The sequence below is a fragment of the Motacilla alba genome, chromosome 14 (assembly GCF_015832195.1).
Source record: "Motacilla alba alba isolate MOTALB_02 chromosome 14, Motacilla_alba_V1.0_pri, whole genome shotgun sequence".
In the NCBI taxonomy this organism is placed as follows: domain Eukaryota; kingdom Metazoa; phylum Chordata; class Aves; order Passeriformes; family Motacillidae; genus Motacilla; species Motacilla alba.
Window position 1 is genome coordinate 11,010,133 of NC_052029.1, and position 50,545 is coordinate 11,060,677.

Sequence of the window (50,545 nt, forward strand, 5' to 3'; positions counted from 1 at the left end):
GCTTGAGCCGACCTCACACATACAAAGGTATCTCTGTAACTTTACTCCTGGTTTATCCAAGGTTGAGAGGCTGGCTATTGCCCCAGTGTGGGTCGGCACAATGTTGATCCAGGGCAGGCGCTGAGGTTCTCCTGATGGACACTGACTCCTGAGGAGTGTGATTCCTGGCGCAGAGCAGGGACTGCATCTGAGTTTATAGCTCACACGGGGTAAAGAGCAAAGGTTGCCCCTGCAGGGCTTGTGCAGGCTAATGGGCATCACTGCTCAGGCTTGTCCATGTCAGACTGTTCCCTCCTCTGAGCTTTCCCCACACTGTTCCTGTGGGTAGCACTTTTCAGGGAATGCCTAAATGAATTTGCTCCTTATTCTAAAAGCAGGGTAACTTCAACGATGGAGAGAAATGATGCATTTGACTCTATTGATTGTATAAGGCTTTTTAATTACTTTATTATGCTATATTATTCTATACTATATTACATTTAAATTGAAATTGTACAAGTACTCAATTGAACTTATCTGTACAGAATTTTGTGACTGTCCTCTGACAGTCCCAACGCACACATATGGATTTAACTGGTTAATGAATCAAAACACTTACACTAGAATTTAATTACTAATTTTTTTAGGTAAGTAATTTTTTACCATGTATTCTACTTGTTCTAAAACACAGGAGTGGTAAATGAGATAAGAATTGTTCTTTCTTTCTCTGTGGTTCAGAGAATGTGAATCTCAGAAATATTTTTGGGAAGTTGTGCTTTGCTTTTCTCTGTGGAGACATGTGGCCACAGCTCCTATTTCTTGCAAAATCTCTGACCAAACTCTCTGGAGATGGGTTGTTGCTGTCAATACATCACCCTCATTCAGATGCTTCCTGTCTCTCCACTGCTAAGTGACTTGGAGGTCTGGCATAAATTCATATCCATATGTATGGAAGTACTTACATATTTATGTGTAAGATGTGTTTGTTTGTAAACACACAGGCTTTTAACTCAGTCTTTTCTAAGTGACAAGGTTGTTGCCTTAGAAACGGACATTATTAATGCCATCTCCCGAGGTGCTAAGCACAGTGGCAGCAAGGGCAGCCTCTGGAAATGCCAGATACTGAGGTCAGGCCAAAGAACACCCAGAAATTCCTAGAAACCTTTCCATCATCTTTGCGGTGACGCCCTGAAAATGCACAGACATAACTACACCTTCTCCTTGCCCTTCCACATCAGCTCCTTTCACCCCAGAGTGCCTTTTGTTAGGAAAGAGCTGTTTACTCTGGGGTTTAGTTAATTTCCCAGCCCTAGCCCCGAAATGGATCAATCAATGTCACAACCATGCAAGTAAAAGGGTGTTAAACACAAGCCTTGATGCGACCCGGGAGCGCATTCCCAGCACAAGGTGGGGAAGCATTACAGATTCCTGCGTGAACAGCAGACCTGAACAGAAATATCAATAATTCATGAAACTGCATTCAAGCAAAACTCAGGAGCAGCAGATCCACCAGGCAGGATTCCATAGGCTTCCTCAGCGCCACAGGGGAGGCAGCTCTGGCAGCTGGAGGTTTGTGGGAGCAAGCTGCAGTGCTGGCACCCGCACCTATATTAAACGAGCACCAGCTCATTTCCGTTGCAGTATTGGTTTCCTGTTCAAAAGAAAAAGAAAAAAGGAAGAAACCAATCCTAGAGGTTTTTTTTTTTTAAAAAAAAGAAAGAGTTTTCTGGGTTATCCAGTTAAATCAAGAGTGGGTATAGCTGGGAGGGAGGAATATCACAGAGCAGAGACCTCAGAGCAGGGCAGTTTAAAAACTCTTGAACCAGAAATCCAGTACTGATGCCAACTTTCTCTTATTTTCAGCAAATTGCTGTATGGAGCCTGTGAGATTTTTTTTTGTGTGTGTGGAACAGGGAAAAGCACACTCACAGCATCTGTGTGGTTAGGATGTGTGGATTGAGTTGAAGAGGATAATGCAGGAGAAAATGATGTGAGGGTGGAAAAAGAACTGTGATGTCCTGTGTCTGCAGAGCTGCTCTGCACCTGCAGCAGCCCTCAAAGAAGACAAAGCGTTGTTCAGCTGTAAAAGCGTCTCACTGCAGAGTGATCTGCAGATCAGGGCTTCCTTCCATTTGCATAGTAGTTAATTCCAGTGCAGCCCAGTGTCACCAGTGTGAGAAAAGGGGAATCCTTTTCTCCCGTGATTGAACAGTCACGCAGTTACCACCGTGCAAACCAGACCACAGAGATCCTTTGTAGGGAAGCAGAACTGGGGAGAATGAGGACAAGGGAGGAGGTTCAGACCAAAATCTCCTTTTTTAGATTTCTGCAACACCCCAGAGCTGATCACTGCTCTCTCATAGCCATGCTGCCACAAAACTTCTCCAACCAGCAGCCTGTCATGTGCTCAGGACACCCTTTCAGTTTCTTTTCTGCCTGCCTCTGGCCAGCAATGGGCTGGTTTGGGGGTCACTACATGGTTGCAGGAGCTGCTTAGTTGCTCAGACAGCATGGCCGGGAGCCAGAATATGTCTGAGAGAGAGAGAGAGATGGTAATTGATGGCTTGGAGATGTTGGATATTTGTATGTCTGCTCCACAGCACCTGGGGAAATCTCAATGTAAGAAAAACAGCTCTGCAACAGCCCTGTTGTTGCACCAAGGCCATTTCCTATGATGTAAAATATGGCATGGAGGGGGCAGCTGAGAGAATTGGCTCCATGGCAGCTGAAGTGAACCAGCTGGAGATATGCTGATTTCTATTGCCCAATGACAGGCTCTTTTCTGCACACAGAGGAGATGAAATTAGTCCAAGGAAGTCAACAGTTCACCAACATCTGTGGCAGACCACTGCTTTTAGCATTATTCCTGATTGATCCTAATTGAGAGACTGAGGCCTGTGGAATCTCTGTGTGGAGAATGCCAGCCTGTGTGTGAGGACACTCATACATCAGGGGATCAGCTCCTCCAAAAAAAAGTCAAAGTGATTATTCAGAGCCGGACATCATCAATTCAGTCTGAGTCAGAGACACAGCAGGACAGGCTCGGCGTGCAAACAGCAGGCAGCACTTATCATGGAGATTGCTTTTGCTCTATTCCGATAATTTAATCTCTTCCTGGCTCAAATGGCTCATCCTTCCAGGAACAGCTTGGAGACATTCAAGCAGGAGACTGAGCTGCGTGATGTCACCTTCCAGGGTGGAGGCTGAAGTGACTCACCCACCTGCTGCCAGCTCTGGGAACCTCCAGCCAGGGACACAGAGCAGAGAGGGTGATGGTGCTACAGGCAGGACCACAGGAGAAAGGGGCAAGCCCAGCACCTCAGTTCTGGTCTGGAAGTCTCTGCAGCAGAGCCTGAATTCCTCAGAAGAAAAAAGAAAAACCATTTTAAAAGGCCATAGAAGAAAGAAAACAGTGCAGTTATTGGCCCCAGTGGTCAGTCTCGTGTCACAGACTGCAGGTCCAGCTCAGGCAGCTGAGAGCACATCCCCTTCTGTAGCACTGCTCAGTTGTGATTTGAATAAAGCAGTAGATGGAAACAAAACTGCAGCTTTTCTCTAGAAAGAGACTAAAAATGATGGCCTGAAGAGAGCTGCCAATCAGCTGGTAATTTAGCCTCCTCCCAATTAACTTTGTCCACAGAAAGTTGAGGGCCATGTCCTACCCTTCCTCTGCTGCTGATGGGATCGTTTGGATGTCACTGTATGCCTCCTAAAAGCTCCCACAACATCGAGATACAGAGCATGCTGCTCATTTATCTGTTTATTTCAGTATGCTTTGCCAAAGAAAAATCAGCAAAGAATTAATTAACAGCAATTATTTCTAGCAACAACAGAGCAGCCCTGCTCCAGAAGCCATGAAAACAACATCATGAGACCCCTGTGGCCAAAAAGCCTTTCTAAACAGGTGCAAAAATAAACACTTTTATAGCAGGGTATAAAAAGAGCCCAAGCCAGGTTGGGGAATGGCAGGAGAGCAGCCATTTCCATGGCTGAGTCGGAGCAGTCACCCAGGTGACTTTTGTAAAGGAGCTTTAATAAACAAACCAGAGCAGAAGCACCAACCTAAGTGAAAGAACCAGCAGGACCAGGTTATTGCTGCCACAGAGGGTTTACTACACCCATCACCCTGTGTTATTAGTGCTGCTGCAGTGATTTACTGTCCCAGTCAGTGCAGCCGATTAGAGCTGTGATCTAAAGTACAGCCAGCTCCAGTTTCAGTGATAAACATCACCCCCCTGCCTATTACTTGCTAAAATAAGCTGAAATAAAGCCATCAATCCAGACATCTCTGTGCTCAAATGAGTCCTTCTAGCTGGCACCACCACACCTGCAAGTCTCCTGCCACGCCTGCTGAAAGGATGGAGGTAGATCTCCCAGGGAAGCTCTCATTTTTCACCTACCTGGTTCTTTTTCAGCAGCCAGTGAACTCAGCATCTCTGTTTGACCAGCCCTGCAGTGACCCAGTTCCTCTAACATCCCTGTGCTGCCCAGGCACAGCCTGAGCATCTCCCCTCACACAAGGTCATCTCCTGCCAGAGATGCTCCCCTCCATGCTGCATCCTGGCTGTTGGCAGTGGACAGTCCCTCTTTTCCACCAGACTCGGCAGCACAGTTTGGGGCTGGGGGAAACGAAACTAAAGCCCACAGCCCAGCCACCTGCACCACCCCCAGGGACGTCTGTGCACACAGCCTGGTCACTCCTGATCCGTGGCACTGCCCCTGCTCTCCCACACAGATCCTGCTCTGGGATTAGACATGGACACAGCACACCTACACCTCTGGATCAGACTGAAATTGGAAAGCACAGAGAAGATTTGCGCTGCCTTAGCAACCACTCTGAGCATGCACATGGACACGGGAGATGTGCCAAACAGCAGGCACACCCCAGAGCCTGTGCTCTGTATGGGCTGGGGGAGGACAAGGCTAAAGACAACCTGCTTAATCCAGGGCTTGAACTCAGCACAGCTTAACTCCCACCCCACACTAAAGAGCAAAAGCCAAGGGAGGCAACCTCAGCCCCCAGAAAGGACCAGCCTCATTACCCCCCTGGGATTTCCTACTTGGTGCTTGCTCAGGGGACCATGAGGACTCATTTATCAGCGGGGGTTTTGTTCCTGCCTGGTTCAGCATCCTGAGTTTCCAGCATTTTTCTCAGCATTGTTCTGATCTGCAGCTTCTCTGCAATCCTGAGTGGCAGAGGGAATATTTTTTCCCCATCTGGGTCTGCCTGCCCAAAACCTGACTTCCTCAGTGGGGTGAAATGCCTTTCCATCCACCCAGCCCTGCTACCTGGGGCTGTCAGTGCAAGCCACAGAAGAGCCCTGGCTAGACTGGCAGCAGATGGCCGCAGCACACAGCATCACATCAAACCCTCAGGGCCATCCTGGTGTCCCAGATTCAGCAGTGCCATCATTCTCCTGCCTTGCCCACTAAGGAGAGATGCTTCCAAACCCAGCTGAAAAGCAGAGCATGGTTTAATAACAGAGAAATGTAAATTGAGAGACACAAAGGGGCCTGGCTCCCTCGCAGAGCACCCCTCCCATGCTGCTGCTTTCCCGCGTGCTCCCCTTGCTCAGCAGCTCTGAGCAGGATCAGAACTGGGTGTGTGAGCAGGTTCTTGCTGAGCAGGGCTTGCTAGCAGCAAGAAAACTAGAAATCCTCCAGAAATGAGAGCTGTCATCTCCCCTAAGGTTACTGAAATAGGCAAAGGACTCAGCTGCCCAAAGGGGCTGCAAAAGCACCCCCACCACCTGCTTCTTAAAGCCATCAAGGTGAAGTGAAAAGCCTGGGTCATTCTGTCCCCTTGCTTTCTTCACCCCCCTGCTCTTTCTTTGCCAGGCTGCTTTCCACCACTGCTCCTATCCGAGTTTACCAGAATTCACAAAGACCTGGACAGAAAAGCACAACACAAGGTGGTTTATGATGTTGCTCACTGCAGGACACGTGGCCAGATGGACCCAACACCCCTCCCACAGCAGGGCCTCACTCTGTATGGGAAGGACTGCTTGTGCAGGCATCCCACAGCAGGTGGGAAATATGGGACACCAAGGCTTGCATTGAGCCCACCAGATCTGATCAGCTGAACTGTTTTACCTCACAGAGAGCCGTGGCCTTTCTTGGGCTATATGGTGAGTGCCAGCTTGTCATTCAGCCAAGCCCAGCAGGAGTCAGAAAGCATAAGATTGATGCACCTGCTAATGCAAATCCCAGAATCTCCTGGATAATGAGAGAGAGCACAAGCATCAGAACCTCTAGGGAGAGCCATAAAAACCCGTCTCTGTGTCGTCATCAGTTCCAGGAAACAAAAAATGGATCAAGGTCTATCAAGTCCCCTGCACACACTCATTGGACTTCTAGGTGACTTTCCATGAAGCTCCTATTTTGAGCAGTGATCAATTATGCATTTCAAGCCATATGGCACCTTCATTCCAGAAGGAAGGCATTTTGTCTTGAAATCTGTAAGCTAGAAAATCTGCTGCATCCTGACAAAAATGCAACATTGCCAGTTACTCACAGAAGCAGATCATTAAGAAAAAGAAAATTAAGACAGGATAAGTTTAATCAGATGTCCAGTTTTCATTGAAATACCCTTGAAAAGGAAATATACCCTTGTATGTGCTCTTCCAGGCTTTCTTTAAATTCATCTGAGTCAGAGCTTTGATTTTTGTGTGACACCTGATATAATATACAACATTCCCAATTTAGCAGAAGGATCTCTTCCAGCATGGATCTCCTCCAGGCACAAAAGCACTGAAGTCCTCTGGATAGATATGCTACCAGACATGACAGCAGTCCTGCACACTAGCAGAAGTACCATTCCCATCCCAGGAATTATGGGTGAGAAATGTAGAAAAATACTGCTCTCCAGTGGAGCCAGAACATCCAAGGCACTTCTCAGAGCAGCAACAAGCGATTTTGCAGACATTTTTATATGGCAGCAGGCTGTTCTTTCTCTCATAGCCTCCTACAACCCAGGTTTCATTCCAGAGGATCAGTAAAATGCTGTTGCCTCTCAGTTCTCTGCTTGGAGTGAGACAACCACGAGGCGAAATTTCAGAGGCATTTTAACTCGTTGCCCCTCACCTGCTTCAGCCAAAACCAAAGGCAGCAATAAGTAAAAGCTGTTTTGATTGCTGCCCCAAGGGCAAATAATCACCAGCAACACTGTGTTCTCCCAAGGAAACCCAGCCACAAGGAGTTCCTGGGGCTTGAGGCCAGCAGGACAGACCGGGAGAATGCTTTGGGGAAGGACCAAGCGTGAAGGTCAGCAGCCACACCCACTGCTCCGACTGCTCCCAGCCCCAAACATTCACCCCACAGGTGCTGACAGCTGGACCCTCCTGCTATGCCAGGTATGTCCTTGCAGGTGGCAGAGGCAGCAACAATCCCTCCTCAGCACTGAGGCACAGCCCCATTGTGCTCCCACAAAGGACTTTGGACCGTGGCCCATTTCCAGAGCAAGCACAGGAGGCTCTCTTTGTGTAGGCTTTTCTGTCAAAGCACACCCAGAGCTCTGGGAATGTTTATTAAACCCTTTCTTCCTGGTTCTGCAGGTCACTGTAGTTGTTTGGAGAGATACACCTAGAGCTCAAGGTCTCCCAGGAAGACATAACGATGGTTAACTCGCAGCAATGTTCTCTCTGCAAATAACTGCTGGGATCAAGGTTAAGCTCTTTGTGCTTGAGCGGATTTTAATCTGAGCAAAGAATGTGTGGGCAAAACTCTGCCGATCCAGAGCCCTCCAGGGACTCCCTGGGACGGATCCCAAGCAGCTGGGTGCCTCATTAGGGTGTGAATGAGGCTTTGTTGCAGAAAAGCTGCAGAAAAGACAATTGTACCTCCCTGGCTTATTGATTTCTGTTGCGATGGAAACAGCTCACATAGATCTTCAACACAGTCACCACTTCCTCCTGCTTCGGGCTATCCCTTCCACACCTGTGCAATTACAGCCAGGCTGGCAGGCTGTACGTCAATCCCAGCTGATTCCCAGTGCTTTGCCCGTCTCCAGGTCGCAGGATCTGTCAGCAGGTGGAGCTTCACGGCAGCGCTGGCTCGGGCAGCACCTGGCAGGCTCCTCGCAGGAAGATTGATGCACTCCCGCAGCACAGCAGCTCGTCAGCTCCAAACAGCTCCACCCCGAAACGGGGTCCCTGACAAACTGCCTCCCCTGGAGCACACACACCTCAGCCCAGCGTTTCCAGAATAGATTTCTCCCAATGTGGTGACAGGCTCCTGGAGAGGTTCCTCCCTGGCCTGGGCACAGGAAAGTTGGCTATGAACCTACTGCTTTCATTTGGCTTACACCCCACTGTCAGTTTAAAGGAGCACAGACCTGGATACCACCAGCAATACTAAAATGAAGAGGTTTCAAGTGAAAAGATTTAATTAACGATTTGTATGTAGGCAGGAATTAATCGAAGAACATTCTGGGAACTCTCCAGACCACTCCAGTGCTGCAGGGACGGACTTGTCCCTCTGAGCAAGCTGGGAAAACTGTTTGACCCCAGGTCTGGTACTAATGGCATTTTCCCCACCACTTCTCAGCTGCATCAGATCTCAACGTCTGATGTCCCCCAGCAGCTCTGAGCTTCCCTTAAAGCTCCACTGAACACATCCTTTTCTGCAGCCAATGCTTACAGCCAGGACAGAAGTGCCCCTGCCCATTCCCTGAATTTTCAGCTACCCATCCACAGCTCTCCTTGTCCTGGCACGAAGGGACAGCAGCTGACTCACTGCTGGGAAGAAGGATGAGACATGCCCATGGATCTGGACAGGGGGAGGATGAGATCTTGGGGCTGGTGAAGGCTGCAAACCCCTCACACCCGCAGGGTGCCAATCACTCAGCACCTCAAAAACTTTGTAACAACCCAGAGGACAGGGCTGGCATCAATGTCTCAGGGAAACACAGATGGAACTGGTGAAGGAACTGCTCGGCCAAAACAGCAGCGCAGAGTAACAGCCAAAAAATTAAACTACCACTGGTAACAGCCCAGATTACTCCCCCACCACTGGTGGCTTCTTTCAGACCTACCAGGAATTCACTTTGCCTTATAATATTCAGGGAGCACAGAAGCATGAAATTTGATTTCTTTCTTCTGAAGATGCTGGAGATTATTTTAATTCTAACCTGGTATCTCTAAAAGAAAGCTCTTATTCAGTGGTTTAATATAATGTCTTTTAGTATCTGTTGCAGCAATACAATCTCTGCTTTCTTTCCTAGAAATGTGCTAATCTCACCAAAGGATATAATTTGAACAGCAGAATGAAGTGGGATAAAATATGCAGCAGCAGGCAAATGTCCTTTTCAAACAGGAACCTGCTCGGAGCTATGTGCACTCTGTTCCATCAGATTAGACAGAGCAGCAATTCAAATCTCAGCCCCAGTGATCAGTATGAAGAGCAGAAATGTTCCTTCACCCTCTCCTGGAACTTGGTGTGAGCAGATGCACAGTGGAGAGAGGCAGAAGCAAAGGCAGCCAGCAGGGGAGGCGAGATCTGTCAGAGAGGGGACACCAGATAAAGAGGGAAGCCTTAGGGAGCTGCCTTGGCAGGGAGAGCTGGACACACAGAAATGATTCACTGGGTTAAAAAGAAAAACTAAAGCAGCAGGGATACCAGGGCAGAAGATACAGAGGGAAACACATCCAGAAGATTTACACATTTATTGCCTGCTTGAAACACACTTCTAGGGGCTAAGAGGCCAAATTATTTCTGCTTGAACTCAACATTAATTAAGAAACACTTCAGCTGCCTTAGAACATGCAAGAAAATACCACTGTTCCCAGTTAAATGATGGAAAGATTATGTGAACACAGCTGGCATGGTAAATAAAAGCAGAATCACTCCCTGACCAGTGTCTGAAACTAGAAACACTCTCCCAACAACGATGGAAGATGAAATGACTGAAAAAACACTGCCTCAAGTGCTCAAGTACCCCCACAGGGCCACAGTTGTTCCATAGCAGGGTGAGACCTCCCCAGGGATGGGGACTAATGCCAGTATTTGATAAAAATCAAATTTGAAGTACAACACCTTTATTTCCACCTGGCAAGTAACTGCTGTGAGCATATCAGTACTGCCCACAGAAGATTAATCCTACACAATAAAGCATTGTTTGGTTTGGGTTTTTGTCCCCTTAAAATAAAACTTCACTGTTCTTACAGAGGCAGGGAGAACACTTTGGGCTGTAACTGTTTTGCCTCTAGAGAAATTAAAAGAAAGAAGTTAAGAAATACTTTGGCAAAGCAGACAAAGGCAGTACTTTTGCTCATTTAAAGAAAATTCTTATTTTAGGACAGTTGAACTGTGGAAAAAAAAAAGGTTCTTTCAGGAAACATTTCCTATTGCAATATGAACAGAATGTACAATATGTACTACATTCAGAGTTATGCTTTCCCTTCATGAGGGGCCAAGTTGTCTGTCTTCATCACGACTTCTCAGGTTTTTCTTCTGATTTCTCATTTATCAGGTCTTTAAATCCCAATTTTTCCAGTGGTTCATTAGCCATAAGTTGCCTAAGTAAAAAAGAAGAAAACAACACAAAACACTTTAGGGAACACAGCCTACAAGCAAGAGAACAGCAGCATTTTCTATTTCATTACTATCATTTACCCTCAACAGATCCAAGACATCTATACAGAGTGCCTGCTGTTGGACAAGACCTCAGAAAATTCAGTTTAAGGAAAGCAACACTCAGCAATTATTTTTTCCCCCTTAACAGTGGCTTTCCAATTAAATGTGTTGTTTCCCCATTTTAGGTACTGAGCAAGAGTTTCATAAGACCTGACTCCTGGTTATTTTTAATTAACACATTGCAGAAGAGCTTCCTAGAGTGCTACCAATGCCATTTACAGTTTCAAGTGAATCTGGTTTAGAACAGCCTTTGTGGTGCCACTAGGGTTTGCTGTAGGGATTTCAAACTCGCTTTTGATTTGCAGTGTACTTTCCTGGATCCACGGAAATCTGTGCGTTTTTCAAAGTCCCCTGACTCACCCTTGTACAGGAAGCATTGCAAAGCAATGCATGAATGGAAACATCCCTGGAAAACCATTCACCAACGCTTCCTTCACTTGAACTGAGGTACAAAATCTTTTAACTTGCCTGCTTGAAACATATTTTAACAGGCCTAATTATTTCCACTTGAACTCAGCATTAATTAAGACTCAATTGCATTAATGTATGCAAGAAAAACACCACTGGCTCTGATAATTCATTGTTAAGCTCCACACAACACTTGCAGGCACTCTGAACACAGTCAGCTCTCACTGAGCAGGCCACGCAGAAGGGGAGCAAAGTATGGGCCACAAGTTAAAAGTTTAATTTGTAACCACAGCTGTAAACAAAAAGAAAAGCTTCACACTGGCCGCTGTGCAGGGTGGAAGCTGCCCGGGTCTGGAGCTGGGGTGTTGGCTCAGCAAGGAAGTAAATGCCACCGCCACTGCGATTTTATTTGTTGGCAGATGAGGAGGGGTCAGACATGCCACTTCACAAACAGAGCTGCCACGGACTTTCTTTTTTCTTTTACTAGCACATGGGCACGGCTGGGAGGAATTTGAAGGATTATGTTGTATGAACTTATCTGACCATTCTGTTTCTATTCATAAACAAATACAAAACCTGAGGGATTTGGCTAACCAAATCACAACAGATGACCCATCTTGGCTAGACAGTTTGTTTGAGGGTTGCAGTTTTGCACCTTGGCTACAAGAACTCTGTAAAATAGTCTTGATTATTCCAATAGTAATGTTTTAGTAGCAGTACCCTGTACACTTCAGTGTGTGCAAAAAATGATGAGTGAGACAGCGTCTAACAGCTGCTCGCTGCTATCCCTCCGCACGGGCTGGACAACACGGAAACCACAAAGCAGGTAACCCGCAGATGCCACACGGACAAAAATGCTGCGGGACTGCGGGCTGCCTGCCCGTCCCGGCCCCGCAGGGCGCTCCCGCTGTCCCGAGCCGCGCGGGGGCCACTCGCCTGTCCATGCGGCACTCCAGGTAGGCCATGGCGCTCTGCCGGCACGCCGCGCTCTCGTAGCCGCTGCGGCGGAGGCACTCCATGAAGCGCTCCTTGAAGGCGCTGCACTCCCCTGCAACACACAGCGAGGGCCGCGCTAGCGCCGCGCCCGGGGCCGGCCCGGGGCCCGCGGGGCAGGCCCGGCGCTAGGCCGCGCCACCGCACCGAAGTGATCCAGCGGGAACGCGCCCTTGTCCGGCGGCCGCGGCGTGAAGCTCTTGCTGCTGAAGTTCATGGCGGTGGACATGTCGCTGGGGGGGTCGGTCCCTGCGGTCACCCTGCGGTCACTCTGGTCGCTCCCGGCCTGTCTGTCTGTCTGTCTGTCTGTCGTTCCCGCCGCCTGGGGGAGCCGCGCGCCGACCGCATCGAGCGGGGGGGTCACGTGACCGCCGCCGCGCCGCCGCGGAAACGGCGTGGGCGTTGCTATGGCAACCGGAGCGCCGCGCGCGTCGCCATGGAGACGGCGCCGGCCGCCATGTTGGGCCGGGCCCGCGGCGGGAGGGTCGCTGCCGTCCCTGCGTGCCGGGCTCTGCGAAATTAACTCCTCACAAACCCCGTGCCACTGCCCTCACTGCCCTCCGAGTGCTCCCAGCGTGTTCTGGGCTGTCCTGTGCCGGGCTCTGCGAAATTAACTCCTCACAAACCCCGTGCCACTGCCCTCACTCTCCTCCGAGTGCTCCCAGCGTGTTCTGGGCTGTCCTGTGCCGGGCTCTGCGAAATTAACTCCTCACAAACCCCGTGCCACTGCCCTCACAGCCCTCCGAGTGCTCCCAGCGTGTTCTGGGCTGTCCTGTGCCGGGCTTTGTGGTCCCTGTGGGTCCCTCCCAGCTCAGGATGTTCTGGGACCCCGTGAGTCTGTCATTCTTTCCTGTGAATGATGGTCGGGGGCTGCCTGCCTGTGGAGGGGTCCGAAAAAACGGTCTGTGCTTGGCATCTGTGCATTGGGAAATGGAGGAGGAAAGAGCCAAACTTGGAGCCTGCTGTCCACAATAAAGGATCCAGCCTTGTCCAATCTTTCCCTTTCCTGTGCAGGGCTGAGGCCAGGCTCCCCCTTCCCTTCTGCCCCAAAAATAAATTCCTCACCTGTCACTGCCGAGCCCTGGGTCCCGACCTAAAGGCCCATTTTCTGCACCCAGCTGTGGCTGGTGTGTGATCCCAGAGCCCTGGGGACGGCACTGGCACAAAGGCAGGATCAGGCAGGACCTTAGAAACCCAGCAGGATTTTGGATGGGCTGTCCCCATTCCGCTCAACCACCAGCCACCCATGCTGGCCACCATGTGGTTCCTCATCCCTCCTCAGTCCTCGTGGTTCAAGTTGTGCACAAACCCTAGGGACAGCACCGAGTTATTTGGTACCTGCTACAAGCAGGGTGGGTTCCCATCATGTGGCATAAATGGTGGGGGACACCAGTAAAACCAAGGGGGTGCTGGCAGAAGCTGGAGAAAATGTGAACTTCCAGATCCTCAAGATGTACAACAAAGGAAAACCGCCCCTTTTGCCTGCAGGTTTACAGCTCAAACTCTGCAGATTCACAACCTCCTTCTGAAAGGAGGATGAGAAATAGCTTTAATTTAACTCACCAAGTGTTAACCATGGATTACACTGACATTTTTTTCTTCTTTGCCCATAGCTGCAATTGGTTTAAGACAGTATTTTATCTTTCTTAAGTTGATTTTCTTTTAATTAAATGACTGAGCTAAGCAGAAAGAATTCGAGGCTGGGAAAAAAAAGAAATGAAATAGCTTCAATTTTTAAGGACAGCCATTATGGAAATATTAACTGCAGCTCCATTTAAAGTGTCTTTTTGTTTATGCTTTGATTGCTTTCTTATTAAAGTATTGAAATTGTAAATGGAAAATTACACCGTGTTCTGTTATATAAGCAACTGGTTTGCACAGCTTGAAGTATAAGGTTTTATTATTAGGTTTTCAGGGCTATGAACAATAGATGGGTTTTATTATACAGCAAATAGCACTTTTCCACTTGACTTCATTATAACACTTAATGGTAAAAGGGAGATACTCCTCTTTCATAAATAAATGCAGCAAACTGCCTCCCAGATTTCAGACAACTGAGCAGCAGGGAAGTCACTTTGCTTTATCTGAACACATTTAACTGATGTGTCAAGGCACTTGATTTCAGCAAACTGCCCAAATTACATTCCTTCCTTCCTGTCACAGTGGCCAGCTTGCTGATTTCCCATGCGATGAAGGAAGAAGTCAAAGGAAAAAGATGTGCAGAGATCCCACAGTGGAATTCTTCCCAGGCAGACAGCACCAGCCCTTTCCAGCTCTGTTTAACACCTTTACCAAGGGTGATGGGATCAGGGGCACCCTCAGTAAGGCTGTAAGTGACACCCAGTTGGGTATCAGTGTGGATATTAGGAAAATTCACTTCTCCGAGCACTGGCACAGCTGCCCAGGACACTGGTGGAGCCCCTATCCCTGGAGGTACTTAAAAGCCATGTGGATGTGGCACGTGGGGACATGACTTTAGTGGCAGCACTGGGGGAACAGTTGGGCTCAATGATCTTAAAGGTCTTTTCCAACCTAAATCATTCTGTGATTCATTCTCTGCAAAGGCTACATCAACGTGGTATATTTTCTTATACCATTTTTTTTAAACCTATTTGTTAACTCAGGATTCTTCTTTGGAGTCTTAAATGTTGTAGTTACTGAAATTCAGGTCAGGTATAGTAGCAGGTGTTTGGTTAGGATTACTTAATGTTTTTATTGCAAATGCCAGTTGTACCTTCTAGAATTTCCTGTAAAGGTACAGGTTCTCATACAATCTAATACACGTGCTTCAGCAACTTGGGATAAAGTTTTCCCAAGGAGATCAAATAAAACCCCCATTAGATAATCATTATGAAGGAAAAAAATTCATTCGTGGATTAAACCAACCAGTTCCAAAAGAACTCAACAAAAACAGAGCCACAAAGAGCAGTGCCACAAACAGAGAATCAAATGCTTTCCACATATTATCTTTCAAAGGAGGGAGAGACTTTGCATCAGGGAAATCTGAAATAGCTGCTTCAGCAAAAGGGTGCCCATTGAACAAGAGAGATCAGATAATTTGTAGTGTTTCACAGTATCTCTAGTATGGAGTCCTGAGCCCTTGCCAAAAATTAAAATGCTTGAATTAGGAGATTTCCAAAACTAGGGAAAATCTTGCTCTTCCCCTTTCAAGTCACACAACTTGATAGACTGAAAAAGAAATAAAAATCCTTTGCTTGAACCAGACCTTTCATCATTAATTATGGACTGAAGTAACACTTAAAATTGTTCTTTTCCAATGTTGTCAGGTAGTGCTGAAGACTTACTCCACTGGTGGTATTTATCCATCAGCTGGACAAACATCTCCTCAGAAGGAGTTATTACACACTCACCATTACTTTTTGGAAGCACCAAATTGAGCAACACTTCAGAGAAGAACCTTTACTCATTTTCCAGGCAGGGAAACATCCGTGACTTCCATTATTTTCTCTCTCTCACCACGCTGCCTCTTCTAAGAGCCTGCAGACTCAAATTATCAGGTAGTTAATTGGAAAATAATTTATTGACAAGCCATGAAAGGCTCGGAGTAAAGCACTAGGGGATTTCGTAGCTTGACTTGGGATAGCTGTAGGAAATTAATGAGCTGAACAAGACCAAGCACATTCAGATGCTGGAATTTGTGCCCTTGAGACTGCTGTTCCCAGCCCAGGCAGAGAACACACCTCAGAGAAACATCCTTCCAGGATCACTCATTCCTATGCCTCACCTTCCAGCCGAGCACGCCGCCAGCTCTTACATAAGGCCTCTTGCTCCATCACTGCCACAGGCTGTTGTAAACCATTTTTCTCCCTTTTAATTCAGGTTCCTAGACAAGCAAAAATGCAGAATATTGCCAGAATAGTCTGGGGAATGGGGATTTCTGTTGCGGATGATTAATGAAATATTATTGTTTTGCACTTACAGGGAAATTGTAGTTTCATGCCAATAAGGTCAGGGCCTTAATATGTTCTGTGCTCTGTAAAGATGTACAGAGTGATAGCTCATTTTCTGTTATTGCTGAGCCAAAGCCTCATCAGTTTAGAGAGGAATGTTGTAGAAATGGCAACGCTGCACTGAGGGGTGAAACAAACCTTCATCTTAAATTGCTCATTGCAATTCTGGTACATCTAAATCCACATCTCCACCTGCACCAAGAGAGGCGTCCAAAAGGAAGATGCTGGGACCCTGCTTCTGTAGATACCAACTAATCACCCTTCATGATATGCCTCAAATTTCTCTTGGATCAACACAATTTCTGCAATATGTTTTTGAGAGAGACAAAAGCCAGAGCCTTGGAGCTGTGTTGAGGCATTTGATTTATCAGCTGTATTTTGAAAATCATCTCTTCATAAGCCAACCTACTCAATACTCACCTCCCAGGTCAGGCTGCCTTGACTTGCTGGTGTAAATGTAGATCTGGAAGATCATGGCTCCAGCTACAGTTACAAGGGATTTTACTGCAAATATTTTTGAAGATATGCATATTAAAAAATACATTAGCAGCACCAAAGCCAAGGATCTCCCATGTGTCTTCTCACTGGGTGAAAGTCATGAAGGAATGGCATCTACTCAGTCCGAGAAGGAGGATTTTAAAAGCAACAAAATTCCCAAGAATGGTAAATGCTTAACACAAGTGGGAAATACTCTCACCTTAGGCTCTACACAGGGACAATGCACTAATCTCATGCACAGATTTTTTTTATTTTCTTCTCCCAATGACCAGACTCATCACATATAATCTTTTACCTCAGAACATGGGGGAAAAAAAACCAACCAACCAAACAACCAAAAAAACAACCAAAAAAACAAAAAACACCAAAACAACCCAGGAATCTCTTTTTTTTAAAAAAAATTTGCCATTAAATAAATATTTTAAAAAATATTTTTTCAGGAGTCTTTCTTCCCAGAGAAGATTTGCAGCCCACACTGATTTGACAGATGAATGAAAAGAAATTAGGGAATCATTTGTATAAAAATGAGCAAAGTGAACACTTGAGATACTGATCACTACCCTGTAGTGATCCTGTAGAAATACAGATTTGCAGGGTGGGAAGAAGTGGGTGTAATCCAATAAAACAATGCAATAATGATGAAAAATTGAAAGAGGTCGGAGTCGGAAAGCTTTTGATTTCTTTTTGCACTGGCATTTGTCAAGGCAAGCAAAATCCATTAGCAAGGAGCAGCCTGAGTTTTAACACATCTGGGTCTTTAAAAATGTTAATGTTTAATAGGGTGTGCTCAGGCTTTATATGTCCCTGATAACAATGCATGGGCTGATAGGCATCTCCAGGGGCTGTAAAGCAGTGGCAGAGCCTTGCAAGGCACACAAGCACTTGGTGCTCACTCTCCTGGTTTATGATGTTATCTGCAGTCATTGACTGAATTATGGCCTTATAACAACCCTTTCCCTGCATTATCCTACAGTAGCACTGCTAACCTGTGTCCCATGAGAAGGGGCTGTGACCTTCTCCAGATGAGCACACAGGAGTTACTGTGGTGTTTAGGTGCAGGCTCATTGTCCAGGAGGAACTGATGAGTCCCCTGAGCTGTGCCCACAAAATGTGCTCACCTGAAGGTGGTTCTGCCTTGGGCTGGTAGAAAGACAAAGATGTGAGCTGGGAGAAATGTTTTCCCCCAGTCCTGTGTGGGATCCTCACCTGCAGCCTGTGGCTGCAGGCTGTGTTCAGGATTGCAGCCTGGAAGCTGAGGGATGTGAGGAAGGAGTGGGGGTGAGGGCATCACATTGGCTCTATTCTAAAACTGCAAAGATTCCCTCCCTCTGGAGAGCTCATCCCTCATTTCTCACAGTCCAGCAGGCTGCAAGTCCATGGGCTCGCTGCTTGAGAAAGTGTCTCACCCTATATATTGTCACCACAGATTGAAGACCTAGGGAAAGTGATTTTTCTTGCTCTGGCAGGAGCCAGCTCTACTCCAACAGAGCTCTGTGTAGACAGCAACAGATTTCCTCCTTTGGTACCCAACTGGCCCCATGCAGGGTTTTTCCCCTCTCTCTTACTACATCTTATAAAGTCTCAGGAGCCCCAGTAGTCACACCGTTTGCTCAGAGAAGAATCTGGCAGAACAGGATATTCTTGGAAATGTCTGGGAGAGGAGGGTGCAGGTTAAGACCTCTCAGCTGTGCAGCAAATCTTGAGATGGATGTGACCATCCACTGCCCTCCTTTCTTTGCCCACCCTGCCTGGTCCTCTTCTGCACAGCAAAGTTCCCCCTTGTGAAAATCTCCACGCCTGATAACAAGCCTTGGACAGCAGGCAGATGTGCAGGCAGCTTTTTCATGTCAATCTAGTTAGAGTTTATTGATTCCCCTTGCCTTTGGCTAATGTACTTTTATTATTATTAATAAATAATCATCATTTTCCCATCAGTGTAGCCTGCACCCGGGAGCCTTGGAGAATTCTAGCAAAAGAATTATTAAACTAAAGACTCCTAAAGGGTTGAACAGCAGCACAGCCCAGTAATCTGCCAGAATCTGCAACTGGGGAGGAAATTATCCCCACTGGAGGAAATTATCCCCACTGGAGAATATGGGATAGAGCATCAAATCAGCCCCTTCCCCCAGAGCCATCATTTCTACAAGTGGCTTCCTGTTCTTGGTCACTTCTGCTTTGTTGTCATCCCCCAAGGATGCAGAGGGTGGGGGTGGCTCTTGGAGCTGTCACCTGGGCACGTGAGCTCTTGCAGGACCCTGCCCTGGCTTGGGACATGACTCAGTACCTGCAGGGCCAGAACGGCTGCCATGTGCTCCTCCTGGCTGCACCTCCTTGGCAGCAGCTGCCCAGGCAGCCTCCCTCCTCCATCCTCTGCCTGGCCAGCTGCAGTCTGATCCTGGCTCCTCCCGGGTTACAAGGATTCAGGATCTCTTTCCCAATCTAGGCAGGATTGCCTGCAGGGGACAGTTTCTCCTGGAGGATGGCATGCAGCTGTTCATAAACAGAGGGAGTCATCAATTGCTGAGGCAGGCATGGCCATCCAGGCACATGGTTCTCTGGGCACTAAACTGCCAAATAGTGACTGACATGGTGTCAGGGGCATTTTGGGACTGCTGGTAGGGGATTTTTGGGACAAAGACAATAACAATGCTAGTAATAAAAACCACTGATTTGCTCAAGGAGGGGATTTTACTGGGGTGGCAGGAAAGCAAAAAGAACAGAGCTGTCACCTGTAAATAGATCTGCTCCTGTCAGCAATCCTGAATTAGTACATCTTCATGCAACCACCATTCCAGTTGGCCATGGTCAGTCTGTCCTCCCTGAGGGCTTGCTTGCCAGGTGCACCCTGGGCCATGCATTGTGTGGGCTTTCCCTCCCGTGTCCTGCTTCCTCCATTGCATCACCAGAGTCCAGCTGAGTCCTGTGATCTGGCACAGCGACAGCAGTCCAGCATGGCTCCTGTCCTTGAGTTCTGACCCTGAAATCACATGGAGAACATGCCCATAACACAGACATTCACTGGAAAACAAACACCTCGTCCCAGTGTTGTGGATGAAATAAGAGCTCTGGATTATGATAATCCATGGTTCAGAATAAAAAAGGGTGTTTCATCTGGCAGGAAAATAGAGTACATCTGGTCTGAGTGGACCTAAACAAGTCTGCAGAGCCCTTTTCTCTGTGTAAAGCCACTTCCCCAGAAGGTGTGTCCAGACAATGACAGAAGGGCTATAAAGGGACCCCAAGATGCTCATACCCTCAGCTGCTTTAGGACATGGCTGTGCAGAGTCTCCTGCAGTACCTGGGCTCCAGCTCGCTGCTCTGTTTGGCAGCAGGGCTGTTTGCTCTCCTTTACTTTCTCTCCAGCTCCAAGAAGTCAGTTTGCAATTTGCCCCCTGGGCCACGACCTCTTCCTCTGATCGGGAACCTGCACGTGGTGGACCTGAAAAAGCCATTCCAGTCGCTGACAGAGGTAGGGGCTGAGCGAGCAGGCTGGAGGCAAATGTGCAATTCCTGCAACGAGAAATGCAGCTGGGGAAATAGAGATGTGGTTGTGTTTGCTTTGTGTGGAGGGCAGCAATGAGATATATGGCACACAGGCAGAACAACTTTACTTTCAGAGGTGCACACACACACACACTTGTATTTATATTTATAATATAATACACAAACTCCTTTCTTTATACACACTCAAGTGTAGACCACCCACCCCTTGCAATCTACTCCAAATTGTTGGTGTTTTGAGCCCTTCAAAGGCTGCAGGAAAAAGACTTGAGTTGGGCCAGGCTGCTGCCATCAAGAGAGGTCTCACTGCCACCAGACCTCTAGGAAGGATGGGTGGATGGAAGGGATGCAGCAAGAAAAGGTATCATCCCCACAGCAGAGGGACAAACTTTTTTCCAAAACTAATTACATCTCTGCAATGCAAAGCACAACTCTGCCTCCCCAGCCCTCCCCATCCACACACTGCCCAGGATGGTTGAGGACTTGATGTGTGGATTTTATATGTCAAGCTAAACAAATTGCTTTTTCTTACACAGCTCCATGGATACTTCTATTTCTAAAAGAGAGAGAGAGAAAAAAAAATTTAAATATTAAAAAGCCAGGGACAATGTTTGTTTCAGAAAGTGTCTGCTGTGTTCCCCCGCAGGCATCTGGGGACAATTCAGTGGGAATTCAGAATTTATCTGGTTGCTGTAGAGACAGTTGAGGTGCTGTGAGGGACCTGTCACATGCCCTGTGTGTGTGCTGCTTACTGGACACTATGGTGGGGGAAGCTGGTCCCCAGAGAACTCCTTCAGCCACTAGGACATCTGCAGTGAGAGGGCAGTGCAGACACTGCAATCCTCCTGTTAGCTGTGGAAGAAAGGGCATCCTGTGTTTCCAAAGCACAGAATTCCTACAGCAGGCACACAGTTCCCATCTGCCCTGATTTATGGGGCAGAGGATTGTGTAGAGATCAGTTCTGATGGGCTTCTGGTTCTGAGCTCCTGGACATGCTTGAGGATGTCAGTGTGAAACTATTTATGAACTATTTCTGGCAGTACTGGGGGATTTTATGATACAAACATCACGTGACAACACCAGACTAATTTCCCACCATCTACCAAGAAGCTTTATTTGGGCTTTCAGGCCTGCCACATCCAATACTTGTGCTACTGAGTAAAACCAGAGGGGCTGCCAAGAAGCACTAATGCAAGGAGATGGCCAAAGGAAGGCCAGAGGCAGCTGCGATTCCCTGCCCCTGGCTCTGCCACATGCTCTGTGAGCTGCCAGGGATGCAAGAACCAGTGCTAATGTTATCTCCCAAGCCGTCAAACCACTGCTTGATGAAAACAAATTCAATTTGTCTGGTGTAATAACAGGAGCTGCTTCTAATCTGAAATTCAATTTGTGGAATCTATCTAATGCATAGAAAATGGTAACCCAGGCGCATCAGAAACAAGAAGACATTTGGAGGGAATGGCTTGCAGTGTGTTCAAACGAAGCCTAAAATACCAAGCGGATGATTAGCTTGTCAAAGCCACCTTTCAGGGTAACAGATGATTCATTTTTAATTTGCTATAAAAGCCTAACACTCCTGTGACATTATCTACCAGAAAATGCTTCCTAGTCAGATTCAAGTTTCTGGTGGCCAGCAAATAATTCCATAATGACTGCAACACTACGCACCTTGCCATAATTAGAGACAAGTGCTGTCCTGAAAGAAGGAGTTATTGTCTGGCTTTGTTTTCGCAGTGTTTGTGGCTTCAGCCTCAAAGGTGTGTGCACGCAGCTTGCCTCAGGTCACCAGCACTCCAATAAACAGGCCTGCCTGCTACAGCATTCTCTACCCAGCCTCCCAAGGTGGTATTGCTGGCCTGCTACTGCAGAACACCACAGGAATGCAGTGGCACTTTACTGACTCCCCTGATAGGAGCAGTGATAGCAGACACCTTGTTGAGCAAACAGGGTGCAAGCGGAGATGCTGGCAACCGATAGCTGCTGCTCACTGCTTGAATTACAGCAGCACCTGGAGACATCAGGCAGGGCTGGGAGGCTCCTTTTGGTCTAGAAACCACCTAGAGTGGCCAGTAGTAGTGTTTGAGTCCAGATCTGGCTTTGAATGAACATATTTATTTACCTTGACAGCTCTCCAAGATATATGGCAACGTTTTCACGGTGCATTTTGGACCCAGGAAGGTTGTGGTACTGGCTGGATATGAAACCATCAAGGATGCCCTTTTAAATCATGCTGAAGAGTTTGGAGAGAGGGCAGAAATACCCATATTTAGAAAAATGACACAAGGAAATGGTAACTGACCTTCTGCTTGGATAAGTTTTGTCTCTGTTCATTACATTCTCACAGCAGAGAGTACTGTCCTCTTACAGATCACTTTTTGTGATCATAGGAGGCACCAGTGTGTAAGAACATTTATGAACCACAGATGCCATACGGATGTTGCACCTTTATTTTAGGCATAGCATTCAGCCATGGAGAGATGTGGAAAACTATGAGAAGATTTACCTTGTCCACACTGCGAGATTTTGGAATGGGAAAGAGAACCCTTGAGATCCGAATCCTGGAGGAAGTAAATTCCCTTATTAAATATTTTGAATCCTATCATGGTGAGTGTCAAGTCTTTAATCCAGAGACAGAGAACAGGTCTAGCAGAACAATAAAGATTAATGAAAGTTTAACTCTGAGCAAATGGTATCTCGTGGTTAAAGTTCAGCATAAAGTGCAGTAGGTTATTGAACCAAGGCCTTAAAACACTGAAACAAAATTCCCTGCTATGAATTCTGGGTGGGGAATGAGTTTTCTTTGGGAGCTCAGGACTACATTTCCACAGGAAACCAGACTGAAACGAGCATAGTAATTTTGTCATTTTGTTTTCATTGCTTGAAATACAGGGAAACCATTTGATACGAAAATGATACTCAACAATGCTGTATCCAATGTCATCTGCTCTATATTGTTTGGAGAAAGGTTTGAATATGATGATCCAGTATTTCTAACTTTGCTGAAGCTGATAAATCAAAATACTAAGCTGTTGGGCTCCCCTATGGTGCAGGTAGGAGCCTAATTTTATGTTTTTTGGGGAATATCCAGTTTCAGCATTTGTTCTCCTGGCGTCCCACATATTTCTTCTTGAGAACAAGAACATTATCACTAGTCAGCCTGTACAGAACACATCTGTGGTTCTGTATCTGCAATGCACAGATTCCCAGGCTCCTGTACTTACTCTGTGAAGCTTATTAGTAAAAGGAAAAAAAACTCCAAAGTCTTCACAAAAGGAAGAGCTTTACCCTCTTTGAAGAGCAGAAGCACAATCCCAAACCTGCCTCCTTGAATTACAGAAAGAGCATCCTATTGCTGCAGAAATCCAGAGCTCCTTGGACTGTAGAAGGGGGAATTGCAGCCTCAACTATCAGGGCACAGGACAAGGGACCAGCAGTGTGATTTGAGATACCAGTATGTCTTCAAAAATGCCAATTAACAGTAAAACTTATCTTGCAGTTATATAACTTCTACCCATCCCTTGGATTTCTGTCTGGAGCTTCCAAGACTGTGCTACAAAATATCTTTGAATTGAATGCTTTTCTCCAGAAGCTTTTCCAGGAACACAAAGAGGAGCTTAATGAAAACGACTTAACAGGCTTTGTCGATGCCTTTCTGGTGAAGCAAAACCAGGTACTTTAAAGCTGAGCCCCAGTGTCTTTCTGTTCCCTTCCCTTAGCTTTGACTTAGCTAGCCCTTAGGACAGGCCATCTGTCAGGGACTGGCAGTGAGTGGAAACAGAAGAGGTGCAGTGAGCAGAATATATCAAAGCTCACACACTGAGCTGTGCTGGATTCTCTCATGGCCCCTCTGGAACTGCTGGTTAAAGGGATTTAGCTGTCAAGACATCTGCTGGGGGGGGAAATAAGTTCCCACTCAGCACACATAAGGAGGAGATCATCCCAAACCTTCCTGCAAGAATGGTACAGTGATAAACTGTGTTGCAGTAAATAAATTCCAATTTATTGGAATTATTTCTAATATCTAGACTTGGGGATTACACAAATGCTTGGCACCAGACAAATTCCACACAGCATAGGCCCTAATGCTAAAAGACTAAATGTTCAGTTTTCCAGCACATATAAAGTCACAGAAGGCTAAAATGTAGATAAAAATGGTGGCAACACAGTCACATATGGGTATCACTTGCTGTATTACTCCCATATTTTGAAGGAGTCAAAGAAACCACACACTGCATTCAGCAATGGAAACCTGATGTTTTCAACCCTGGACCTCTTTGCTGCTGGGACTGAGACCACATCCACAACTGTGCGCTGGGGGCTGCTGCTCATGATGAAATACCCAGAAGTTCAGAGTAAGGAGGACACATCTCTTGTACAATTTATTGTTGCATGCTTAAGGCTTTGGGTTGTGGAAGGGAGCGGAACTCATTCAGTGTTGCCTAGAGTAATTATTCTCAGTGCTCTGACAGAGATAACAAGCATTGACTTTACAAAGGAATTTTATTCAGCTGGATTGCAATAAACCAGCCCAGCCAAGTGGGAGAGGCTAAGGGGCAGCCTACAGACACGGTAAAGCTCCCTCCTGGTAATTCACCTGCAGGCTATGGGCTTACGTCACTAAAGGTCTCCTCAGGAGCTGATTCTGATCTGGTTTCTGTTGAAGGTTGTGGGGTAACAAAGGTGTGTAATGAGAGTCAGGCATGAGATGGACTGTAGCGACTTCATTCAAGCTGCCTTAGCTCAACAACAAACCTGAAAGACCCCCACCATGCCCCGACTTACCCACCTCTGCCCTTCCCAGACATTTACAGTTTTCCCTTTTCTTCATCTCTGCTGAGCTGGTAGCCATTTCAGTTGCAAGATGAGATTGTTATCAGCTTCTTAATCCTTTCCTCCCTCCAAGGAAAGATTCAGGAAGAAATGAACCATGTCATTGAACCAGGAGAGCTGCCTAGGTTGGAGGACAGGAAAAAAATGCCTTACACAGAAGCAGTAATACATGAAATACAAAGGTTTGCCAATATTGTCCCCATGGGCGTATCCCGATCAACTCCCAGAAATGTGAATTTCCGAGGCTACGTGATTCCTAAGGTGAGCTCTGAGGCTGGCAGCTTGTGTTCCTCGCAGCTTTCTTAAAAGCAGATGAAGAAACACATAAATAACTAAAGACACGGTGATGCATGGTTTAATCTGTGCTGTGACCCTTTGTCTTAGATCCAGGATAATTACTATAAACATACAATGGATTGTGGTCTGGTACAGCTGTTTGAATCATGATTAACCAGAGATTTAATTAAATCACACTAGTTTGAATCTTTTATGTCAAATGTGGGACCTCTACCCCAGCACCTTAGTTGAAAGATCTGACTCTGTAAGAAAGGAATGTTTTTTGGTCCAAAAAAAATAAAACAGCAGTTACTGAAAACAAACAGAGCCACGATGGGGCAGAGAAACATTCCCCAGTTCTATTTGTCATGTCATATTTGCCTCTTCACATTAGGAAAAAGAGTAGTCTGGCTTAAGTAAGGGAGTGATCTCCTCTTCCACGAGTTTCTTTGATCCCTTTCAGGGTACTGAGATTATTCCACTGCTGACCTCTGCTCTGAATGACGAGTTACACTGGAAAACCCCAGAGCAGTTCAACCCTTCCCATTTCCTTGATGCCAATGGGAACTTCATTAGGAGAGAAGCGTTTATTCCATTCTCCATAGGTAAGAGGGGTGTGGGTGCAAGGCTAATGGCAGTTCCCCCTGATTTCAGGAAAGTATAAAAGCCAGGGACACAGAACAGAGGGTAAAGGATTTCTGGTCATTTCTCCTATCCACCATTACTGAGGGTAACCACCTCTTCTTTGGGAGAGATGGGAGACATGGATTTACTCACAGTCACTGAACAATTTCATATATCTACAGACTTGTGTGTAGTTTGAGACCAAATCAGTAGCACCTCTAATACACAGAGAGAAGGAAGGGAAAATTTCCTACCTCAGCAGCCTGCTCTTCCAGACCTCCTGTTTAGAAGGTCTCAGACATCAACACTAACAGTTACAGTGTTGACCATTAATTTCTCCCCTGGTTGTTTTCAGGGCGAAGGGCTTGCCTTGGTGAAGGACTGGCCAAAATGGAGCTGTTCCTCTTCTTTTCGGGCTTGCTCCGCAAATTTGTTTTCCAGCCTCCTCCAGGAGTGGAGCAGTCAGACCTGGATCTCACTGCTGATGTCGGCTTTACCTTGACTCCCATGCCTCACCTGGTTTGTGCTGTGCCCTGTGAATGATCAAACAGCACAGCATTAGAGTAGTGAACACTTCAAGCTTTAAAGCAAATCTAGCTACAGTGGGGAGAAGCTGTCCCTGAGCTTGAGGGGAAGGAAGGCACCAGGCACTGTTATTTTATTCTCTCTCATTCGTGACATCCTCTCCAATGTCTTGTAATGCAAACCCTTCAGACAACTCTGAGTTCTGCTCTCAGAAACTGTGATTCATTCTTGGAACAGCACATCAGAGGTGCTGTTTCCAGGACAGTTTGAAATAGTGAAATGCCTTCAGACCTCCTCTGTAGATGTAACCCATCAGAGTTCTCCCCTGGCAGCCTCTATGGGGAATTTCTCAGCCCAAAGTCCAAGGCCTATAGCAGAGCTGATTATAAATGGCCCAGCTGGAGACAAGAGACACTCAAAGGATCTGGAAATCTCCTCAGGATGGCTGTTCAGCTGAGCCTCAGACTGAGCTCCCATTGTGCGATACAACCTGCCTTATCTTTATTACAGAGTCCCAGACACAAGGGTGTAACACGGGCTGATGCCAAGACCCAGGCAGGGGCAGTTATCAGAAAACATCTAAGTGGTTTGGGAAATGGGTTCTTTCCACCTCACACCAGGCACTTCATGCTGAACAGCCCATTTATGATGGGGCCAATTGAGCAGCTTTCTGCTTCTGCTAAGAAAGGCATTTCTACCACTCCCTCACCTCTGCTGGCTTCATGCTGGCTCTGGCACTTGGCCAATCCCTTATTGGGCCATCTTGGATCCCTAACCTGGCAGAAAATGAGCAGCCACGGCAAGGGAAGAGTTTCTGAATCAGCTTGGCTGAAGCCATACAAGCCTGCGGCAGTGTGAGGGCAGTGGAGCTGGGGCTGGGCAGGGACTGCCACGCTCCAGCAGAGAGCTGGGAGAGGTTCAGCCTCCTGCTCCCTGCTCCACTTGCACCTCAGGGGCTGTACCTGCTCTGTAGATCTTCTCTACCCTTCACAGAGAGAAAGGATCCTTCAGAGGATGAATCAGCAGCCATAAGGTTGTCATTTCTCACTCTCTGCACTGACTGCAGGGTGAACCATCATCCACAGACTCCTAATTCCAAACTTCAGTCTCAGTTACCAGGGGTGTTGTGATGCATAGGGACAGTATTGTCCATTTGACTGAAAATGGGGCATAAAACTAAAGTTACTGTTGTTTAAAGCTGAGCTGTGCTGCAAATGGAAGGCAAGAAAGGAGAAAGAATACGAAGGGGTGACAAAGTACAGCAGCCTCTGGCCGAGACACTGGCTCTCCTCACTAGCTTTAGTTCACACGACTAAAGGCAGCACTCTCACAGTGATCCTGCAGCTTCTATTGTGCTGGTGTTGCACTTGGTATGGGGCTGTACCACAGGCCCAGCTCCAGCTCCTGGGCTCAGCTCAGGGAGTGCTCTGTGACAAGGAAGCCTCTGCTGCTGCGCTTGCGTGCGTTGGTTTTGCTGTTGCTCTATTTGCAGTCTAACTGCTGCAAGCCTGACCTTATCACCTACTTAATCATTAAATATTTTGTTCTGTTGCTGTTGATCTATCTGGTGTGAGAGTATGCAGTTGATTTCAGGTCAAACTGATAAAGCTGGGCTGCACCACCTTCAATACCCCTTCACGAGAGAGGTGAGCACAGGGATCCGTGGGCAGCCTGCAGCCAGGACATGTTCAGGAGCACAAAGAGTGACAATACTGACAGCCACAAACACCTCAAAGGAAATAGCTGGATTTCTAACTCCAGAAAATCCCAACTGCTCTGTGAGGCAGGACGTGGCTCTGCAAGGCTCTCTGATGTGGCCCCTTTCAGTGGTTCCTTGCTTACAAGGAACCCCTCACAGTAAAAGCCAGCAGGAATTATCCAAGCCTGCAGTCTGGGATGCACTGCTGGTCAAGAATGGGACTGGCAGGGGAGGTGCAGAGATTTTGGGGCATTTAAGTGAAAGAATGCAGGGCTGGTGTTTTAGTGTCCCAGGCTGGCTGGCTGGCAGTGGTCTGGTTGCCTTTAGGTAGCCAATACCCAACGTTCCACATCCTCACCAGTACCACCAGTCACAAGCGGTGGCAGAACACCACACAGGCACAAGGGATGGAGGACAACCGGGCCACGAGCACCTTGAGGGGCCTGGCTGCCCCAGGAATGCACCCAGAGCAGTGTCAGTGCCTGGCAGGTGTTTTGTGCTTGGCTCTGTGTGCTCAGGCAGGGCAGCACGTAGCAGCGCAGAGTGAAACACAAAACACCAGACACATCAGTGAGACAGGAATTTCTTGTCATCGAAAGACTTTTACTTACCTTTGTCATTTTAATGCATTGCACTCAGAGCCTGGCTCGCAAAAAAACCACAATACACTCCCCCCTGGTTTTTCAGAGATAATTTAAATCTCTTTCTGAAAGGCCTTTTTATGAGTTCAGAGGCTCCCAGGGCAAGGTGAAATACCAGGAGAGCAGCAGCAACACGTAACTTTTGCCCTGCAGGGTGCTGCTGGTCCAAGAAAACCCTGCAGGAACATTTTGCCCAGGCACAGAGCATATGCCACTGCAAGTTGTCATCGCAGTGCCCACGTCCTGCATCCTGTGCCAGCCATGTTCCTTCCTGCCTGTCTTTACAGCCCCTCTGCCTCTTAGCTCATGGAGCAGGCAGGGCTGAGTCATCCTAGGCATGCTCTGGGGGAAACCGTTGCCTCCAGCCCATTTCTTGGAAACTAATAAAAAAATAAATCTCAGAAATGTTGCGACACACTTGCTGCTCCTGCTTCTGGGTGGCTGCTGTGCCGCAACATCTCACCACACAGGCAGCTCCGATGAGTGCCCAGCAGCCGTTCATTCTGCCCCCCTGCTGACCATGCCCCTCTCTGCATCAGATCCACCTCCTTCCTGCCTCCTTTGCATTTACAAGGCTAAGGACCCATATTTGCTGAATAATGGCCTTTATATGATCCAACCTTTGGACAAATGTACCTTTGGCCCTGTGTTTCCTCATCATGTAAGACAGCTCTTTCTTCCCCGAATGATTGTATTCCTTTGGCTGGTTATGCCAAACTTCCTCCTGAAAACCACTATTCAACCAGGTAACCTCAATTATTTTTTACAAGGCTTATGCCTCGATAAGGGATGCAAGCTCCAAGTGTTTAATATCTTTGACAAAAAATCATTCCATTCTCCTGTCTTGTTCCCCTTCTGCAGCCTGCCAAGTCAGCTGGCTTCATTAACTTCATTAACTTCTTCCCTCTACCCCTTAGAAGCTGCTCTCACAAAATGAAGTCCTCCCAGAAGTTTCAAATCTAATTTTGTCTTTCCATTGCACTCATGAATCCACTCATGATCACTTGATCCAAGCTAATTTTCTGTGGCTAGCTATTACATGTCTTCTACCTCAGACACGAAGTCTGAAATCACATCCCTCCCGGGCAGTTCAGAGCTGACTTTATGAAGAAGTTTATGGGCAACAACCCCCCAGGGATAGTTGGGCTTTACCATTATTAACAACCTTTGATCTCCACTTGACATCAAGAAAGCCAAAGTCTCCTGTAAAAATACTGATTTTTCTCTAGTAACATGAAGATCTCAAATCCTACCTAAGCCTGAATCTGGAGGTTCTAATAGGATTCCAAGAGCCTTTCAATTTCCCTGTGTCAGCAGAGTGCTTGGAGGGTCATAGTACTGCTAATGAAGGACCTTGAGGTCTCAGGGAGGAGGAGGTTACAGAGGAATGCCAAGCACCTTTTCCCATGTATATGTTCTTGCACACACATGCATGGGTTTGTAATTTGAAACTCTCTTTACTTCTGGACAGGCTTTGCAAACTGCTTAGACCACATTCTCTGAGGTGTTTAAAGAGGGTGGAGTATGCAGTATTTATTTAGGTACTCTACAAACCTTAATAAGAATTGAGTGCTTGTAGCAATTGCAGAGAGCAAACAGAGAGCCAGCTGGCAGAAACTGAACAGTGCCACTGCATTTTTATTGCTTCTAATCCCAAAAACCAGATTATTACTAAAAAAAAAAAATGTCTTTTTTAATTTCATTTCTCTCTGATCCTGCATTAGTTTGTCTGCTGTGTGCAGCACTATTATTAGCTGTAGCCTATTTTTCAACTGGCTATAAAAATTCAGCTTTTAAATTACCTCCTGGTCCAACTCCTCTTCCGATCATTGGTAACCTGCACTTGGTGGATCTTAGAAGGCAAGATAAATCACTAATGAAGGTAGGACAAAAAAACCCTAACCTAGATCCTCATAGATTTTAAAGTTGCCTGGGATGTATCAGTGAGAACTTTTTGTCTTTTTTAATTCAAACTAAATTGTAAAGGTGTGAAAATTGCTGTATGATATCTTTCTGGGTTTCTTCTAGTCAATGTCTGTGTTGATGCAATGTAATTTAGGAGCAATCAACCATTAAAAAAAGACCTCTGGGTAATATGGGATTTCTTCATGTAATTGTGGTGATGTACATGAAGTCTGTAATGCTTATGGGATTTGAAATATTAATTTGACAGCCCGGACACCCAGAAATCTTTTAAAGCATTAGGATATAACTAACATAAATTAAATTGCTTCCCTCCCCTATGGCCCGGAGATCTGGCAAGAGGAATTCCACAATGCAGTGACCCCAAAACTGCCGCAGAGAGGGCCAGATCCAGACTCTGCACTGCAAAATCCCTTCCCCTCTTGAAGAATGGGATATGCATTAAAGTCTAGATGGCAATGCAAGGGAGAGATGGGAAAGCTGTGCTGAGGAACAGAGTGAATAACCTGTGAGCTCTTCTAATAACCTGTAATTAAGAAAACTTACCCCACAGTGTGCAGGACGAGGCTGCTCCTGGGGCTGCCGGGCATTCCCGCCTGGCTTTAGGGGATGGTTCCTTCGGGGATGGATTCCTCAGGGCTGGCTCCCTTGGAGATGATTCTCTTAGGGCTGGCTCCCTTGGGGCTGGCTCCCTCGGGGCTGGCTCCCTTGGGGATGGCTCCCTCGGGGCTGGCTCCCTTGGGGATGGCTCCCTCGGGGCTGGCTCCCTTGGGGCTGGCTCCCTTGGGGCTGGCTCCCTCGGGGCTGGCTCCCTTGGAGATGGTTCTCTCAGGGCTGGCTCCCTTGGGGATGGTTCCCTCGGGGCTGACCCACGCTGGGGTCATGGAGAGAGTGAGCAAACAGGCAGGGGAGTTCACAGCCAGGTGTCCACGGCTCCTGAGACACCCGTGCTCAGCAAACACGGGCTGTGCTGCCATGGGGCGAGGCCCCAGCACCTGGAGCTGTTATGGGCAATGTCAGGGTTGGGGTCAGTTTACCCAGCAGGGCTGGGCAGACACTGCTGCAGCCTCTGAACAGTGCTTTGGAATTACCTCCGCGTGCTTTTGTCCCTTGCTAGGCTGTGCTGGGTATTGCCTATGTTTGCCTTGGCTTTGGGATTTCTCCAGAGGGGTTATCCCTCCATCTCACCCCACGGAGAGCAAAAAATGGTGTTTGCACAAAGCAACTGGCACCGACTGGGGTTTGTTGGGTGGGCAATGAAGGGTGCCCCCTTTGTCCTGTGAAAAGAGACACTGCTCCTCTCATAGCAGGATGCAGGAGTGCTTTAGTACATCAGGAGCATCAGACAGCTTTCCTCTGTGACAGCATCATTATTTGCACTGAACTATCTTCTCTTTTTTGGTCTTTCTCCAGTTTGCCAACTTTAGCTGCCATTTGAGGTCCAGCCTTTAGATGGGTTTTTTTTTTGTTTCCATTTATTTTCTCCTTAACAGCCAAGCTAGATTAGTGATGCACTCATGGGGGTGGGGGCTCCTTCATGGCAAGAAGCCTGAATTCCATACAGGTGCCAGCGAGGCATCTGTACAAAATGCCTCGTGTTTGACCACAATGAGCTCTGGCTCACAGGTGCCCTTCTGCAGGTAGTGGCTCTGCAGCCAGGATGAAAAATGTCCTTTCAGACAGCACGAGGCTGCTGTTCCATGCACTCCCCCTCCCTTCCTGACCATCACACTCGCCTCTTTTTTCAGCTTGCAGAAAAATACGGCCCCATCTTCACCCTGCACTTTGGCTTCCAGAAAGTTGTGGTCCTGACCGGGTACGAAGTTGTGCGAGAGGCGCTTGTGAACTACACAGAGGAGTTTGTAGACAGACCATCCATCCCAATATTTGACCAAATTCAGAACAGAAATGGTACTAGAGCAATGAGTGAGGGGGTGGGAGGGACAATGCTCTCACTTAGATGATGATGATGATGATGAGGCATGCCCAACTGTGCATCCCTGGAGCCCAGCTTTCAAACATCCCCTTGGGACCTTCTGAAGCCAAGTGACAGCAAACATTTGGCTTTCCTTGCACACAGTGGCTCCTGGCTTTCCATAATTTCTGCTGCTGCACTTGCAGCCCATCCATATCCAAAGAGTTGAGGGGTGGGAGGAGTGGGATTTTTGAAGGCACTGTAGTAACTCTGGGGTTAATCTCTGGGCAATGTTGGTGTGAGCAGCTCACTGTCACTACTGGTTTATGAACCCTCCTCACATTTCCAGGAGACTTTGGACTACCTGGCCTGGCTGCTGGGAGCTGTCGGGTTTTTCCCTTTCTCCCACTGCCTTTGTCCTGTCAGTTCCCACACCTTTGCCTCCCCGCAGAAGTTCTCAGGCTGACCAGCCTGACACAGCTTCAGAAGCAAGAGGCTGAGGCTGGAAATTCACCCCCACAAACAATCCCATAGTTTTTCCACCCCTGACTATTTCAGAGGACTTTTTGCTTTGTCCATCCTCTGCTTCATGTGAGGCTTTAGCTGGGAGAACCATAAGGCAGCTTTATATGTTGGTCACAGGCTGAAGTTGGGATTAGAATTAGAAATTAAATTACCCAGCCATAATATCAATAGATTAATTTATCACTACATAAATAAAAGGAATTGATGAGGAGAAAGGTATTTTTTAGAGCTAATTTACTTGTAAAAGATCCCTGTGGGAGAACATCAGTATTGCATCATAAGTCCTTTCACATTTGCCTTCTTAGCCCAAGTCTGAGGCATTTAGAGGTGACCCAAAGATGGAAGCTCTCAGGAGCTGTTAAGCAACAGTGGCCACAAATTTTCTCATGAAACATTTTTTTCTTCAGAAAATGCCAATTTGTTGACTGTGAAGATGCTCTCAGAAAAAGAATGATCCAGATGAAATTGCACAAATTAAAGAAAAATTTTAAATTGAAGTTGAGAAATTTGCTCTGACATTTTTAGAGCAAAAAGGTTTGCTATCCAAATTAAAATTACACTACTTTAGAACAGAAAAGCAAACATATTTAAAAGCCTCACAGCCACGACGAAGATGTGAAATGCTGGCATCCAGCTTTTCAACTGACCACAATCTGAGAGAGTTTTTGGATTATTGACCCATCTTTTTCTTTACAGCACTCTGACAGGATGAAATACCCATCCCTGCTTGGAGGTGCTTGAGATCATCGTGGCATGAGCTCAGAAACCTCCACAAAAATGTCAGTATTTTCACCACTACTGAAAATACAGCACTGCTGGGAATGTCCATAAAACACTTTAGGGTTGAGGAAACGGAATTATCCCATCCCACACAGGTGAATACCCTTATGACTAGAATAGGATGAAGCTTCAGACACACAAGGTGCTTGAGACCCTAGAGTTGCAACCAGCAGGGTCAAAAATGTCCTGTGGCTAACTCAAACCAATGTCTCCCCCCAGCTCTACAGCCAACCCACTCTGGTCTGAAAGCCACACCTGCCCATCTGCCACTCAGGAGAGGACTGGGGTAACTGGGCTGGGAGGGAGCTTGCTTTTCCCAAGCTACAGCTCAGTGAGGATGGAGCTGAGAGGACACAGGGATGAGGCACACAGAAAGGGGAGACCTTTAATCCCTAAATCCGTGTGAAAACAGGCAGCAGAAACACCTGGGGAGCTCCCTGCTCACCCAGTGCTCTGTTTGGTTTGGTGTGGGGAGCTCCTCCATGCCTGAGCCCAGCACATTTCTCACGGGCTGCCCAGGTCTGTTCTTCTCCATCGGGGAGCTGTGGAGGACAACGCGCAGATTCACCGTGTCCAGCATGCGCAACCTCGGCATGGGCAAACAGATGATAGAAGGCAGAATCTTTGAGGAGCTCCACTTCCTCATCGAGATGATCAAATCCTTCAAAGGTGAGCTGGGGACCATCCTGGGGCTGTCCAGCCTCGTGTGTGTCACAGCTGCCCCACGTCTCACAGCTCTCCCACCCTGCTCCCGCTGCAGGGGAACCTTTCAGCCTGCCCTCCTTCAACTGCGCTCCCATCAACGTCACCTTCGTCATGCTCTTTGGGGACAGGTTTGACTACAAGGACCCAACATTTCTCACTCTCTTAAGACTCATAGATGAAATTATGATTCTTCTGGGATCCCCAGATTTAAACGTAAGTAAACTGTCCCACAGATAAACATTTTTTTTTACGTGAGCCACACCAACCATAGGGTTTACTTCAGCAGTTTTCAGATGTTCAGAACCAGTCATTACACCTAAAACATGATAGTTCTCCACATGCCACTTGGGTCACCAAAATCTGCTGCCAGATTCCCCTTACCTACTTTCCTTTTGACCCATCCTGCACATCTGTGTGGAGCTAAAATGAGATCTGAACTATGGTTACTTTAGCTTATGAAAATCTGCCTGGAAAGTCCCTGGGATGCTGAGATATTGCTACTAAAGGCAAAACTCAACTGATTCATTGGCCCTTAGGAAAAAGCTGTTTCAGCATGTGCCAAGGGCATTCTGTGTGATTCTGTGTGGTGTTTCTGCAGGCCTAATGCTTTTCTTTTTATATTTCTCATTAGTATTTCAATTTCTACCCGTTCCTTGGATTTCTTTTCAAAACCCACAAGATTATGCTCAAGAAAATCGAAGATGTGCGTGCCATTTTAAGGCAATACATGAAGGCCAGCAGGGAGGATATCAATGAGAACAGTGTGAGGAGCTACATCGATGCCCTGATATTCAAGCAACAAGAGGTATTGGACTGCTTAGCTCTGTTGGCTGTTTGCAATGTCTCCTTTGGATTTTCTAGCTAAAAGAGTTGCTGAGTCTTGATTTCAGTCATGTCGTGTAAATGTATTGAAATCCATGCTGTTACTTCAGTAGTACTTAAATCAGATGCCAGACTCTTCCGAGTGGTACATTTTTCTATCAAAATTAAGACACAAAAGCTGCTCTCAGTCCACTCCTGAAATTGTAGCACGAATAATGTGAGATCAACCACTCGTTCCTAGTAGAAAATGCATGAATTCACATGAAAGCTGACTCTGCCTTTCTTTTTATGAAAACAAATCAATTAATCATTGATACTGTTGCTCCATCAAGATGAATGATCCCCTTAAAGTACTTGAATGATAAATCATCAGTACAAGTCCTAACCCTGCCCTGCATCTTGTTTAGCAGAGGCTCGGCAGTTTCACACATCAGTTGGTTTCATTCAACACAAAATATTTGGGCCCTGAGCTTTTTCTTCTTCCCAGCTGGATCCAGGCTGACCTTAGGCACCAAGTATTCTACTCAGCAATGTGGAGGAGGAGTTATCACAGTTCTAAAGCCCAGGCAGAAATGGCCTGAAAGGTGATTTTGAGCTTTGTTGGGAATTCAAAGCTGACCTTGGGCAAGAGTCCCTCAGAGACAGGGTTAGCTGAATCTGCTCCTGTTCAGGGCAGAGACCAGGCTCTTTCCAAACCTGCAAGGCTGAGTCTGTGAGCAGCAGCTGGCTCTGGGTTTCAGCCTGCTTCCAGAGAAGATGGATATTGAACCAAAACTCCCCTCCAAACCTTCCATCTGTGGTGCTCCATTTCTGGTGGAAGCTGTGCATTCAAGATCAGGTCTACAGGTCTATTTTATCACCCAGTTCACAAACACAAGACCACAGCCAGCTGTGCCATAGGTTATGCAGCATTTCCTGTGCTTGCTGAATACTCAGACTGATGGTTTAATGAGTTTTCTTACCTCTTGTGTTTTTCAAGGAGAAGAACAAGAAAGACAGCCTCTTCCATGATGACAACTTAATGGCATCCATACTTGACCTGGTCATGGCTGGGACAGAGACCATTGCCACCACACTCCAGTGGTCCATCCTGCTCATGATGAAATACCCAGAGATTCAAAGTGAGCAGCTTTTACCTACTCCATCCATGGCAAGGCTGAAATGGGGAAGGAAGAGGCCTGGCCTCAGATCCACAGCAGCTCTTTTGCCTGAGGCCTGAATCCTAGCTCTCCTCTGTTATGAACTCCTAATGTAACTAGGTGCTGATCAAAATCTCAATAAAATAGCCCTTTTGACATGCTAGGGCAGAGGATGAGTGGAGATCAGAGTGTGATGCTGCAGTAACAACCCACCCACATGCCTGAATTAAACACAGAGCAGGGAAACCCACACTGCTGCTTTAAAAATCCTCTCTCTCTTCAAACTCTGGAAAAATGGTTTTTTTCCCCCTAAACCAAATCCAAGGAAGGAGTTGGCTTCCTTGCTGGGACACATCCCTTTTGTTTGTTCCTTCCAGAAAAGGTCCAGGAGGAGATTGGGAGAACAGTCAAAGCTGGGAGCTGGGCCACGTACGAGGACAGGAGGAACATGCCCTACACCAACGCGGTGCTGCACGAGGTGCAGAGGTTCATCACCCTCCTGCCACACGTGCCCCGCTGCACTGCTGTTGACACCCACTTCAGGGGCTACTTCCTTCCCAAGGTAGGTATCTGCTGCCTCCCCAGGAACACAAAACCCTCCCCAGATTCACCAGAGCCACTGGAGAATGGTTTCTTAGAGGGAATTACACAACAGAGTCCAAAACCATCCCCTGGAGGGTTTCTATACTGAGCTCAGAGTTGTCATAGGACTCAATCCAGTCCCCCTCAAGCTCAGGACTTCCTCACTCCATGAGCAGTCCTGGTTTACCTCCTTGCTGCCATCTGCACAGTGAAGTGTCTGCCAGGGAATTGCAGGATCTTATCTTCCACTTGAGGTTTTCACAGCACCATGTGGGGTTTGGCTTCAATCCTTGGCACTAGTGGGAAAATCTCACTCATGTCTCTCTGCTGGATGATGGGATAAAACCCTCATGGTCTCCCCCTACCCCAGGTGGAGCAAATCTGGGACACCAAAGTCTGTGTGAGAAAATGAACCAAAACAGCACTTTGCCATCTTTTGTGCCTTTGTGTACTTTTCTTCCAGGGTATAATTGTAATCCCATCCCTTACCTCAGTGCTGCTGGATAAGACACAATGGGAGACACCACATCAGTTCAACCCCAACCACTTTCTTGATGCTGAAGGGAATTTTGTAAAGAAAGGAGCTTTCCTGCCTTTCTCCACAGGTAACTAAAGGGCTGACCTGCACGGAGCTGGGGCTGTGGCAGGGCCACTTCATTACAATACACACTAATGAGTCTTCATGGCTAAACACTGCTCTCAACTCAGTCAATAAGCAACCAGACAATTAAATGGAATCAATTGTTCTGCATGTGGGCAAATGGCTGCTCTCGGAGCACAGCTCTCCCACTGCTAAATATAGCACAAAGAAGGGCAGTAAAAAGAAGCACACTTTTATCTAAAAGCAGTATATGAGGATGAATTCCACAGGAAAAGTGAGTTTCAAACTCTTCCTCTTTGGAAGGAGGTGGCATTCTTCTATCAGGCTGCTTCTCAAAAGAAAGGGTTAAAGATGCTGAGAGGGTTGGAAGAGCTAAGGAGAGGAGAGGGCGCACCATGAACGTGCAATAACCCTGCAAGATGGCTGTAGCCTGTGACAAAAGAGACCAGGCAGGAACCTTCGGCAACACAGGCCCCTCTACTCCAAAATGCTGTAGTGCATTCAAGGTTTCCCTCCTGCTCCCATTGCAACATCTCAGATGCTGCCGTGTCCATGGCAAACATTCCAGTTGGATTCTCCCATGAGGTAACACTCTGCTTTCACCCACAGGGCGACGAAACTGCATCGGGGAAAGCCTGGCCAAGATGGAGCTGTTTGTCTTCTTTGTAGGGCTGCTCCAAACATTCACTTTCCGACCCCAGCCGGGAGTTTCAGAGGCTGACTTGGACCTCACCGTCCCCCAAACGACTTTCACACTGAGGCCTCAGCCTCAGGCGACCTGTGCTGTCCTGAGGGAATAACCACGGCCTTGTCCCAGAGCTTGGGGCTCCACGACCCCAACTTTGCTCAAATTCACCATCCCCCCACCCTGCCACACCACCACATCCCCTTCCCACTGCCTCCATACACCCCCTGCACTGCTCCATCCCCCCAAGGGCTGCTCTTTGCTCCTGTGCCCTGGGGGAGATGCAAACACAAGCCATGGTGCTCACCATCATCTTCAACACCCCACTTCTCAAGACGTGCATGGAGCTGGTGAAGGGACCAAGCTGCTGCTCTGGTGAAGGGGATGCAGCCCATGAGCAGCAGGGGGACACCCAGGCTCCCGAGGTTCACCATGTCACAGAAATCTGCCTGGAATCCTGAGGAAGAACAACCCACTGCTTGCTGGAAGCCGCAGAGAGACACCGTGGGCCACAGGCTTGAGCCATCCATAGACATCTCCTGAGCTTTTGCACAGCTCACAGCAAAATCCTACTAGGATTCCACACACCAGGCAGCCAGGCCAAACACCAAGAGTGAAAAAAGTGATGGGTCCATGTGATTTGAGGACTAAGTATTTTCTGCCTTGGAACAGTGTCTGGAAGATGGCCCAGAGGCTGCAAACCTGTTCAGAGAAACAAGTGCTGCAACCAAGCTCAACACTGCTCCCCAGTCAGAACAAAACAGGAGCTGCATTCCTAAGTTTGCAATTTAAATCATGACGCCACATGAGATTTGCACCAGCATCCGGTCATAAAGGGCTAATGACACAAAAATAAACTACACCCACTGCTGGTTTTACACATCTCTGTCCTTCCTGACCTTGTTAAACAGCAGCAAAGAGCCTTCCCTCTCTTCAGATACCCTGGTTAATGTTAAGAGCCTACACCAGCAGTCATTCTGTGTTTGGGATGGTGTGGCCTTTGGAACCAGCCATGCAATTCCCCTGCAAATGCAGTCTAATTTCACAGTGCTTGTTTTGCACACGCACATGCACAGAGAATGGGGATCAGGGATTAAAGGAGAGCTGGTTTTGGCTGGCTTCCTTTCCTCAGTAGCTCAGCCTGGCTGTTGTCTCTATCTCACTCTTACATGCCATCATATTCCACAACCTTATTCCAGCTGAGGCAATTTCCCATCCATTTATCTGCCTGTGACTTCCCCCTCCTCCACATGCATTTTCTTATCATGTGCTTTATCATATTGTTTGTTTCCCCTTCATGGGAACCCAATAAAGTTTTAATCCCATGTCCTCATTACATTTCCTATGCCTGGCACCCAACTTAGCAGCACACAGAAATGCAAACACCATGAAAGGTTGGTCCTGAGCCCAGAGTGACAACAGATAAAATGTGAGAAGTTCTGCATATGCTCATCCTAGTAAACACCAGCTCAACAGCAGACCCTCCATACCTGCAGGGTGGTTTCAGCAGGGCAAATTCCTCAGCTGTGGGCTGTGAGTCAGCCCTGGGGACAGCCTCAGTTCTCCACTTCTGTGCCTCTTGCTCTCAGAGGCTGAATTAAAGGTTGCCACCACAGCCTCCCTGCTGCTGGTGCTGACCCTCTGCTTGGTGCTTTGGATGGGAAGGCAGGGAGAGACAGGTAAAGCAGCTGGGGAGCAAACCACGTATCAGCTCTGTGCAGGAAGTCCTGGTCTTGCTGAAATAAAACAATACTTCTGCCTTTGGCTTCAGAAAGGCCAGGACTGTTCCTGTTTTAACCCCTCCAAAATAACATGAACTCAAAAGATAGATAAAGCAGCAGGGTAGTGCTCTAGGAAACAACACTGAGCTGGGCTCAACTCTGCACAAATTCGCTGGTGGAACCTCAGACCTGCCCCCCTGCCATGGGCTCTGGGGTTCTTTGTTTGAAGCAGAGAGATGGATCCCTTCCTCCACAGCACAGCAGCTTCCAGAGCTGCAAACATCCAAGGAAAACAGGTTCCTTGGATTCCTTTGAAAAATGCATCCTACTTGTGCCTGTGTCAGCAGATGGATAGGAGTGATCCCTCCCCAGCACACTGAATTACACAGCTGAATATATCTCCACAAAATAAAGTGCCTGTCTCCTGTTTATTTGCTCAGCCAAGTGATGGCAGAACATTGATTATGACTCAGCTATCTATTTATCTAGCAGAAAACACTGTCTCTCAGCAGTGCAAATACCATTTCCACATTCCTCAGTGGCCCTGAGGGTCTTCCCTGTAGCTGCAAAACATGTTTGTGCCTTGCAACTCTCACCTGGATTGAAGGCAAACACCTTGGGGCAGGACAGGTGCCTCGATGTTTAGAGTCAGAGCTGAACAACACCAGCTCACTTTGTGGCTCACAGCACTGGCAGCTGTCCCGTGGCCCAGCCTGCCATCCCCAGTGCAGTGTGATGCTGGCACCAGGGGCTCCTGCCCTGAGAGGGGCAAGGATCAGGGGCAGGGATTGCAGCAACTCCACCTGCATCCCTCTGCACTGGCCAGAGCAACGAGCATCGCACACAATCCAATTTCTACTTTATTTTTGCCACGAGATGGCACCACGATCCCTCTGAGCCACAGCCAGCCCAGCCCTGTGGTCCTTACTGGGCTAGAACGCCCTGCCAGCACAAATCCGGGCTGGGGAAGGAGGCAGGACTAAGTCTGTAGGTTTTATGCCCCCCTCAGTCCCACTGCACTCACCTGCTGCAAGGCTGGCTGCAAAGACACTCATTTCCCATTAACCTGGAAGAATCAGGTGTGTGCAGGGAATGGCTGGGGTTAAATTCGTCTGGCATCTTTCATTTTCCCTGTTTTAGCCAGCAGCACAGGGGTGAGCAGGGGGATCCCTGCCCTTCCCCACAGCACTGCCATGCTCTGCTGCAGCATGTGTGGATGTTGCAAGCTTCTGGCCTGCCCACTCAGCATTCCTCCCTTTGGGCTGTGTCTGGCAGCCAAATTCTTCCTCTGAAGAGCCAATTCCTGGGCTTGCACCTGCCAGTAAGACCCTTCATTAGTGCAGATACCCAGTTCACTGGAATTCCTGACTAATCTGGGATCTGGCCCTAACCCAGGAGGGTGGGGGAAACCCAGAGGTGCAATAGAGTGTTCCAAAACCACATGGATACAGCACATAAGGACACGGCTTAGTGGTGAGCTTGGTGGTGGTGCTGGGTTGATGGGTGCTTCATTATCTTGAAGGTCTTTTCCAACCTAAACAATCCTGTGATTAAGCTGCAGCAGTTGTTGGCTGCTTCCCAGTGATGGAGCAGCGGACAGACGTGGGCCAGGCTCCCTTGGTGCCCAGCTGCTCTCCACTTGCCCCCAGCAAGGCAGAGGCAGCACTGCTCTGAGGGCAGGAGCAGCAGGAGGGAAGGGAACAAGGAGCAGACCCCAGGTTATGAGCTGAGCTGTGGGAAAAGGGAAGTGTGCCTAACCCTGAGGTCATGCTGGCACTGGACTGGACTCGGAGGAGGTGAGGGATTAGGGAACTGGCTCTTCCCCTCCAAAAGCCCTGTGCTTGAGGCTTGCTCACTCCTGGTGCTTTTTGCCCTATGGATCACTGGTGAGCTGCACGCCTTCATCTGGAGGGCAGCAAGTGCCCTGGGGGTGAAGCAGCCTTTAAAGGGGTGTCAGCTGAGGTGCACCAGGAACCTGTGGCAGGAGAGGGATGGATCTCCACACCTCATGGATCACTGCGTTGGGAAATGCCATCTCAAAGGCAGGGAAGCAGCCAGGGCCAAGAACTCAGTCTCTGTGTCACCCTTTTCTGCAGGGCAAAGGAAAGGCACAGTGGTAAAACACCTGTGAATCCCAGCTCCTGCTGAATGTGGTTGGAATACCCCATGACAGGAGGTCTGCAGCCCCTGGGGTAGAGGACAACCTCTCAGATGCTTTGGTCTGGAATGGCAGCATTCAGTGCTTGGATGGAGGTGGACAGCACCCAGATTTTGGATGCTCTAGCACACATGAGAGCCTATGAAGTTTCAGAGGTGAGCATCACTTACAAAGTCACTGCAGGATACTCCAGCACACTGTGCAAGCAAAGCAAAGCCTTACTTTGCATCTGGGGGTCCTTCAGCAGCAGCAGCAGGAGGCCCCATTGCAATGTGGATGCTGTTTGAGTGCCAGCCACGAGCAGGGTGAACACAGGAGCATCATGATCTGCATAAAGAAAACATGTATTGCTTTTATTAGGGATATATGAAGAAAAAAGCACTTCTAGCGTAAAAAGACAGAACTAGGACAGGAAACCCAGGCTCCAGAGACATTACAGTGGGATGCAGGCGAGTGACAAGTGACAAGTTGCATCATATTGACATTTCAGTACAGAATTCCTTCAGTTTTCAGAAGAAATATTTGCACACTTGAGATTTTGCCGCCCCAAAATGAACTGATTGCACAAATTCATCAATTTTTCAACACCACATGGCATTTATCTGCTCTAGGCAGTGGTTGTATGACCAGCTCAGGACTTCCAACCACTACTCATGGATCCTGAGAAGGCAGAAATTTGATGAGAGGTGCAGAATACCTAAGTGGAGGAGCTGGAATTTGTCTGTGTGTGTGTGCTAGGCCCTTCTAGGAGCCACAGGAGAGCCATGAAGACTCAGAACACCCCTGACCCATCAGCTCCTCTGTCCTGCTTCCTGCTGCTGGTGGGAAACACTTTCCTCAGTGCCACTGCCTGGCCCAAGAACGCGGATGCAAACACTTGGAGGAAAAGGGCAAACACAGGCTGCTCCAGACTCCCACACAAGTGTTCCTGTTGTGAAATCCACCACGTGGGAGCTGGTGAGGGGTTTGCACAAATGCCATAGGAATTTCCCATCTCTGTAACTCTGCTGCCTCTTCCCATGCCCATAGGGAGGGACGTGCCTGCCTGGGGAGAGCTGGAAAAGTGACATTGCCTCTCTCTCACTCTCCAGCAAGGAATGGACTGTAGCTGACAGCTGATGACAAAATTTGTCTTGCTTTTCCTTCAGTATGAAGTATTGAATGAACTAAAATAGGAGGATGATTACCCAAAATTTAAATATTTCCATCTGAACAGTCACAGAGCGTGTTCCTCAGACAATAATCTCATCAGCATCTCTGAATAAAGCACTAGGAATCATCATATGGTTAAAATACCTCTTGTTTGAATACCAAAGCACCAGTGTAGCCCATCAGGTTGTTCTCATTAATACTCCCTTTCCTTTCCTTGAGGCATTTCTTTATGATCACACCCACCTCTTCTACATTTTTCAGTATCATCTTGGCAGGTTTGAGGAAAAAAATCCAAGAAATGGGTAGAAATTAAACAACTAAAAAGAAAACAGGAAAAAAAAATCACAAAAAACCAAATTCACCCATTACGTTGTAACACTCAAGTGTCTTAATGGAGGCATCATTTACGTGAGCAACCAGATGATGTGCTTGGAGTCTCTTTTTTGGTAACTAAAAAATTTTAATGTATCAAAGAGCCTCCTCTTAGTTAAAATCCTCTACAGAAACAAATGGGGCCTATCAGACTTGTCTAGATAGAGCCTATAAACATGAATTTAAAAAATACAATTACGAGAAAGTAACAGTAAACTCATGAAACAGTGAAATTACATTTTTAAAGAGGTAATAAAGCAAAAAGATAAAGCGTTTCACAAAGGAAACTCCAAATGTTTAGTAAGCCAAAACACTTCTGTTTTGAATTTAGATCATTGATTTTATCTTTCACATGAATTATAAATCAATTACACTCAGCATTGTTAAATTTCACAGCACAATAAGCAGCTGCATTTTATGTGCAGGGAAGTTACTTACACCATTTCTCAATGTTATAGATAAACTGGCTGCAGAATAAGATTCACAAAGCTCTTGCTCTTGCTAACTGGCTAGAATTTTTGCTGATTTCTACTAAACTTGAACCTAGAAACCCTCAAACACACTTGCAATTGTCCCTAAGACAAGAGGTTAACTCTGGATGTTCACACAGCATCCAGCAGAAAATAACTGGAATGAGCTTTTCTTTCTACAAACAAAGTCAGTTTTTCAGTAGTTTTATCACTTGTCTGTTTTTAAAGAAAGGAACTCGGGATGTGAAAAGACCTGATTCCTGCTCTCTTCCACCTCAGTCCTAGCTTGGACTGAAAATCCTAGGAAATAGAGCATGCTGGTACTTTGTGGTTTAATCTGGCAAAAAATACTGACAAAGGCAAAAAACCAAACAAATTCCCCCCAGAAATCCCACATACGCAGAATCTTTCTGGGCAGGAGGCATTATTTCAGGCAGTTGTGTGTGCTCACACCAAAGCTCTGGGTTTGGCTTGTTTATAGCTCTGTCCCTGCAGCCTGACACAGCGAGAAGCTCAGTGCATGGGATTTGTCTCAGGCTGACTTGTTTTTCCTTAGAAAAATGACCCAGCTGTTTCAGAGACAGCAGATGACACTGCTCCATCCCTGTTGTGAACAGGACAAAGGGTTTCACTGAACAACTTGTGCTTTAGAGGATAAACTGCAGGGGGACAGGGAGGCACCTCTGCTGACAGCTGGGGAACTCCCTCCCCCAGCTGGCTGAACCTGCCGCCAAAAAAATGCTCAGTCAGGAGGGCATGGAGGTGTTTGGGTAGAGAGCAGAAACCTCCCTTCCCAGGAAGGCTGAGCACAGCCAGGATCTTCACCCAGTCACTGGGAAGGAGCACAGGGGACCCCTCCTCACACTGGGCCTTCCTCTTAACAGCAAGATGAACCCCCTCACACACATGATGTATGCATTATATACATATTAGGTCACCAAATCTTTCTCACTCAGCCTTGGATGATTCCCTTCATTGTTTTCTAACGTCTGGTCTTGGGCAATGTGTTCGTTTTTAACATGAGATTCAGAAACATGACAAAAATCTGTTTACAGAACTAATTGTCTGAGGTACAAACAGCCCGTGCTACTGCACTCCTGCCAGTTCTGCAGCCTTTATCATGAGTCATCGTGATCCAGGCTCTGTCTGAGCTCCCAGTAACTGCACAGGGGATTGCATCAGGACCTCAGCCTTTGCGTTGTCAAAAAGAATTTTCTTCCATCTACACTGCAAACAAAACCCCATAAAAAACAACCAAAAAACTCCCCACCTTAAAATGTGATCCAAGAGTCACTAAAAGCAAAACAACTGACAAGAGAAACAAAAAGACACCCAGACATATTTCTCTTAAGAAAAGAAGGCCCCCAAGCCCTACAAGAGTAGCCCTGACAGTAAGAACAGAGCTCAAGGTTCAGCTCAAGACTCTCACAAAGCCTTGAAATTAGAACAACACATCTGACAAGCAGCACAGCCAGCACACCCTTATCTGTCCAACCTGTGCCATGTCCCTGCTGGATGTGACAGAACGTGGAGCCAGCTGCTCTGTGTGCCCTTCCTGCCAGCCAGCATCACCTCTGGAAACCCCAAAAGGACGGTGAACATCAGGCTGTGCCTCTCTGCAACCTAGAGGAGAGAAAAATCAGAGCGTGGAGGTCACCAGGGGGAGTGACAAGTCCTGCTGGGTGGGTGAAGAGTGGCCTTGTGGCAGGACCTGGCAGCGGAACGACACAGCACTTCAGGAAAATTGCCTTGCTCTCACAATGTCCCCTAAATAGGAAAAAAGCATTTGATTTCTGTTTTATTTGAGTCCTTGCAGATCCCAAGGATCTGAAGTTGCTCTGCTCCATGCTGTGCTCTGAGATGGTATCAGCCTTTGGGGTGCTTTGGGATTGTTCCCAGGGGCTGGAGGGTCACACCTGCACTGACACAGCTCTCCATTTAAAGCTGTTCTCTCGCCCCATCTCAGGAGGGACCTGGGCTGACTGGAAAGGACGTGACCCCAGCTTGCTTCAGCCCTCTGCACCACCCAGGAACACCCCAAACCCACGTGTGTCACAAACAACAGCATCTGTGGTGAGAGCAGGAGCCTGGGAGTCTGGATATGCACATCCACATCCCTGCCTGGACAAGGACTTGCCTGTGTGGCTTTGAGGAGACAGGGCTGTGGCCCGAGTGGGCCCCAGGGCGTGTGTCAGGCTGGTGTGAATGAGCCCTTGTGCCTGGAGCCCCACTCTGGGGCTGGCTCAGCTCCTACCCTTCCCCATCAGCATTTCTGGGAGGTCCATGCAGAGAAGAGGTAGAGCAAGGCACACTGCTGCAATGGCATTGTCACACAATGTGGGAATTACCAAAAGCAAGGGGCAGAGAGATGTCACTCATACACTGAAAATGTGTTTATGATTCCCTAAGAGAATGGGGAAGGAAGCAGTGAGACCACCTCTGCCAGCCCTCAGGAGGACAGGTTACTCATTACCTGCTGGGTGAAGCAAATGGAAGAGGCAAAGGTGGGCAAAGATAACAGCTTCTTAGATGGCCTACAAAAGCATTGTCACCTCAGAGACACAGGTTAAAAATTAAAATGAAAATTAATGTTTATCTAGGAGTAAATGATCTCTCAAAAGAAATCAAAACTTCCCCTGTCAGGGCAGGGTCATATCACAAGTCACAAGAGAAATCACAGAAAGGGAAGCCCAGAAGAAAAGAGAGCTCTGGGACTTAACCCCCCCCCCAGGGCTGCAGCTGGGAAAGAAAGTTCTTCCTTGGGCTGTGTAGAATTATTTGGAAGTTGAGCTCCTCCAAATCAGACACTCTTGAACAAAGAGGATCAGAGAGCAGAAACTGAGGTCTCCCTCCCTGCGCCTTGGAGCCAGCCAAGAGCAGGTGGGGCTGGGGGCATGGACAGACTGGCAGTTCTTCCACAGGAACCCCAAAATCAGGAGCAGGCAGAGCCTCCCAGCTGCACAGCCCCATGTGCTGCACCCCGAACCTCAGCCAGCCCGGCCAAGAGGACAAAGCAGGTCCAGCTGGGGGTTGACAGGTTACATCCTGCAAAGTGGCCTTTCCCTCCCCACTGCTGTCCTTGCACAGGCTCTAAGCAAGCCCAGAGGTGCTGGGGCTGTGTCCTGGGACTCTGCTGGGAGCTGGGGGCTGCTGGACAGGTCACCGGGAAGGAGCCGCAGCTCCGGCGTGGGTGGCCTCAGCAGCACTCTCTGCTCATGGCCACAGCTTGCAGGCGGCCACAGGAAAAAACTGAGCCCTCCTTCATTTATTTTTCTTGCAAGCTGTGTTTTAGATGTTCCCCTGAAGGGCCCTTTGAAGCAGCACAAGCTGCCCTGGACCCTTCTCCTCAGCTAATTAACACGTGCCGACAGCCGGGACCGCCTGGCGCAGCTGAGCCGGGACAGCCCTGACCAAGCTCTGGCCCAAATCCACCCCCCAAACCTACCCTCCAACTCCTCTGAGCCTTCCACAGCCAAAATGCTGCTGACCCTGAACCCAGCAGGCTCCTTTAAGCCATTAATCCGTGTGCAAGCTTTGCCTTCCAGGCTGGAGCTGCTTATCGTGAACTCAGGTCTCAGAACGGAGCTTGGGGGAAGCAGCTCCTACTGGGTCTGGGAGGTTTTGGGTTTTCTGTCCAGAGCTGCAGGTCAGGCACTTGTCAAAGGAAAGTTAAAGTGTTTAAATAGTGTTAAGTATGATACCAGCTTCTAGAGCTCTGTGTAGATTGTCTTTAAAAAGCCCCATCCTCTTTCTCACTGCATGGATCTGTGACACATTTCAGCAGCAGCACTGACTGCACCCTTCACCTGAATGGGAAGTGCACTCCAGCTAAAAAAGTGCCATTATCCCTGGCTTAGAGAAGAAAAATCCAAATGGAAAAGAGAAAAGATTGGTTCAAAGGCCACATGAGACAGTGACAGAAATATCATCAGAACCAGTCACCACTAACAGGTGCACCAAAAGGGGTGACACAGTAAATGTGCCCCCAGCAGATAATAAAATAATAAAATCTATCAAAATTCAGGTACTTTATCACCCATGAAGCACTCAAAACATGATTTGCAGTTGCAAAATCTAGCCTGTGATTTTATACCTGTGGTCTCAGCAGTGGCAATACTGAGAAATGAGCTCATCTCTCAGTAAGAGCTGCTTTAAACAAACCCTGACTGCCCTGGAAGCGTTTCAGGGATTTCCAAATTGTGAGGTTCAGAAATGCTAATGGATCATGCACACCACCACCAGCCAAAGGGGCACAGTGCTCTTTTGGAGGTTACAGATTAATATTTAATCCAATCACTAATTTTAAGTTAAAATGTATCAGTATTATCTGCCCTGGTTAACAGCACGGACAGGCATCAGCCTGCAGTGAGTGAACGAGGCACTTGCCCGTTTTGAAGCAGGAGCACAGCACCAGGCAGCTGCATTTCCCTCTGGACTGATTCTTCAGGAACCAGACACAAAACCCTCAGAGGTTTGCTCCATAAACCATTAGCCAGTAAAAGTCTAATGAGGTCAGAGACATATGGCCTGAACCAGTGAAAAATTCAGCATGGGTGACTGCAGCGTTATTAACCTCACCAAATGCGGATGTATTTCAGAAGCTGCTGGGCTGAACATTGAAAACTGCATCATGTTCAGTCTTCAGCAGTGAGACTTTGCTCTCCTAAGCCAGCAGAAATGACAGAAGACAACAGTTTTGCTAATGAAAACTGCTTTTTTCTTGCTATGATTTCAACAGTGAGCATGAAGATGAAGCACAAGATCTTTTCTAAAGAGGCTTTTCCCAGGCACTAAAGTATTCAAGGTTGAGCCCACTGGTACAGGTGAGCTGAACCCTTACCCCAGGCCTGTGAGCCTTGAGGAGACACTCCCACCTCCCCACCATGTCCCCACTCTCTGGGCAGATGAGCAACCCTTGTTCCCACAACTCCTCAGATCCAGGCTCTTTCTAACTCCAGAGAGAGGGGATGTCCTCAGCCTGCCATCTTGATTTCTGTTTCATCTCATCTCACTTGTTTTGGGCTTCTGTAGAGTGGAAAGGGATTCAGAGGGTCCTGAGCTCTGGGATGAGATGCCTCAAGGAAGATGCATCAACTCCAGCAAGGCAAACTCCCATCCCTTTGACTTCAGCTGAGTTTTCCCAATGTTTATTTTAAGCTTGCCAGTAACAACAGCAAGAATACAGAACTTTATGCAGTGGGATCAGAGCCCTAACAGGCTCCAACAACACTCACTTTCCCTTTCAGGTGTCCCAGTGAGGATGTGTTCACATTCCTTCTGGATTTCCAGTTTCTCTGGACACAGCAGGGAGCCCCACGCTGCTGTCACGGTGGGATCTGAATGAGTCCAGCCACATCTCAAACCCTGCTCACACAAAGACATGCACATGAGCGAGACAGGCAGAATTTAGCCCTACTTTGCATGTTCTGTCCCTGTAATAAGCTCTGGGAAGTATCTTTAAAAGGAGACTGCTTTCTAATTGCTTCTTTAAAAAGCCTTTAACGTGGACGCTTTGGCATGACTCAGGGGTGCATTTCTAAATCCAGTTTCTCTCATGAAGTTTACTCTGGCTGTTTGGTTGGGTTGCATCCATATGCTATTTTTATTCTTTTTTGATCATCAAGCCTGTTTACAGCACGGAGGAACAATATGGGAACAGAAATAAAGCTGGGCCAAGCCCAAAGGAATGAGCCCAGTAATGGCACTGCCAGCATCTCTGTCATGAAGAACAGGAGGCCCTGCAGCTGTGCAGTGAGACCCAATTCACTCTTCCCTTCTGGTTGTGCATTTCAAACCTCAGTTGTGTTTGATTTACCCATCATCTGCAAACTTAATAGCAAGCAGTTAAAATGCCTGCATGTCCTTCTGCTGCCAGCTTTGGATCTGTGGTGCATCACAAGAGAGAATATTTTCTAGAACACAAAGGCTGAGGGACTGGCTGTCACAACAGTATCACTTTTGGCTTCCTTAAATACAGTAATCAAAGTATTTTGAACAGTAGCCTACAGCGACTGAATACTTTTCTGCCTCAAAATAGACACAAGTCTCCTCCCACCTTCTGCCATGAGCTCTTTGGTCACTCTGAGGTTTTGGTGGTCCAGTCCAGTTCCCTTTGCAGCATCCAGTGAGCTCAGCCCAGACAGCTCCTGGTTCTTTGATCCAAATGCTACAGGTTATTCTGTGAGACAGAGTCAAAAGGACACAAAATGTTCACAGGAAAGGTTTGAAAAAGGAAAGATTGTCTATGTTTGCATTTACATTTTTAATATAGTGTTGTCTAGAGGCCAGATTTGGGGAATGGAAACCAGGAGCCTGGTTTCTATTTTCAGCACAGCCACTGATTGCTCTGTGTTCCTGGCAAATCTTTTAATCTCTTTTCCTCTGTTTCACCCATCTGTAATAAAGGGATGATCAGACC

General features: G+C 47.4%; 3 protein-coding genes and 2 long non-coding RNA genes across 5 annotated transcripts; 2 read left to right on the forward strand and 3 right to left on the reverse strand.

Annotated features, from left to right (window-relative positions):
- Positions 1–9,140: 9,140 nt before the first annotated feature.
- LOC119707174 (cytochrome c oxidase assembly protein COX19) lies at positions 9,141–12,350 on the reverse strand. The gene is made up of 3 exons (XM_038151752.1): positions 12,160–12,350; positions 11,956–12,067; positions 9,141–10,493 (listed from the first exon to the last, which is right to left on the reverse strand). The coding sequence occupies exons 1-3, from the start codon at positions 12,239–12,241 to the stop codon at positions 10,406–10,408; spliced, it is 282 nt and encodes a 93-aa protein (XP_038007680.1). The 5' UTR covers positions 12,242–12,350; the 3' UTR covers positions 9,141–10,405.
- Positions 12,351–14,688: 2,338 nt separating this feature from the next.
- Positions 14,689–24,846, reverse strand: LOC119707084. Its single transcript, XR_005258677.1, has 5 exons — positions 24,769–24,846; positions 19,780–19,991; positions 19,211–19,458; positions 15,758–15,856; positions 14,689–15,510 (listed from the first exon to the last, which is right to left on the reverse strand). It is a non-coding gene; the product is annotated as an uncharacterized LOC119707084 (long non-coding RNA).
- LOC119707082 (cytochrome P450 2K4-like) lies at positions 19,594–26,255 on the forward strand. The gene is made up of 9 exons (XM_038151612.1): positions 19,594–19,950; positions 22,110–22,272; positions 22,437–22,586; positions 22,872–23,032; positions 23,479–23,652; positions 24,193–24,334; positions 24,886–25,073; positions 25,552–25,693; positions 26,068–26,255. Exons 1-9 carry the CDS (start codon positions 19,753–19,755, stop codon positions 26,253–26,255), a joined length of 1,506 nt encoding a protein of 501 aa, XP_038007540.1. The 5' UTR covers positions 19,594–19,752.
- Positions 26,256–29,836: 3,581 nt separating this feature from the next.
- Positions 29,837–38,369, forward strand: LOC119707083 (cytochrome P450 2W1-like). The gene is made up of 9 exons (XM_038151613.1): positions 29,837–30,459; positions 32,249–32,411; positions 34,240–34,389; positions 34,481–34,638; positions 35,057–35,230; positions 36,227–36,368; positions 36,764–36,948; positions 37,432–37,573; positions 38,179–38,369. Exons 1-9 carry the CDS (start codon positions 30,262–30,264, stop codon positions 38,367–38,369), a joined length of 1,503 nt encoding a protein of 500 aa, XP_038007541.1. The 5' UTR covers positions 29,837–30,261.
- Positions 38,370–41,822: 3,453 nt separating this feature from the next.
- LOC119707085 lies at positions 41,823–49,492 on the reverse strand. Its single transcript, XR_005258678.1, has 3 exons — positions 49,362–49,492; positions 45,623–45,750; positions 41,823–42,460 (listed from the first exon to the last, which is right to left on the reverse strand). It is a non-coding gene; the product is annotated as an uncharacterized LOC119707085 (long non-coding RNA).
- Between the last annotated feature and the right edge of the window lie 1,053 nt (positions 49,493–50,545).

What these genes read in the sequence shown, in the direction of transcription:
- LOC119707174 (XM_038151752.1), bottom strand. Translation starts at nt 12,241, where the DNA reads ATGTCCACCGCCATGAACTTCAGCAGCAAGAGCTTCACGCCGCGGCCG. An exon ending in GTTCCCGCTGGATCACTTCG is followed by an intron (nt 12,068 to 12,159) that starts GTGCGGTGGCGC and finishes TGTGTGTTGCAG; the next exon opens with GGGAGTGCAGCGCCTTCAAG. An exon ending in CTGGAGTGCCGCATGGACAG is followed by an intron (nt 10,494 to 11,955) that starts GCGAGTGGCCCC and finishes TTTTTTACTTAG; the next exon opens with GCAACTTATGGCTAATGAAC.
- LOC119707083 (XM_038151613.1), top strand. Translation starts at nt 30,262, where the DNA reads ATGTCTTTTTTAATTTCATTTCTCTCTGATCCTGCATTAGTTTGTCTG. An exon ending in GATGATCAAATCCTTCAAAG is followed by an intron (nt 34,390 to 34,480) that starts GTGAGCTGGGGA and finishes CTCCCGCTGCAG; the next exon opens with GGGAACCTTTCAGCCTGCCC. An exon ending in GGGGCTACTTCCTTCCCAAG is followed by an intron (nt 36,949 to 37,431) that starts GTAGGTATCTGC and finishes CTTTTCTTCCAG; the next exon opens with GGTATAATTGTAATCCCATC.
- LOC119707082 (XM_038151612.1), top strand. Translation starts at nt 19,753, where the DNA reads ATGGCTGTGCAGAGTCTCCTGCAGTACCTGGGCTCCAGCTCGCTGCTC. An exon ending in ATATTTTGAATCCTATCATG is followed by an intron (nt 22,587 to 22,871) that starts GTGAGTGTCAAG and finishes CTTGAAATACAG; the next exon opens with GGAAACCATTTGATACGAAA. An exon ending in GAGGCTACGTGATTCCTAAG is followed by an intron (nt 25,074 to 25,551) that starts GTGAGCTCTGAG and finishes GATCCCTTTCAG; the next exon opens with GGTACTGAGATTATTCCACT.